The sequence below is a fragment of the Benincasa hispida genome, chromosome 10, assembly GCF_027475165.1.
Source record: "Benincasa hispida cultivar pf3 chromosome 10, pf3_genome.v1.1, whole genome shotgun sequence".
NCBI lineage: Eukaryota > Viridiplantae > Streptophyta > Magnoliopsida > Cucurbitales > Cucurbitaceae > Benincasa > Benincasa hispida.
The window spans coordinates 23,020,814-23,092,902 of NC_143487.1; the positions used below are offsets into that span (position 1 = coordinate 23,020,814).

General features: G+C 32.8%; 4 protein-coding genes, 1 long non-coding RNA gene and 1 pseudogene across 5 annotated transcripts; 3 read left to right on the plus strand and 3 right to left on the minus strand.

Moving 5' to 3' along the window:
- Positions 1 to 4,383: 4,383 nt before the first annotated feature.
- On the minus strand, positions 4,384 to 33,305 carry LOC150033200 (uncharacterized; annotated as a pseudogene).
- Positions 33,306 to 35,510: 2,205 nt separating this feature from the next.
- LOC120089397 (lumazine-binding family protein) lies at positions 35,511 to 38,320 on the plus strand. Its single transcript, XM_039046849.2, has 2 exons — positions 35,511 to 36,659; positions 37,950 to 38,320. The coding sequence occupies exon 1, from the start codon at positions 35,788 to 35,790 to the stop codon at positions 36,634 to 36,636; it is 849 nt and encodes a 282-aa protein (XP_038902777.1). The 5' UTR covers positions 35,511 to 35,787; the 3' UTR covers positions 36,637 to 36,659; positions 37,950 to 38,320.
- Positions 38,321 to 48,169: 9,849 nt separating this feature from the next.
- Positions 48,170 to 48,948, plus strand: LOC120088987 (uncharacterized). Its single transcript, XM_039046425.2, has 2 exons — positions 48,170 to 48,465; positions 48,615 to 48,948. The coding sequence occupies exons 1-2, from the start codon at positions 48,358 to 48,360 to the stop codon at positions 48,714 to 48,716; spliced, it is 210 nt and encodes a 69-aa protein (XP_038902353.1). The 5' UTR covers positions 48,170 to 48,357; the 3' UTR covers positions 48,717 to 48,948.
- Positions 48,949 to 50,476: 1,528 nt separating this feature from the next.
- LOC120088365 (DTW domain-containing protein) lies at positions 50,477 to 55,756 on the minus strand. Its single transcript, XM_039045596.2, has 8 exons — positions 55,466 to 55,756; positions 53,400 to 53,540; positions 53,127 to 53,219; positions 52,921 to 53,047; positions 52,424 to 52,533; positions 51,977 to 52,057; positions 51,044 to 51,123; positions 50,477 to 50,935 (listed from the first exon to the last, which is right to left on the minus strand). Exons 1-8 carry the CDS (start codon positions 55,754 to 55,756, stop codon positions 50,716 to 50,718), a joined length of 1,143 nt encoding a protein of 380 aa, XP_038901524.1. The 3' UTR covers positions 50,477 to 50,715.
- A 17-nt stretch (positions 55,757 to 55,773) lies between these two features.
- On the plus strand, positions 55,774 to 58,631 carry LOC120088366 (uncharacterized). The gene is made up of 2 exons (XR_005484900.2): positions 55,774 to 58,272; positions 58,371 to 58,631. It is a non-coding gene; the product is annotated as an uncharacterized LOC120088366 (long non-coding RNA).
- Positions 58,632 to 68,362: 9,731 nt separating this feature from the next.
- On the minus strand, positions 68,363 to 69,684 carry LOC120088663 (SMAD/FHA domain-containing protein). The gene is made up of 5 exons (XM_039046077.2): positions 69,423 to 69,684; positions 69,274 to 69,338; positions 69,124 to 69,184; positions 68,873 to 69,019; positions 68,363 to 68,647 (listed from the first exon to the last, which is right to left on the minus strand). The coding sequence occupies exons 1-5, from the start codon at positions 69,598 to 69,600 to the stop codon at positions 68,538 to 68,540; spliced, it is 561 nt and encodes a 186-aa protein (XP_038902005.1). The 5' UTR covers positions 69,601 to 69,684; the 3' UTR covers positions 68,363 to 68,537.
- Positions 69,685 to 72,089: the final 2,405 nt, after the last annotated feature.

The following is a 72,089-nucleotide window of genomic DNA, read 5'->3' on the forward strand; positions in this document are numbered from 1 at the left end:
ATTCAAATTTCTCTCATATTACCTTATATTATAATGTATCCAATACATTATATTAATTCTATCACATATATAATTAATTTAATTGATTCTATCACATATATCATTAATTTAATTAATTATATCACATATATAACTAATTCCCTCCATCAATTTGAACACTACAAATTAATCCAAAAATAATTCTCAATTAAATCTCTATTGAGCTATAAAGGGGACCTTATGAAGCTCCAACGGTACTTGGATAATTAATTAAACTCTTTAGTTAAAAGAGTTTAATTACCCAATATCTGTTAACTGTCGGTCTTTCCATTAAAGACCGATAGCTACACTCTTCGATAAATTTTTGTGTCCATTGGATATAACCAATCAACAGTGCGATGACCTTTCACAAATTGCTCGTAAGTAGAGTTGGGCCAAAAATACTGTTTTACCCACGTAATTACATCTAACTTCTTAAGTACCATTGATTCCTTTAATGAACAATAAGTCACAGTCCAACTATGACCAAGTCCCTCTCAAGCCAAGAGAGGGTATGGCCACTATGTTCAAGCCCCGAAATTAACTCTTAAGAGAGCAATTATCTACTTGCTCCTACATCGGGGAAGGAGTGAATTTCGTTTCGTGTAGTTGTGTTCCCAGCTCCCCAGTCAAACGAATCCCCAAAATAGTATTGACAATCTGGCCACTCTCACCCATACAAATCAAAGGACCACCTTCATGAGCATGAGTTCATCACTCACTCAGGATTCAGATCATGTCACCTATGGTCATCCTAGTGAAATGTAAGTGTTCGTAAGAGATTTCAAGATAAATTTATTTTGTGGAACTTGAACTTTGCATTTGTATTATTTTTGTGGAAAGTGAATACAATCTCTAATACAAATATTTTGATACTTTTAAAATAAACTGTAGTTTTTAAGTTGGTTGATCTTCTTAAATGATCGACCTTTGGGCTTGTTGATCTTATTGGATGATCGACCTTTGAACTTGTTGATCTTCTTGGATGAACGATGTTTGGGCTTGTTGATCGTCTTGGACGATCGGTGTAACAACCCCACTTTCTAGGACTATTAAAAAGGGAATCGCTACTACATGTATGCATAAATATTCTCATTGAAGAAAATAAAATAAATTAAAGAAAATATTCATAATCTTAAACTGCATTAAGTATATAAAAAAATATTCTAACATATCTCAAAATCTTAAATTTGTTCAACCCGGGCATCCCTTTTTAACAAGAAACAATTTATAAAAAAAATGAATAAATAAATAGATAAATTAATTAATTAAATTATGATAAATCCATGAATGGATAAAAACAAAACATGTGAAAATATAAATAGTCAAATGCGGAAGCGAATTCTGGTTCCTTTGGCACTCTCACGGATTCCTCTTGTCAATCGCCCGAGTGTCCTTGCCCTTACATGAAAAAAATAAGGATAAAGGTTGAGTATAAAATACTCAGTAAGTGATCCCATTATCGGGATCAGACTGTGCATCCATGAGCAAAGAAAGAAAAAAAATAAAATTAGCCAGTGGCTCATACAGTCACATCGGTTTTTGATGACGAAAGGAAAACCAAAAGACGTACTATCTTGCCTTGAAACGCATGTCTAGCGGCCCGTAGGCACACCGTCAAACATGACAATAACATGAACGTGAACCCGTCGACCCATGCATGTCTAGCGGCCCGTAGGCACACCATCAAATATAATAATAACATGAACGTTAACCTATTGGTTCACGCATGTCTAGCGGCTCGTAGGCACACCATCAAAACATGAAACATGAAAATAAAAGTAACATGAACATAAACCTGTCGGCTCACGCATGTCTAGCGGCCTGTAGACACACCGTCAAACATGATAATAACATGAACGTTAACCTGTCGGTTCACGCATGTCTAGCGGCCCGTAGACACACCGTCAAACATAGTAATAACATGCGTCACGACAAGACAATAAACCGCTCTACTGGTCTATTCATGCATCACATACATAATATCAGTACTGATTATAATTTTATCATGCTCATAATACTTGTAACCACCATGCAACTAGCAAAACATAATATCAAACAAAATCATGCTCCAGAGTCAACCAAGTAACTTCATAGGTCTAATCTAGATCGCTTGGCACGAAGGCACTAGTAATAGTATCACTTACCTCAACTTGGTCACAAAAGTCCACGCAAATAATTTCTTAAAACCTTTGGAAAACTTGAATCAACCCAAAGTTGTGGCTTGATCCAAGACAAATTCCAAAACTTGATTCAAGTAGCCAATCTGATCAAGAATAAATTCCAAAAATCAATAACTTATTTTTTTTTCCTACTATTACTCTCAATCCAAAAGAATGACCAACCAGTTTACACAAAACTTACCAAAACTGAAACTCTTCGATGAAGAGAATGGTCCTTTCTTTGTTAGCAACGCCTCGAAATCCAAATCCTGAAAGTCAACACAATGGGTAACACTAAAATCGTTTCCAACACCAAGAGGCACTTTAAAAAGACTCAACACCAAACCTTGCCCAAAACAATCCAATCTTACCCAATCTCACAAAGGAAATGGCGGGCGAATGGTGGCAGAAGCAAAACTGGACGGCAGGGCTGACGTCGGCGAGGAGAGCGGCGGTCGACTAGCGCAGCAGCAAGACAACGGTGCTTGCGGTGGCGACGGAATTGGGAGGCTGGCGGCGCTGCTCGTGGCGTCGACGGAACGGTAAGGTGAGGCTGGCGAGGAGGTCACGGGGACGTTGCTTGCGGCGGCGAGGAGCTCACGGCGGTTGGAAGGCGGACTGCGGACGGTGTTGGTGGCTAGGGCAGGAAGGAAAAGAAGAAGAATGAGAGAAAATGGGACTGCTTGCGTGTGGAGAGAGAGAAAAAGAAAATTTACCTTTTTTTTTTTCTTTTTCTCTTTTCTTTAACCTTTCCACAAATATATATAACCAAATTAAACTCTTCCTTTTCCCTTAAAAAAACAAATTCCTTAATTATCTCCCAAAATATATATATACTTATATATTTTTTCCTTTTCCTAAAAAAAAAAAATCTAATATACACATTTAATTATCTCCATAGATAACCAAATCTCCCAAAATACAAGCCAAAATAAAACTCAATTAATTCCAAACAATTAAATTATATTTTAGCTTGGCCAAAAAAAAAACATAAATCTCATATAATTTATCCAAGTAGCCAACAATAAAAAAAAACTTAATTACAAAATAAAAATCAGGATGTTACATTCTACCCCCCTTAAGAAACTTTCGTCCTCGAAAGTTTTAATCCTGAAAAAGCTCAGGATAATGCATCCTTATGTCGTCCTCGCGCTCTCACGTTGCTTCCTCGAACTGGTGATTTCGCCAAAGAACCTTCACCAAAACTATCTTCTTGTTGCGCAAAACTTTCTCTTCCCTGGCCAGGATTCGAATGGGCTATTCTTTGTAGCTCAGGTTCTCATTTAAATGCAAAGGCTCATAATCCACAACATGAGATGAGTCTGCTACGTACTTCCTCAACATGGAAACATGAAAAACATTGTGAACTGCAAAAAGAGATAGGGGCAAGGCCAATCGGTATGCTACAGGGCCAACCCGCTCCAAGATCTCAAATGGCTCGATGAAACGAGGGTTCAACTTACCCCTTTTGCCAAACCTCAACACTCCCTTCATAGGTGCCACTTTCAGAAACACCTTTCCACCTACCTCAAACTCCAAGTCCTTACGCTTAACGTCAGCATAACTCTTCTGCCTGCTTTGAGCCGTCAACATTCGGGCCCTAATCTTCTGTATTGCCTTGTTCGTGGTTTGTACTAACTCAGGTCCTAGTAATTTTCGCTCACCAACCTCATCCCAGCATATGGGTGACCTACAACACTTCCCATAAAGGGCCTCAATCGGTGACATACCAATGGTTACCTGATAACTATTATTATAGGCAAATTCTATCAAATGCAGGTGAGAGTCCCAACTCCCTGCAAACTCTATCAAATGCAGGTGAGAGTCCCAACTCCTTGCAAACTCTAGTGCACAAGCACGTAACATATCCTTCAGGGTCTGGTTCAAACGCTCAATTTGACCGTCAGTTTGTGGGTGAAAAGCCGTATTGAAATCCAAATATGTACCCAATGCTGCCTGAAGGCTCTTCTAAGCTGGAGGTAAAACGAGGGTCCCTATCAGACACAATGGACACTAGTACCCCATGCAATCTTACCACTTCTTTCATATACAACTGGGCCCACCTACTCACTGGATATGTAGATTTCCCTGGAATAAAATGTGCCAGCTTGGTAAGTCTATCCATTATAACCCAAATTACTGTAAAACCCTTCACCGTTCACGGCAAACCTACAATGAAGTCCATCGAGACATGCTCCCACTTCTATTCTGGTATGCTCAAAGGTTGCAACAAATCTGTTGGCTTTTGTCTTGGGGCCTTTACTTGCTGACACACCAAGCACTTACTGACAAACTCTACTATCTTCACTTTCATGTTATTCCACCAGTAGCAACGTTTTAGGTCCTGGTACATTTTTGTACTGCCAGGATGTATTGAAAATGGGGAGTTATGAGCTTCCCATAACAGATCATTCTTGAGGTCACCATCTGCTGGAACACATAAACGTTTTCAAAAAGTAAGACCATTATCTGCTGACAAGGAGAACTCACCACCCTGTCCCGTCTTTACCTGCTGCACTACTTCAACTAAGTAAAGATCACTGCATTGAGCAATAATGATCATCTACCTTAAACTTGGTTGTATTGACAATTGTGCTAACTTCGCAGATACTTCCCCTACCACCACTGCTATCTCAGCCCGCTCAAGGTCTTTACATAAACGACTCTGTTTGGTGATAAGGGCTGCTGAATGGGTTACCTTCCTACTTAAAGCATCCGCCACTACATTTGCCTTTTCTGGGTAGTATAGAATCTCACAATCATAATCCTTCACTAGCTCCAACCATCTACGCTGCCTCATGTTTAACTTCTTCTGAGTGAAGAAGTATTTTAAACTCTTGTGGTCAGTGAAAATTTGTATCTTCTCGCCATACAAGTAGTACCTCCAGATTTTTAAAGCAAAAACAACAGTTGCCAACTCTAAATCATGTGTGGGATAATTCAGTTCATGGTTCTTTAACTGGTGGGAGGCATAAGCAACTACCTTACCTTACTGCATTAACATGCACCCCAAACCTCTCTTGGAGGCGTCATTGTAAATAACAAAACCACCTGTTCCATCTGGTACGGTGAGAATTGGGGCCGTAACCAACCTTTGCTTGAGATCTTGGAAACTATCCTCACAAGCCTTATTCCAAATAAAGGAAGCTCCTTTTCTGGTCAACCGGGTCAGAGGGGTGGCTATACGGGAAAAGTCCTTCACAAAACGACGAAAATAGTCCGCCAACCCCAAGAAACTATGTACCTCTCCAACTGTGGTAGGAAGAGATCAACTCGTGACTGCCTCGATCTTTGCAAGATCAACAGATACACCTTTTTTGGACACCACATGCCCTAGAAAGGACACCTGCTTTAACTATAACTCGCACTTGGAAAACTTAGCATATAACTGTTGTGCCCTCAAGGTCTCTAGAACCTTTCGAAAATGTTCCTCGTGCTCCGCCTCTGTCTTGAAGTAAACCAAAATGTCATCTATGAAGACTATCACGAAGGTGTCAAGAAATTCCTTAAACACCCTGTTCATCAAGTCCATGAATACTGCAGGAGCATTCGTCAACCCAAATGACATCACGACGAACTCATAATGCTCATACCTCGAACGAAAAGCTATCTTGGGAATATCACTATCCTTCATCCTCAACTAATGATACGCCGACCGAAGATTAATCTTAGAAAACACTGTAGCTCCCTGCAACTGGTCAAACAAATCATCAATTCTGGGAAGTGGATACTTGTTTTTTATAGTCACCTTGTTTAGTTCCCTGTAGTCAAGCAGAGCCGTAATGACCCATCTTTCTTTTTCACAACCAGCACCGGCGCACCCCAATGGGACACACTAGAGCATATGAAACCCTTATTCAACAATTCTTGCAACTAAATTTTGAGTTCCTTCAGTTCTGCTGGGGCCATTCTGTATGGAGCTTTCGAGATAGGAGTTGTGCCTGGCTCCAACTCGATAGCAAAGTCTATCTCTCGATGCGGCGACAGACCTGGGAGTTCTTCTGGAAAGACATCCGGGTAGTCACGTACTACTGGCTCTGAAGTCAAGGAGACTTCAGGCTCTCTAGTGTCAACGACACTAGCTAAGATACTCCAGGTACCCTGGTTAAGCAACCTCTGGGCTTTCATAGCAGAAATCACTTTGGGCAGGACCACGGTCCCCACCCCTTTAAATTTAAAGCTGGCTTTCGTGGGAGGGTAAAAGATCACCTCCTTGCGAGAGCAGTCTATATTGGCATGGTTAGCAGCTAGCCAATCCATGCCCAAAATCACATCAAAATCCCGCATGTCCAAGACTACTAAAGTCACATCCAAGGTATGACTCGCTACTTCAATCTGACATGTTTTTATCTTCTCCTTTGCTAACATAATTTCTCCAGACAGAGTGGAAACCGACAACACAAAGTATAAAGGCTCTAGTTCTAACATGGCATGCTTAACAACCAGCGATGATATAAACGAATGGGACGAAGCCAAATAAAACAATACTAGCGCAATATTCCCCAAGATTGGGAGCGTACCTGTCACAACAGTGCCTGTTTTCTCGTCCTCCTGCCGAGTGGTAGAGTAAACACGATCTTATTGATGCTAGGCCCTACCCCAACTCCTCTGATCATGGCCTACAAACTGGTTCCCAAGACCGAATGTGCTTCTAGCAAGACATCTATCTACCGAGTACACCTCCTGCTTGCAATGAAAACAAACTCTGGTGCCTGCCAAACATCGACCCTAGTGACGCTGTCCACACGAGCTACACACCGGTCGCATCCTCTCCACTGTACCCGTCTCGGTAGCCTGCTGCCTAAAATGACGAAGCGATCTGTCTGAACCTTGAACCTTCTGATGGGGGTGAGGCTCGAAAGCCTTCTGATCTGCCTTCCTCTTTTGACCTGAGGAGGGTCCCGCCCCGAATACTCGTGAAAACTCATATCCTGACTGTGGGTCCACCTCGGCTACCAAACGAAGTACCTCAACATGAGTGGTTGGTTTGAAGCTCGCACGATACCTCGTATACTGTCTTTTAGGCCTTGAACGAACATTTCTGCCTTCATGGCTTCCGTGGCGACCAACTCCGGGGCAAAACGGGATAAGGCGTCAAACTCCTAGTCATACTCCTCCACTGACCTGTGTCCCTGCCTCAGCTCCAAGAACTCCTTCTACTTATTGTACCTCAGGTTGGCAGAGAAGTACTTCGCATAAAAGCGCTTCTTAAACTGCTCCCAAGTCACTGGATCTCCTCCTACACCCAACATCCTTTCTGCCGACTGCCACCAGATCTGAGCCTTGTCGGTAAGCATAAAAATGGCACACTGCACCTTCTGGTCTTCTGGGTATTTCATATAACGAAAAATCGTTTCAATCGAGGATATCTATAATTCTGCGTTGGTAGGGTCCTTTAGTGACCCATTGAAGGTGTTGGGGTTATACTTCCTGAAATCTCGCAAATGCTTGGCCTCCACCGAAAGGCTTGACATGCTTTGGTTCTGGATCATGTTCTGAGTCTGGACTTGCGGCACCTGATCCTGTGGTGGTGGTGTCTGATGTAATTGGGCAAACTGAGCCAGTCGTTCATCCAGCATGTCCTTTACCTTATCCAACACAGATGATGTAACTGCTTCCCCAATAGTGGCTACCCAATTGGTAACCTCTGCTGGAGCGACAGGGGTGGGTTGCGTCTGTGACGGCATGGCGGTGTGCTGAGCTCTACTTTGTGTCTGGGTTCGCGGCCACCCTGACCCTAAAGGGTCCCTAGGCGGCGAGAAATCCTCTGGTACCGGAGGGTCCTGAACTTGTGCATCTTGAACTTATGGATCCTCATCATGATGATCTTGATCCTGAACTGAAGGATTCTGCTCTACGGGAACACGCCCCCTTCCGGTAACCCTACGACTGCCTCTTCCCCAAACCTTGCCCAAAACAATCCAATCTTACCCAATCTCACAAAGGAAGTGGCGAGCAAACGGTGGCAGAAGCAAAACTGGACGACAGGGCTGACGTCGGCGAGGAGAGCGACGGTCGACTGGCGCAGCGGTGAGACAACGGTGCTTGCGGCGGCGACGAAATTGCGAGGCTGGCGACGCTGCTCGTGACGTCGACGGAACGGAAAGGTGAGGCTGGCGGTACTGGCGAGGAGGTCACGGTGACGTTGCTTGCGGAGGCGAGGAGCTCACGACGGCTGGAAGGCGGACGGCGGACGGTGTTGGCGGCTAGGGCAGGAAGGAAAAGAAGAAGAAGGAGAGAAAATGGGGCTGCTTGCGTGTGGAGAGAGAGAAAAAGAAAATTTACCTTTTTTTTTTCTTTTTCTTTTTCTCTTTTCTTTAACCTTTCCACAAATATATATAACCAAATTAAACTCTTCCTTTTCCCTTAAAAAAACAAATTCCTTAATTATCTCCCAAAATATATATATATACTTATATATATATTCCTTTTCCTAAAAAAAAAAAAAAAAAATCTAATATACACATTTAATTATCTCCATAGATAACCAAATCTCCCAAAATACAAGCCAAAATAAAACTCAATTAATTCCAAACAATTAAATCATATTTTAGCTTGGTCAAACAAAAAAGAACATAAATCTCATATAATTTATCCAAGTAGCCAACAATAAAAAAAAATTAATTACAAAATAAAAATCAGGATGTTACAATCGATCTTTGGACTTGTTAATCTTCTTCGATGATCGGTCTTTGGGCTTGTTGATCTTCTTGGATGATTAATGCTCGCACAAGGCTTCTGAAAAAACTTGTTTTGTGGAGTTGAACTTGAGTTGTATTGATTTCGAATATGTCCAAATTTGATTTTTAACCGAAACTGAAATCCAAATTTTGATTTGGATAGAATTACAATCTTAAACTAATTTTGACTTGAAGCTTGGATAATCTAGGATTTTGAACTTGAGATTTGGATAAATATGGATTCGAATCCTATTCCAACCTAAATTATTATTATTATTATAATTATTTTTTAGTGAAGTTGAATATGGGTCTTCAAACTTGTCGACAATAAAACCACCTTCTTTTTGTTAAATTGGATAAATCCCATATATATCAATTTAACCCAAAATTTGTTAGATCTTCTCAAATGCTATGTGTTTAGTCCAATCTAAAGTCTAAACTTCTTCTCCAAATTTGGCTTTTAAATCTTAACCACCTTTGATTATTCATCTATAAATTGAACTCAAAAACCTCATAGAATTCACATTGAGTGAACCACCTCCATTCAATCTTGAAAACTTCTTCAAGAGCTTTTTATTATTTCTTTCGCTTTTTTTTTATGCTTCTTGTTTTGCTTTGTCGAGTCGATGGAAATAGAGCACTCTCTCGTGATCGATCTTCTCTGTTTTTTTTTTCTACTCTCTCGTGACCGATCGTCTCTTTTTTTCTTTTTTTTTTTTTCTTTTCTAATTTCTTTAGCATGTTTTCAACCTTTCTTTTTCCTCAGATTTTTTAAGGCTTTTGTGGTCGATTACATTGCTTCTACTAGATTTTTTTTACGCCAGTTTCTCATGGTGCTGAGATGATGTGTGAGAGAGGAAGATAACATAGTCTTTTTTTTTTTTAATTTTTCTTTTACGAAAACCCTTTTTCTTTTCTTAATCTTTCTTTATTTTTCCTTGTTTTCCTTTGCTTTCAACATTTTTTCCTACAAATTCTTTTATCACCATTGTTTGCAACATCACTATTGTCTAGCACCATGGAAATCGAAACCACTTGTCACGGATGGTGACGGTGTGGATTCACTTGAGAAAATGATAGGGCCTGCTGACATGAGTTTTGGAGGGAGTGACATAGTAGAGAGAGATTTAGTGGGAAGTGAGAGAAATTTTAGGGGACGGCGGATGTGTAGAAGAAGAAGAAAGATTTAGGTTTTTTTTTTCTTTTTCTAATAAAGGTTTCGTTTTATCTTTTAACCAATTTTTTTTGTATTATTTTTTTAGTTTTTTTTTCTTCTTAATTTCCTTTCTTTTTTATTTGGAATTTTCTTTTTACACTTTTTTTTTTTTTTTTTTTTTTTTGTTCTTGTTTCTCTTTTTTTTTTTTTGTTTGTATTACTCTTTTCTTTTTTTTTTAATAAATTCTCTTTCATTTTTTTTCTTTTCTTTGTTTTTTTTTCTTCTTCTCTTTTACTTTTTTTTCTTATTTTTTCCATTCTTTTTCTTTTATTTTCTTATTTTCCTCTTTTATTTTCTTCTTTTCCTCTTTTCTTTTCTTTTTTTTCACATTTTTTTTTTAATTTTCCCTTTTATTTTTCTTTTCTTTTTATTTTTTTGTTTTCTTTTGTTTCCTTTTCTTCTTTTTTTACCCATTTTTTAACGTTTTGTTGCAAAGCGCGCCATCAGTTTGGAGATTAATCGAAGCCGGGCACCGACCTTGAACTTGAAGATGGAGCGGAGCCACGCACATCGACCTTGAACTTGAAGATGGAGGAATATCGATGAAGCCTCTAAACTTAGAGATGGAGAAGCATCGATGAGACCTTCGTGCTTGAGTTTGACAAAGCATCGACAAATTCTCTATATTTGAGTTTGACGAAACATTGGTCAATGCTCCGCATTTAAGTTTGATGAAGCATTGATGAATCATCGGCATCTAAGCTTGACAAAGCATCGACCAATCCTATGCACTTGAACTTGAAGTGTCGACGAATCCTTCACATTTAAGTTTGAAGTATCGGTGAATCTTTCGCAAGAGTTTGATGAAGCACCAATGAATCTTTGGCAGTAGGCTTGACTTTGCGACTTTGAGCATAAAGATGACATTGCAAAGCCTCCAAACTTGAGTATGAAGATGGGGCATCGATGAAACCTTTGAACTTGAAGATGGAGAAGCATCAATGAAACCTTTGAACTTGAAGATGGAGAAGCATCGATGGAGCCTCTGAACTTGAAGATGGATGAGCATCAATGAAGCCTTCGAATTTGTAGATGGGCATCAAATTTGTAGGTGAGCATCAATGGAGCATCTTAAATTTAATTACATGAATCTCATTCATATAATTAGTATTTGAATCATATTCAAATTCCTCTCATATTACCTTATATTATAATGTATCAAATACATTATATTAATTCTATCACATATATAATTAATTTAATTAATTGTATCACATATATAATTAATATTAATTCCCTCCATTAATTTGAACACTTCAAATTAATCCAAGAATAACTCTCAATTAAATATCTGTTGAGCTACAGAGGGGACCTTATGGACGGTACATTGAAACTCCAACGATACTTGGATAATTAATTAAATTCTTTAGTTAAATTCCAACATCTGTTAACTATGGTCATTCCATTAAACACCGACTGTACTATTCACACTAAAAATAAATTTTTATATCCATTGGATATAACCAATCAACAGTACGATGACCCTTCACAAATTGCTCATAAGTAGAGCTGGGCCAAAAATACCGTTCTGCCCCTTATTCGATGGCCAAAAATACTATTCCTCAATGAATTCCCAACTCGCTTACCTGATTCGGTGGCTTAGACAAATATATCATTTTCTTTCATTCTCATTATAAGTTCATAACACTTCATAGTTCTACAAAATTTCAATATCTATGAACACAAAAATATGTCAGTTTTTTTTCCATGAATTAACTAAAGCCTAATGGCCTTATTGTGATCCTTCTTCCCTTACATAATACAAAAACTAATAGTTCTCTCATATTAACTTCTTTCAGGTCATTAAACTACCAATGACAATCATTCAGTACATAAAACTTAGACATGACAGCTTTCAAACACATTTTCCATGAAACATTTAATCAAAGAGTGTACCTGGCGATGACGAGGAATTCGTTCATGAGCCATAAGGACAATTTGGTCTTACATAGTAAGTCAGTCTACAGAACCCAAAACCTGGGCTCTGATACAACTGTAATGACCCAACCCCCTAGGACTCAAGTTAGGTCGTTACTAAATACATGCATGCATGGAACTTAAAACGACATCCTTTTATAGTGAAATAAATGCTAAATAAATAAGTTGAACTCAAAAGACCTTCATTAAATTCAGATATTAAAACAGACGAAGGGTACCCATAAATCATAAATGATAATAAATAAGTTTGAAAACAAATCTTAATAGTAAGTTTCAAACATCAAATTGAAAGTTGAAAAACATGGAAAGAAATCTAAATATCATGAGCAGAAGCATAAAACTGGTCCCCAATGGCTCGTTCAAGAATTCCTCTTGTCATTCGCCAGTGCGTCCTTGCCCTTACTTGAAACATAAACATGAGAAATGGTGAATATAAAATACTCAGTAAGTAACCCCACTACTGGGGTCAGACTAAGCATTTATGTCCAATAAATGCAACATGAACTGAAGCTTTCTACTAGTGGGACATGAAAATTTCTCATACATGGGTCACTCTTTTTCCTTTCCCCTAGAGTGCACCTCCTACGTACACCCCAGGTCCTCTCTATGAATGTAGGGACATGTACCTCTTACGTACACATGGTTATGCATACACCTCTTTCGTATATACATAACCCACTGAATGTGTATCTCTTACGTACACATGGTTATGCATACACCTCTTTCGTATACACATAACGCACTGAATGTGTATCTCTTTCGTATACATGGTTATGTATACACCTCTTTCGTATACACATAACCCACTGAGTATGTACCTCTTTTGTACACATGGTTATGTATACACCTCTTTTGTATACACACAACCCACTGAGTGTGTACCTCTTACGTACATCTCAGTACCCTCTAAATGTGTATCACTTTCATATGTACCAGCCCTAGTACACCTCTTTCATGTATCAGTGCCCTCAAGCATACATCACTTTCATGCAATCACATAATCTAGAAAGGAAAAAAGACTACATTTAACTTCATATTACATATAACATTCACATAATCATGAGTCCTCTAAAATCTCCTCATTGAGGTCATGTTAATTAACCTCAACGTACGTATTTAATCTAGTTTTAATGATTCAACTCTAGTACATCACTTTCATGCACTAACTCAAGAAAACAATCAAACATTCGAAATTTCATAATAATCACATAAATATATACATCAACAAATGCTCCAACTTTCACCTAACTTTAAGATATTCCAGTAGTAGTGTCGCTTAACTCATAATTTAGGGTCATGCTCAATCGTACTTGTAATATGTCTCATAAAATTCTAAATCATGCTCATACATTAACATGCTTCAAACACATTATCACATGCTCATATATCTTTTCTAAACAGTCCATTAAATCTCGAAACAATCAAAATTATCCTTGTAACTAGTCTTAAAATCCTCAAAATAAATCGTAAATTTATCGCCCGACACAAAGGTGGTTCTAGTACTAAGATTACTTACCTCAATATGAAACTGAAATAATAATTCTGCACTCAAGCAAACTCTCCAATCCAATTTTACAACCTTTAGTCCAATCCTCGAGCATAAAGAAAATTCATTTTAGTCTTCAAGCTCGATTCCATACATAAATCAATTTTAGAAGCCAACAAAATTCTTACCCAACTAGCACTTTAATCTTAAATCATCTCTAAAACCCAAGTCAAAATCCAACCAGGAACTCCTAATTCAGTTTTGTTAGTGTTGAATAGTGTGATCCCGACTTCAAAATCCAGTCTAAACTTCCAACACAATGGGACTCAAAAGTCAAAACCTCAAAACCAAAAGAGCCTTGGGGGGGAGAGTGTTGTCGCGTGAGAGGGAGAAGGAGTATTTTCTTTTCTTTCTTTTTTCTTTCTTTTCTTTTCCTTAATAAACATATCACATCAAACTCAAATCTTTCACCTCTTCTCCGATTAATTAAATAAACCTCAAAATAAATTCATCAAACTTTAATTCACTTCTTTCCAAAAATCCTAAATCCCAAAATTAAATTCTAACTTTCCAAATTAACTTAAATTCAAATTAAAATCTTTTTAGATACTTGATTTAATAACTTCCAAATAAACCAATTATCTTTTCCTAATTGTTTACTTAAATTTTGGATTCAAATTCCAAAATTAAAGAGGGTAAAATTTTGAAACCACCTCCTTTAAAATTTCACAAAACTCAAAATTTCTTATCCAAATAATTCAATTATCCCTTCCAATTAATTTAAAACTATACTCAAAGAATCCATATAACCAATAAAACTTCTTCAACCGTAATAATTTGATTCTAAATTCCAAAGATTAGGAAACTAAAACTCAATAAATTGAGATAATTAACTTAAATTTTCCTAAAAAAATCGAGATATTACATTACAACACTTGTAATACCTATAAAGCGGGTCGTATCTGTAGTGTCACCAGGATAAGGCACCCAACCTTATCCATCTATTACTAACCGTTTAGGTTATTATTTAGACGAGATTCACTTGTATGTCTCTACATACTTGTTTAAATTACATAAAATAACCTAGAATCTTAGTTTATTGGATTGAGTATATGCTTATAAAATAACACTTATTTTATTAACAACAATATGTTTATACAAAGTTTACAAGCTATGAGATTACAAGGACACCAATCCCAACAAATCGAATCTTTGACTTCGTAGGTTCATTGTACAAATACTATGTCAGCTGAGTTATACTCATTTTGACTTATTTATTGATTCATGGATAATTTTCTAATTTAGTTTTGAGAATTTTTAAATTAAAAGTGTGGTTCCTTTATTGTAAAGGTTAGATGTTAGTTATTATCTAAATTTTATCCCTAGCAAATCTGGTGATATTTTTGTATCTTTTTGAAACTAAGTAGTTTAATAATCACACAGTGAAAAAAAAATCAATGATCAAAAGAAAATGTTTATCTTCTGGGGGAAAGAAGAAGAAAAAAAAAAAAAAAAAAAAAAACTAGCACAAACTTAACGAGTTGAACCGTCACTTATTGTATTTCCAGTTCTAGAACAATGGTGAAAACTCACACCAACCATCACCAAAGATATCGAACAAATAGCATCAATGATGTTTTTTACTTCCGTTACGTCCTCAGCACATCCGATTAGAATATTGATAACATCCATAGCATCTGAATCAACAATTAAAGATAAACATCTCTCCTTAAAATTTGATTGAAAACATTTTAATCCTTCCTAATGGCTTCGGTCTCTATCGTTTTCATGGACCATTTGATTTGAACTAATGCATACTAAAGTAGAGTGGGGAACCATTAGAAACACGGACCACCCAAGAGCTACTAGTATTTAGACATAGTGTCTACATCCTTTTAGACTAGTATTTTTCTTGTCCTTTTTAATCAAAATGTATAAAAACTTTGAAAGTGTTTGAGGTAAAAATTATCTTAAAACTATAATAACCATATTTTGTTACAGTAAGTACTAGTCTCTAATTGGCTACCGTTAATGTTTACTATTTCATTCTCAAGCTAAAATAGTTTACACCTTAAACGCATACTATTATAACCCAAACTAGAATAATCTACACAAACTATTATAACTCAACTATAATAACCTAAGATTATAATAACTAACTCTTTGTCGCAAACACCCCCTAATATTTTTTTAGTACATTGGAGTACGAAGATTTGAATTACTGGTCTAGTTACTAACACACTCGTATATCAATTTAGCTATGTTCGATTTGGCGAAACTTTAATAAAGTTAAACTTGGTTGATTTTGTGTTTTTTTCCTAATAAATTAAAGAGTTTTAAACTAAGTACATTTTATGTTTTGTTACTATCTAAACTAAAACTTTCACTTCATCAAATCATATTGAATGTAAATGTGATAGTTCACTCACTAGATTGGTTGAGATTGGTTGTGGTGGGAAAATTGTTTTTTTTTCCCCCTTTATTAACGTTGTTTAATCTTAAAATATTAATGTGGAAGTTATTGTTGACAGGTGATCAATTTTCTATTTGGTGCTTAAATTTTAAAATGTTACATCTTTACGTTCAAATTTTCAATTCAGTTTCAATTTGGTTCATAAGTTTTAAAATATTATATTTTCATACTTGAATTTTGAGTCTAGTTTCTATTCAGTTTTTAAATTTTTCTTACTCTTGAACTTTCATTGATACTCACATTTTTTTATTACAATAATTGCGAGGTTGCAAGATCGAACCTTAAACTTTAAGGGAGAGAGAATGCAGAATAATAACTACTAAAACTCACTTTGTCACTAATGCTTGCTTTTTAATCCTCTGTGCTAACCATCAATTAATTAGTTAAAATAATTATGATGTGAATTTTTAAATTAACAATGATGAAAATTTAATTGAAACTAGTTTAATTATTTAAAAATTAATTAATAGAAGATTAACCTGATGACTAAAAATGAAAACTTGAAGTAAAAGTGTAAAAACTTTAATTATTTTGTATGAATGTTTACATAATCTCGATGCAAAAACATAAATCTTAGCTGAGATTAGTCCTTACTGCCCCGAGAGTGTCTAAATAAAATAAATCTCAGGCAAGATGTTGACATTGTAATAGACTTTTTCCCATACTTTTGATAGTTTTCAATAGCTTCTTGTATATCTATTTGCTTTTATTCAAGATGCCTCACATATTTATTTGTTTCGACGGCGAATAGAAGGAGAATGAGAAAAAAATATGTAAGGGACCAAAAGAAAGATTTGATTGTTAATATTGGAATAACGTATGAGGATTTCTTACTTCAAATATATAGGATAAGTGAAGATAAATTTTACTGTGTCAAAAATCATTTTGCTCCAATCATAGCTGCAGAAGTCCTCTCAGTCGTCAATGAAACCCAACATTGTGGAATCCATGTGTTGGTTCCTTTCCCTTCCTATCTTTACCACATGAGGTAAAATATGACTATCTTTACCACATCCTCCTCACTCGCAAATTCATAGGTCGAAAATAATTTATCCAACTCAGACCAATTCATATAAGTTTTATCAGCAAGTACAACTGCATAAGCTTATATGGTCTCAACTCATTAGCCTGAACCACACACTTAAACCTATATCTTAAAATAGTCACTAAATCAAATTATTCCCGGCCAATAGACACCTTCTTCCCTAATAACTTAAAGCTAATGTTGTCTTCCCTACTTTCGTTCACCTCCTTAAAAAAAAATATAAAGACATAAAGGTCATTAAAAACCAATTTCAAATCCAAAAAAATGTCCAACACATGTGTAATTATGTGGGCATCAATTTATTCTTAATTATAGAAATGGTTTTCCCAAGATGAGAACAATAAGTTAGATTATGAGGAAAATATTCAGATCTATGAAGTTTAGGTACCCGTGGTATTAAAAAAAATAATAATAAAAAGAAAAGAAAAAACCTAAACTCAAGATCAAACCTACAAAACAACTACAGAAATAATTGAGCATAAGCAAGTAAATTGGTTTAGATCACTGTGAAGATCAAACAATGTTTGAAATAAGCTATCCATCTCAAGCCTCTAGGACCAGGGCATGGCTTGAGATTGAGGGTTTCAATCATTCTGTGTTTGATCTCCGTACTTATCTCGAGTGATTGGTAAAATCTCGAGTGAGATAATTTTTAACATTTTCTTTAAATCTCAGGGCTCTCTCGATTGGAAATGATCGAAAAAAAACTATTTGAATGAATTTTAAAAAATGTGATAATTATGAAACAAGGAAATTGTTTAGGGTTGTTTCTAACATTTTTCCAATTATAGACTTTATTTGGTAATCAGTAGAGATGTCAAAAAATCCATGGGTCGGGACTCCATGGGGACTCACCCCGAACAGGACGAGGAATCCCTGAATACACGGGAAATGGGGGAGAGAGTGGGGCTTTTTTTCCCGTTTGCAATTCGGGGCCAGGGACGGGGAATATATTCCCCGACCCCTTCCCTGTCCTCGACCCCGACCTCGATCTCGTCCCATGTCCCTGCCCCGCCCTGACTTTTATATATAAATTATAAATTTATAATATATATATTAATATTGTAGACTTTGTTAGGATAATTATAGAGGTTTTAATTATTTAAGTTTAAGACTTTATTACTTTAATTCTTTAGATGTTGTAATATTTAAGATAGGATGTTCTAATTGTTGATTTTTAATTTATAAAAATTATGAGAATTTAGCATTTTAATTATATCTTTTTAAATTGAATGTTATTATTGTTTTTATTATCAAATTTGATAATATTTTATTTAAATATAAGTTGTATTGGATATGTTTAAGGAATTGTTAAAAATATATATTTAATTGAAATAAAAAAAATTGTTAGAAAAAAATGATGACGGAAATTTTTTTCCCACGGAGAATCCAATCCCCGTTCCCTGCAGAAAAAATCACGGGGACGAGGATGCCACCCCATGGACATCTTTAGTAACGAGATAAACTTTTCTTCTTTATTCTACTTCTTTATATATACATATATATGTGTATATATATGGTATGACTATAAACACTACTTACATCTATTGCTTATTTTTAAAAAAATATATAGTTTTCAAAAAAACTTGTTTTTGTTTTTGCTCTTGGAATTGGCTAATATCTCTAATGTCTACATAGAAAATATGAAAACAACGAGTAAAAAATATAAGAAAACAAACACACTTTTCAAAAATAAAAAACCTAATAATTACCAAAGTGATCCATAACACTATAAAACATAAAAATTAAATTGATTTTTTTTTTTACTAAAGTTAATAAATACTAATTTCATATGTGTTTCTTTACTAAAAAGTCATCCGGTAAAAAATCTACTTTAAAAATATTTTCAAAATCTAAACTAAATTGTAAAATTAAAATCTAACCATCACGTGTGTGTATTTTTTAAAATAAATCATAACTAAAAATTCAAATGTGTTCAAGAAAAAGTCAAAACATGTAGATGTTGTATTGGCAAACATTACTATGATATTATAGAAATAATGACGTGGCGGACATGTGTTTTCAAAAACATGTTTTTGTTTTTCCTCTTGGGATTGGCTAATTTCACGATATTATAGAAATTATGATATTACAGAAATATGACTTGTCTCTGCTAGGTTGGCAAAATAGGACCTAAATAAATACCAATTAATTACACAAAATATATCATACAAAGAAAAGAAGGTGATTATTTTAAATGATAAATTGTTGAAAATATTTTAAAATATAGTAAAATTTCATTGTTTATTAAGAAGATAGTGCAATCGAGATCTATCATGGATGATAGATCATGATAGATATCTATTAGATATTGATAGATTTTTATCGTAGTCTACTTTTATAAAAATTGATATTATGTTATATTTTAAATAATTTACCAAATTTTCTAAATTTAAAACCACCCGTAAAAAGAATAATAATGACAGATAATCTAAAAACAAAAATTTAAAAATAAATTATTGATAAAAATATTTTATACATTGGCCTCAGTATGAGGAACTGGGTTTTAACTAAATAACTGTTATACTTATAAACTATAAAATTTATTATTTTGTAATATGATATAATTTATAATAATTTACAAAATACGTGTTGTACTTTAAAAATTGGATTGAGTTTATAAATATGAAATATTATATTTATAAAATGTTTTTATCTCTTTTTCTAATACTATTAAAACACTCTAAAATTTAAAACTAAAAATCTAGTTATAGTGAAAGCATGAGAATATGTTTTCAAAATTTATATTGTTTGAATCACAAGATTCAAAAAGTTTTTAAAAATAGAATTTAGATTATCTCACAAATACATGACATGACGGATGAAAACATAAAATAAAATAACTTACAAATCAAATAGATTCTTAATTTTTTCTTTTAAAGAATTGTTGCTAATTTTTATTATATAATAAGAAAATTGATTAATATTTTGAAAAAAAAAACACTAACAAAATGTTTGTTATGTGAGTATAATACATATAATAAATATGATTAGAGCATAAGGAAAGGGTAGATTCGACATTTTGTCATCCCCAGCTGAAAGAAACCAAGTGGGGAAATTAAATTCAAAGCCCATAAAGTTTGGACTAAATTAAAAAGTTTTTGTGATGCTTGAGCCCTTAACACTCTAATGCTTAGTGAAATTTGGGCTGAAACTTGAAACTCAACGAGTTGGTTATTGGCTAACCTAAGCTAAGATGGACGATTTGAGCTTTAGTTTAAAGAGAATTTGGACTAATAAGCTATGTTTTGAGGTCTATTTTTATTTTGGACCGATAAAAAAATAGTAAATTTTAAAGTTTCATTTAGAAAAATGACAAAAAAAGTTTCAAAATAAAATAGTAAAAAAAATTTATATAATAAAAAAATACTAATTAGTAAATGACAAAACTACCCTAAAATAATAAAATTAAGTACAAACGAGAATACAAAGATACACTGCTTCAAAATAACTTGAATATCACATATACACTCTATCACCACAAATACATAGTGTCTAAGGATTCTAGAAGCAAAAATTAAAAATCACTCAATATGATTCTTAATACTTCTGGCTGCCTATAAAACGTGTGTATGAGATGGAGGATGACCACCAGGCAGTTGGGGTCATTAAAAACTTATGAATGCCCACAACGATAGACTTCCTTCAAGGTGAAGAAGAGCAAAGTTAATTGTACCAGTGAAGTTGTTAGTAAGTGAGTATTTGAAAGAATTGCAACTTCATGATGATGTGACTATTGGAAATATGATTGTGTTTGACACTAATCCAATTGTAGTGAGGTTCATCGTCTTCATTCCATGTGACCATTTTGCTCACAGAATCTTGAAAGCCAAGTTTAAACACTATCAATCTTAGAACATCATTATTGAAAATGATGTCCAAAGTAGAAACAAAAGCAAGAAACATATGAGGGAGCAAAAAAAAGTTGGCGACCTTGGCAACCTGCCGAGGGTGGTCGTCAAAAGCTAGCCAAGACGATGGAATTCAAGAAAGGGTTGTTGAGCCAACGATAGTAGACATGAGATTGATAAGAAAAAAAGATTTTGGGGATAGCTAAGTGAAGAAGATGAAAAATATGAGATCTAGAGTTTTTTGTTATCTTATTTTGATAATGATGATGATGATGATGATGATAATTAATTAATTAATAATAATAGTAATAGTAATAATAAATTGAACAATATATATATATATATAGACAATGTTTCAAACATTTAAAGTTTAATTCCCATTTATATGTTTCTTTTTAAGTAGAACAAGTCATTTTTACGTGTTTCTATATGAAAAGTTGAAAACATCTAAAATTTTTAAAAAATATATTAAATTAGTTTGATAACAACATGTATAAAATAATGAAAAAATATTTAGATATAATTGAATTTGTAACATGTTGATGTTGACAATCAACAACAAGCAATTTGAATCTTAAGCACTCTAATTTCATTAATTTTAGCAATCAAGCAACCATTTCATATTAAAGAAATAAGGTTTTATAAAATACCTTTGAAGAACTCTTCAATTTCTTCAAAATATGGTCTGATGTCTCTCCAACAAGTTGTAGATAACCACTTAATCTTCCCTACTATCTACCTTAAATTGGATTGTGGGATCCAAAGTGAGCTATAATTGAAGGGAATTTTTGGAGAACCAATCTGGTTTTGTGTTCAAGGGTTGAATAAGCAAATTTTTTTTTTTTTTTAATTAAAACTTCCTCAATTGCATGCCTCTCTTTTCAGGTGAAGTGAACTTGATCTTTATCAAATTCAACATGCCATCTAATTTCACCATGGTTTGACACTAAAACCATTATCAATTTAAGTGGAAATGTCGGTGGGTTAAGTGGAAAAATCCCACTTAATCTTATTAAATTATTTAATCAATTTTTCAATTTTAAATTTAAATTTCAAAACTTAAATTAAAACAAAATTGATTTTATTATTTGAATTTCATAAAATTAAAAATTTTAATTTTAAATAAAATTAATTCAAACAATTAATTTTAAATGAAATTTATTTAAATAATTAATTAAACAACTTAATTAATTAATTAATTAAAATAATTTAGTATCCAATATTAAATTATTAAACCACCAATTCCACAATCATGAATCTTTATTCATGTGTTTGATATTTAAATCATATTTAAATATTTTCTATTCTCCAATTTTGTTTAATTAAACGTATAATTACATCGTATATAATTACCGATTCCTTTAATTCAAATTCAATGTTTCAAATTTACTCATCATGTTATTCTAAGGTTTAATCCGTTTGTGAGCTAGTAGAGGGACCTAATAGCCCTATAGATCACGAGCTCCAACAATTCGGGATTAATTGGTTAAACTCTTTAAACCAAATTAATCAATATTCGTTAACTATTGGGTCACTTTAGATATATTTCTATCCGCTTGATTTACCATGATTAGTGTGTCAATCCTTCACAGGTTGTTTGTATTAACAACTGGGTCAAAATTACCGTTTTACCCCTATAATATATCTTGCTCCTTAAGTCTCCACTGATCAACTAATGAACAATTAGTTTATGGTCTTACCATTAAACCGAGTCCTTTTCAGTCATAGAGAGGGTGGGGCCTCTTTGTTCAAGACTAGGAGTCAGTACTTAAGGGAACAACCTATCTACTATCCCTAAAGCGGGTAGAGATGAACTCCATCTTGTAGGACTATGTCCTCAGCTATCTGTCCGGTCTTACCCTTAAAATGGGAGGCTTATTAGTGTTGTTGAGCCACTCATCTATGTAGATTAAAGGATAATCCCGAATAAACTGGAGTTCATAGTTAGCTCAAGATTGAGATCAAGTTACCTTAGGTCATCAGATTGAAATAGTCAGTTTTAACAATAAACGATAGTTATAAAGAAAAATGGCTATTTCGTGGTCCGGTCTAATGCAAATATCCTTTGCATAAGACACTCCCGCTCGCATGTCTCCACATGAATGATTTTGGGATCACATCATATGTATCAATACAAAGCGGACGACATCCATAGTGTCTCCAGGATAAAGTACTCAATCCTATCCTTATACTTATAGACCGTTTTAGTTATATACTCAAACTTGTTCCTCTTTTATGTCTCCACATAAAGTTTAAGTATTCATACTATAGTGAGAGGTTTGTTAGTTTATTGGATTTTAGGCTTTACAAGTGCAAATTACATATTCAATAACATCTTTATTGAATAAACTTTAATAACATCTTTATTGTAAATAGAATATGTTTAATTTTACAAACTGCGAGTTTTAGGACATACAATCCAACAAACTCCCACTTGGACTAAAACTCTAGTGGGATTACATATACAATGTTGAGTATGAGAGAAGACAATAAACTAGGACATCATATACTCATTAATTCTCCCACTTTCCATAGATACTATCTCGTTGTCCTAGTCCCACTAGGTGACCCTCAAACAGTTTAGTTGTGAAGGTCTTTGTAAATGGATTAGCTAAAATTGTCTTCTGAGGCTATCTGTTTGAAGATTATGTCTCCTTGATGCATTATCTCCCTGATGAGATGGTACTTGCGCTTGATGTATTTCTCGAGCTTATGGCTTATTGGTTCTTTGGAATTTGCAACTGCTCAACTGTTATCACAATAGAGGGCGATCAACAGATGCATATTTGTAACCACTTCTAAATTGGTCAAGAATTTTCTAAGTCATACTTTTGTTAGGGTTGATGTCCTAAATCTCGTAGGGTCATGTAGTTTATAATTGTATTGTACAGAATTTTTATTTATTTAATAAAATATGAGATGTTTTATTTGACGTTTAGTAGTATTAAACCCACAAACTAATAAACTAACATCCAAGATTATCATCTGTAATTTAAACATGTATGTAAAGAGGTACAGATGGATCATATTTAAGTGATAACCTAAATGGTTTGTAGTATATGGATAAGGCTGGATACCTTATCCTAGTGATACTACAAATACGACTTGCTTTATAGGTGTTACAATTGTTGTAAAGTGCTACAATTGACCTAATCTTGATCATTCATGTGGAGACATATAAGCGGGGTTTCTATGCAAAGAAGTTTGTATAAGACCATACCACGAAATGACTAGACTCATTATATAACGTCGTTCATAATAAAGACTTACATTTCACCAGGATGACCATAGGTGACATGATCTGCATCCTGAGTGAATTGTGAACTCCTGCCTATCAAGGCGGATATTTGATTTGTATGGGTGAGAGTGGCAGACCGCAAACTCAATAAGCCTACCATTTTAGGGATTCGTCTGATTGGGGAGTTGGGAACACAACTACACAAAACGAAATTCACTCTTTCTCTAACACAAAAGTAGAGTTCTCTGCAATTTCTCAAACTTCCCTCCTGAAATAACGCTAACGTTTTACTCTTGTGATTCCGAACTATTTGGATTCCAAGAACATATTGTACATCTCCCAAATCTTTCATTTAGAATTGCGACGCCAACCATCTCTTAGTGTCAGCTAGGAATTCTACCTCATTTCCAATGAGTAGAATATCATCAACTTATAGTACCAGAAAAGCTACAATTTTGTTGACAATTTTCTTGTAAACATAAGGTTTGTCAACGTTCTTTTCAAAACCATAAGATTTGATCACAGTGTCAAATCTTATATTCAGGATCGAGATGCTTGTTTCAACCCATAAATGGATCTTTTAAGCTTGCAAACCTTTTGCTCTTGACCCTATTCAATGAATCCCTCTGGTTGAGACATATAGATACTCCCCTCACGATAGCCGTTCAGAAAGGCTGCCTTGACATCTATTTGTCATATTTCATAATCATAAAAAGCAGCAATGGATAAGAGTATTCTAATAGACTTATCATGGAAATTGGAGAGAATATTTCTTCATAGTCCATCCCCTCTCTTTAGGTAAACCATTTTGCCATAAGTCTAGTTTTGTAGGTATGTACCTTACTAGTTTGGTCTCATTTTCTATTTGTAATCAATAGGTTTTACCCCATCTGATTAATCTACAAGTTCCCAGACTGAATTAAAGTACATAGACTCCATTTCGAGATCCATGGCTTTTATCCATTGGTCTCGATCTAAATCTTTCGTTGCTTGTTTAAAAGTCAATGGATATTCTAAGCCATCATTAGATATGATGACCTGAGTTTTTGTCAAACCCTGTAACGGTCAGCCTATTGAACAACCTCCTACTACGTCGATGCACTCTCAACTCTTGAGAAGGATGTGACATACTAGTTTCATCAACAACTCTTGTTGAAGGACCAGTTTGATCAACAACCTTTGTCAATTTGTCTGTAGCTTCTGTGGACATTTCACTCAATACTAGTTTACTTCGAGGTTGATGATTCCTTATGTGGTCCTCCTCTAAAAATGTAGCATTTTTCGATACAAATATTTTATCCCTCTAAGGATCATAAAATAGACCACATTTAATTTTTTTTGGTATCCTACAAATAGACATACTTTTGAACAATGTTCCAATTTCATCGGGTTCTGTACCAGTACATGGGCTGAAAATCTTCAAATTCTAAAGTGACGTAAACTACCTTTACGTCCTCTTCATAACTCGTAAGGTGTTTCTGAAACACTTTTCTAGGGAGCCATGTTCAAAATATACACAGTAGTCTCTATTGCATGTCCCCAAAAAGAATTAGGCAATTGAGCATAACTCATAATTGAACAAACCATGTCCAACAGGGTTCTATTTTTCCCTTCTGCAACACCATTCTGTTGAGTTATATTGGGTGCTATGAGTTGAGACTGAATTCTGTGTTCTATCAAATAGTCCTAGAATTTTAGGTCCATATACTCGCCACCTCGATTTGATCGAAGTGTTTTAACCTTTTTACCTAATTGGTTCTCAACTTCTACCTTATATTCCTTGAACTTTTCAAAGATTTCAGACTTATGATACATTAGGTAAATATAATTATATCTGGAATAATCATCAATAAAGCTGACGAAATATTCATACTCTCCTCATCCTTTAACATTCATCGGACCACGGGTCTAAATGTATGAGCTCTAAGAGTTTTTTAGCTCTAATACCTTTTCCCATAAAAGATCTTTTGGTTGTTTTACTCTCAAGATATCATTCACATGGTGGTAGAGAGTTTTCTTCTAACTGATTTAGAATTCCACTCTTGACCAATCTCTCATCCTATCAAGATTAATGTGGCATAGTCTTAAGTGCAAACGATAAGCATTAGGAGAAATTTTCTGTTTCTTACTTTGAGTTTCAGTTGTTTTAAACATCTCTATATTTAAAACAACTTTTACCTCAGTTGGTTTTAACACATATACATTGTTTTCCAGTTTTGCAGAACATATTTTAATATCTTCTGAAATAATAAACACTTCATTAACTTCAAAAGAGACTTTATACTTTTGTTAGACTTTATACTTTTGTTCTAACAAACATGTAATAGATTTTAAATTCCTCCTCATGGCAGGAATGCAATAAACATTTTCAAATGAATCTATCTTCAATAAATAACTTTATATCTCTCACTGCTTTAGTTGAAACAACCTCTCTGGTCTCTACCTTAAAGGTTGTTTTGCCTTCTGCAAGCTGCCTCTAGAAACTAATTTCTTGAGCAAAAGCGCAAATATGATTAGCGATACCTAAATCTAATATCCAGGTTAATTTATCATTTTCCATTAAACATGTCTCAATGACATGTAAATCATATTTACTTTGTTGTGCTTTCTTAGTTTCCTCATCTATGACATTCGTGTTTATTACTTTTAACATATGTAGATCATGTTCATTAATAGAGGTTTTATCCTTTATGTCATAGTTATAAACTTCTTCGAAAATATTGTTCTTGACAGTTTATCTAAACAATGTATGTAATGAATCCATGATTTCTTTAGCAGAAACCATGTTCTCGAATTTCTTAGCTAGTATATTGAGTATATTTGCTAAAATATGGATTTGGACCTCTTGATTTGCGCTAATCCATATCTCATATGCATTCCAAATTCTTTGGTTTGCAGAGCTGGGAGAGAGAGGACATTCCTCTGTTAAAACAAACCTTAAACCATCAATTGCTAGTATTGCGTGTATATCTAATTTCCATGTTGAAAAATTAAGACCGAAACTTATCGGGAGCAAGTAATTTAGAAGAATTTGACATGATGAAAATATAAACAAAATCTAATTAGTAAATTGCTTTTAAACCTAATCAAATTTTACCAAAAGTAATAATGTACCCAAATTTCATTATTTATTTGCAACAATACTTTAGCGAGTCAGAATAGATGCTACCGAGGGACAGTCAAATATGCCTTCACTAAAGCAAGACGTTCTTGACTAAATACTAACTTTAGAATAACTCTTATTTCTATGGTCATTTAGTTACCATTTTTTGGTCAAGAACTTACTGACATTTAGTATTTCTTGTAAGTGTAACCCTCCATTTTCAGACCTCAGAGGTCGGTCCCAACGATGCTTCCGAATTGGAGAGTCAAAGTTGGGAATGGACCTAAGAGATCCTATCCATTTCTGGAGTTTGAGTTATTCCGAATCCCATGTTACAATCCTCCAAGGGGATAGTCGCTGAAAAGGCGACTAGCTTATGTCACTTAAAAACGACAAGCAGACACAATATAGGAATCTCACGATCCAAACTAATGGAAGAGACCACAGGATATGTTGACACACATCCTTAACTTACTTATTGTGAACTACTTCTCCTATTCACCTTGCTATTGACCCATACAAATACTTTCGGAATGGAGCAGTCGAAGTAAAATCGAGATGAAGCCGAGCATGGATCTCACGGTGTGAACTCTTAGAGACGTAAGAGCTAAAAAAACAATATATCGTATATATTATTAGTTTCCCATTGAAGTGTTCTATTTGTTTTGGGTAAATATTTACTTAGGTATATTTCGGCTAGTAAACAACCTAAGTCTAGGTGTTTATCTAAGTATAATGTTTATATTTAGATTTAACCTACGATGTCTAAATGATAAACCATTTTATTACCTCATATTGCTCACACATGCTCATAAAACTAGGTTAACAACGCTCAAGAACTGGCTAAAATCCCTAGGTAGCAGGTGTTCCGTAAACCATCAACTTAAGTACCTCCAGCCTTAGACAGGATTTTAACCGTGAGTTTGTAACCAAAGTTTTACAAGATAACGACCTATTTTAACTATTTAAAACAAGTTGTTATTTGCTAACCCTGGGTGAGCATGCATCTTATCTTTATTATAGACTTTAAATGTCTAATTCATTTTATAACATTTTATAAAATATAGACATGCTTCCAATCCATAACATCCATTAAGTTATTTCACAATTTAATATAACACTTCATATTAGACACTTGAAACCCTAACACATGTATACAATATATTATAACTAATTATAACATACTTTTAATGCATGATACATGCTCCCCATGATGAGATTTTAAATCTACATGACATGCTTTATGCACATACAAGATAAACTATTTAATTCATACATTCATAATGCGCAATTAAATAAACCACACTAAAAATAGACCCGTTTTGACATTTTAAGCTAGCAAACAACTAAATTTATTACAATAATAAACAGTAAACTGCTTTGAACTGCCTCCGAACACTTTGAACTGGCTCAAACCACTTGAAACTCCCTTAAACCGACTCCAAAAATCCAAAAACCAGCTAAAATCGGTCAACATTGGTCAAACCAGTTGAATCGGATCAATCCAGACCATCTGGACCGACTGAGCCAACTTTAGCCGAGTGGGCGATTCAGATGGAACAGCTAGTGCGCGCAAGCTGACGAGTCACGAAACAACTAGAGTGCACGAGACGCCTGGAACTTCACGAGACGATTGGAGCTTCATGGGACGACTGAAGTGCAACTTCATGAGATATCTAGAACTTCACGAGACAGGTTAACGGGTCATGAACCGAGTCTGGGATGATCTTCTTGGGTCTTTGAGCAAAAAACTTGAAAAAAAAAGTTGTTCTCTTTACTGGAACTGAACAATTACAACCTAAAATTAACTCTATTGACTTTAGCAAATTTACAGGCCCTTCACAATACGTTAAAGCCCATAAAACACCGGGTAATTACAAAATTATTACAAACAGGAAAAGAATTTGGATGCCAATACATAAATTATCCATTTTTAGAACATATTCATCCATCATATGAATGATTACTCATCACATGCTAAAATTAACGTAAATTGAGTACTTGAAACATGCTCTGATACCAATTGTTGGTATTGACAATCAACAAGCATAAGCAATTTGGATCTTAAGTACTTTAATTTCATTAATTTTAGCAATCAAGCAAGCATGTTCAATTAAAGAAATAGGGTTTTGTAAAATACCTTTGAAGAACTATTCAATTTCTTCAAAATCCAGCCTGATCTCTTCTCCAACAAGTTGTATACAACCATTTGATCTTCCTTATTATCATCTAGGATTTTAGATTGGATTCTAGGATCCAAAATGAGATGTAATTGAAGGAAATTTTTGGAGAACCAGTATGGTGTTGTGTTCAAGGATTGAAAAAGCATTTTTTTTTTCAATTAAAAATTCCTCAATTGCATGCATCTTTTTTCAGCTGAATGATGTTTAACAAACATGCTACCCAATTTCACCATGGTTTGACACCACAACCATTATCAATTTAAGTGGAAATGTTGGTGGATTAAGTGAGAAAATCCCACTTAATCTTATTAAATTATTTAATCAGTTTTTCAAATTTTAATTTAAATTACAGAACTTAAATTAAAACAAAATGATTTTATTATTTTAATTTTCATAAATCCAAATTTTCAATTTTCATAAAATTAATTCAAACATTTAATTTTAAATAAAATTTATTTAAATAATTTTAATTAATTAATTAAAATAATTTAATATCCAATATTAAATTATTAAACCACCAATTCCACAATCATGAATCTTTATTCATATGTTTGACATTTAAATCATATTTAAATATTTTCTATTCTCCAATTTCCTTTAATTAAACGTATAATTATATCGTATATAATTATCGATTCCCTTAATTCGAATTAACATTTCAAATTTACTCATCACGCTATTTTAAGGTTTCAAATTTCTCGTTTTACCCCTGTAATACATCTCGCTTCTTTAAGTCTCTACTGATCCACTAATGAACAATTGGTTTATGGTCGACTATGTCTCCAGCTATCTATCTGATCTTAGCCCTGAAATGGGAGGCTTATCGAACGGCGCAGTTGAGCCACTCTTACCTATGAGAGATTAAAGGATAATCCCGAATAAACAAAAGTTCATAGTTAGCTCAAGATTGAGATCAAGTTATCTTAGGTCATCAGATTGAAATAGTCAGTTTTAACAGTAAACGGTAGTTATAAAGAAAAAATGACTATTTTGTGGTCCGGTCTTATGCAAACATCATTTGCATAGGATGCATTCGCTCGCATGTCTTCTCATGAATGATTTTGGGATCACATCGTTTGTATCAAATACAGAGCAGGCAACATCCATAGTATCCCTAAGATAAAGTACCCAACCCTATCCTTATACTTATAGACCGTTTTGGCTATATACTCAAACTTGATCTTCTTTTGTATCTCCATATAAAGTTTAGGTATTCATACTATAGCTAGGGGTTTGTTAGTTTATTTGATTTTAGGCTTTATAAGTGCAAATTACATATTCAATAACATTTTTATTAAATAAACCTCAATAACATCTTTATTGTAAATAAAATATGTTTAATTTTACAAACTGCGAGTTTTAAGACCTACAACCCAACATAACAAATATTTAAACAAATCAAAAGTTAGTTAGATAAAATTAAATTTGATAATAAAAGATAAATTCAAATATAAATTGGAGAGAAAATTCAGGAAGTTTTGTTTATTGTGATTAATTCGATAAGTAGTTAAATAAAATCGAATTTGATAATACAATATAAATTTAAATATAATTCGGGAGAGTAAAATCAGTAAGGGAGCTCATTTATTTACAATTAAACTGTACTCATAATTCCATTTTCATTGTAAAACCTACGAAATAAGTCTAACTCGTTGTAAAGGTATAGCAAAAAAGCAAAATTGCAAAAGTAAATACTTATTTGTTTGTCACAAAGAAAAATTAATGATATAATAATATAATAAGGATAATAATGAATAAAAGGTGATTAAAGAAATACAAAAAATGATAAAACTTAAATGAAATATCCAATTTGTTAGATGATAATATGTATAAAATATTAAGTAAAGTCCTCTTCGGGATAAAATATTTTAATCCGAATTTAAAGATATATTGTAAATTAAAATCAAAATGGTGATAAACAAATTAAAGATTGATTAATTCTAAATATTTTTGAAAAATGGTTAAATCAAATCAAAACAGATATGAAACCTCCAATTCAAATTTTAAAATGGTGACAAATTCGACACCTTAATCTCTTGAATCCATTAGGTTGAAGTCTCATAACTGACGATTCTATTTACACATGGTATAGCAATTACATAGTACTCGAAAAAATTGTTAATTGATTATACCAGGGACAATTTAGGGATTAAAAAACATATGTCATGTGCGCATCACGCTTTTACAAAAAAAAATCTTATTATTTTCATTTTTTTGACAAAATTCAAAAGGCACCTCCCAATTTTGCTATTTCTTCTCATTTCTTTTTGAATTTTATGGTTGCATTATTATTTGCTCTTCCACTTAGGTTTTGGCTTCTTCCTTCCATAAAGTCTTTGGATGTTTTTTATTTTTTATTTTTTCAAATATATCTTTGTTTTGCTCCTTCAGAGATTGGCCTTTTTTTTTTTTTTTTTAAGTTCGATTTTTGTTTAATTGTCATCCTATTATGTATTATTATTATTATTTGGTTATCATTGCTTCCCAAGCTGTTTTGGTGATTAGGCAGTAATTTGACATCTCACTCTTAAATGGAATTAAAAATTAGTCAATATTTGAACTAAAGAAAATTTTAAATTGAATTCACTGCACTTTCATTTGGTAATCATTTTTTTTGTTATTATTTTTGAAAATTAAGTTTATGATTATTATTTATAATTTCAAATTTCTTCTTTGTTGTCTACTTTTAACGAATGGTTTAAAAAAAAAATAAACCAAATTTTGAAAATTAAAAAAAATAACTTTCAAAAAAGTTATTTGAAATATAAATGAAATAGATTTAAATTTAAAAAATAAAAATAAAAAAATAAATTATTATCAAATGAAACTTAAATCATCATGTTAGTCAATTTGGAGATGAGGAGAAAACTTCCCTATATAGGCCTACGGAAGCTGTCAAAATCCCTTTCTCAAATAAGAAAAACAAATTATTGAACTATATGTGCATTTATCTCTATGTTCAACTAAAAAAATTGTATTATTTTAATTCAAGCATTAAAAAAAATTAAATTAGAAATTAATTCAAATAGATTTATTATAGAGATAGTCGCGAAAGGGACAAAACAAGTTCACATAGCCCAAACCTATAAGTTTTGCAAATATAGCAAAAAAAAATAATAATAATAATAATAAGCACAACTCACGATTTTAAATAATAATTGTAAAAAATGTTCGGATACACTACAATTGATACACATGATACATGTGTTATATCTAATAAAATTGATACACTTGATACATTGATACACTTGATACATGTGTTATATCTAATACAACAAATACACTTGATACAATTGATACATACACTATTGATGTATACTCGATACTCTTTAATACATTTAATACACTATTGATATACATTTGATACACTTGATACCTTATCCTCATCTCCAATGAAGAAATCTCTGTCGGCAACTAAAATAACTTCTAGTTTGATAACTTGTTTTTCCCATTTGGAAGAAAAAGAAGAAAAGAAAAAAAAAAATCACCAACCCGATAATAAACTGAATTAAATAGAAAGCACTCCATTGATTTCTTTTTTCTTCTAGACATTCGTTTGGATCTCCTTAAAAAAGGCAATCGATTCGGTCTGATTCTCATTGACTTTAAAGCTGACAAGATTGAACCGATTTTCACCATTAAAGAGAGGGATGATGAGAAAGAAGAAGAAAAGGATCGTGGATTGTGTGTCTTCGAGAGACGAAAGGAACAACGCCAAAAGTAAGTCCACATGCAGCTTGAACAAACACAAAAAAAAACGATCAATGAATTAAACAATCCAAGAATCACACACATAATTGCACAAAGCCCACAAATCTCCTTCTCATCCCATATCTCTCCGCCACCACATCCGACAATACTCCGCCATACGGCCTCGAAAACACATTCACCAGCCCAAAACTCGCCGCCATTATCCCCGCGGTGTGCAGATTCAAATTAAACCTATCATATAAATAATTTGCTAAATTTCTATTTGTTATATAATTTATTTTTAAAGCCATGTTATTCCACCCCAAATTTCAACTCTATTTGTTAATTTTAGTTTAAATTTTAGCATAAGTGATAGAAAGTAATATACATCAATAGACTAACATCATCTATTATTGATAGATAAGGTATTTATCAATATGTAGTTACATTTTGTTATATTTATAAATATTTTTAGTAATTTAACATTTAAAATATTTTCTTAGAAAAAAAAGTCTCTTACTTTAATTTATTTGAAGAATATAACACAAAATTAGTTTTCTTCTACTTCCTTTTTGGCGTTGGACACAAAATATTATAATAATATATGAAACCTGGAATCAAGGCTTTCCCAGCTCACACCATTTAAATATTTTAGTCGTGGAACACGCTACATTAAAATCTAGATCTGTTTCTTTTCAAAGAAAAAAATCTAGATCTGTTTGGAATTCTCCTTTTCCTTATTATATATAATTCGTTTTACTCGAGACTTAGAAAAATTATGTTTCAACCAAGTAAAATACTTATTTATTATTAAAAAAGAAAAATGCTTTTGTACTATATTTGCTATTACTTTTAAAGTTTTTCTTTAATAACCATAGTTTCTGCATTCCCAAGACGTTAGTTAATAAACTTTGGTGTTTATATTTAGCAGGTCGTTTGAGATTTAAATTTTGTGTCATATTCTTGATGTATTCGATAAAAAATACAGAGTCTATTAAATATAAAATTTATTTTTTTAATTACTATTTAGTCCCTAGATTTCAAAATATTACACGCTTAGTCATTAAGTTTCGAATTTGGTTTCAATTTATTATCTAGAAAAATATTACAATTTTATATTAAGATTTGAGTTTTGTTTTAATTTGATCAATCGATTTCAAAATTTACATTTTTAACCTTGATTTTTTTATTGAATATTCACTTTCGGTTTTGAACATTAATGTCTATTAATTAATTTAAAATAATTATGAAATGAAATTTTAATTTTAACTTTAATAGTGATGAAAATAATGAAACTCAATTAATTTTAATTTTTTAAAATTAATCAATAAACATTGTGAAGATGAAAAGTAAATATTAAGGAAAATGTTGATGTTAAAAGTGTAAATCTTGAAACCTAACGACGAAATAAAACAAAATTCAATTTTTAAAGGTAAAATTGTAACTAAAAACTAAATTGAAATCAAACCTAAAACTTAAAGATTCTAAAACGATGAAATAAAAATTAAATCTAAAATTTGGAGACCTAAAACAAAATTGTCCCTAAAGTTTCAAATATTTCTTCTTCCTTTTTTATTTTTTAAATTACTTCATTAAACAACTCAACAATAAGAAAAGTTTTCAAAAAGATGGAGCACCCAACTAGGGTAAACAAACATCTCATCCAAACTGTGCGGAAGGAAAAACTTAGGGAGTAAAAGACCAACATTTGCTAGAGAATGAGCGGCAAAATTACTAGAGCGACTACAAAAACTAAAAGAGACAACACTAAGGCGCTTGGCAAGCACTAAAATAGCTTCCACCATGCTCTTTGGTTCGGTTAGGTTCACATTCAGATTGTTAAGGGCCTGAACGATATCCATCAAGTTAGACTCTATAATAAGAGGCTAACATGATTCCCCTCTTAGCCGGAGAAGAGAAGATAAGTCAACTCAAATAGCCTCCACTTCCAAAGATGAGTCATCCCCTATAAAAAATTTTAACTCTACATAGATAGGAGAGCCTTGAGAGTCACGAACAGCCTAGCCAAACCGACCCAAATTACTGTTGCTGCACCAAGAGACATCTGCATTGAGCTTCCAACAACCTCAACTCCTCGGAGGAGGTGACCATCTCTCTTGACTCATATTGCTCTTAAGCTTTGTTGGGTCCACGAACAAGCTTAATAAATGTAGGGTGATGAAATCTCTAACTATGTCAATTGCGGCATACTTAAAAGGTGGTTGGGACAAAGAGTGAAGTTGTGAATTCTATAAAATTATGAAATTTAGAAAGTTGTGAACTTCCGAGACCTACAATATAAAAGTTAATAAAGTATAAAATTGATGTTTCTTTGTTTGCTAATTCGAAATTAGAGGTTCGATCCTTTCACTCCACATCTTAATTACGATATTTAAAAAAATAAATAAATAAAAATTGATGACCCCGTAAATTCTTTGACCAACCAAAGAATTACAAGAAAAACGATGTCTTCTCTTTGACTTGTTGGAGTTGCAGAGCTATCCATGCCTCCTCAACAATGAACAATTAATTAATCACTTTCTTCTCTGACGATATCCGCGTTGTATGTACTTCCTCATTTTCTTCTTTCTGCTCTGCTCTGGATTCGATTGCTTATTGGGTTCTTTAGCACATATATTTTGCTCCAGGTTTAGGGTTTTTCAATCTTTCTTTGCTCTGTTCTCGAACTGAAACAGAGAAGAAATGTCTACTCTTTCATCCCTCTCTACTGCGACGTCACTGTCTAATATCCCCAAAATGGTACCTCCAAGGGGGAATACACTCCTCAATCTTCATCTCCCATCCTCCCAATTTTGCCCTAACTTAAATTTCAATACCAACAGATCTCTTTTCACTCTATTCACCTCCACCCACAAACCCCAATTCCGGTGCAAATCTCGCCCTAGGACTTCCGTTCAATGCCTTTTCACTGGCATTGTTGAAGAAATAGGCCGTGTTAAACACTTGGGTATTGCTGAACATGGGGGATTTGATTTGGAGATTACCGCCAAAACTGTTCTTGAAGGTGTAAACCTTGGAGACAGCATTGCTGTGAATGGAACTTGTCTTACTGTGACTGCTTTTGATCACCAACTATCAGAATTCAAGGTGGGGTTAGCGCCTGAGACGCTCAGGAAGACTTCATTGGTGGAACTCACCCCTGGTACACCTGTGAATTTGGAGAGGGCGGTTCAACCAATCAGCCGAATGGGTGGGCATTTTGTGCAGGGGCATGTGGATGGGACTGGGGAGATAATATCAATGGATCCTGAAGGGGATTCGTTGTGGATTAAGGTGAAGACATCAGAGGCTTTGCTCAATTACATTGTACCAAAAGGATTTATTGCTGTGGATGGGACTAGCTTGACTGTGGTGGATGTTTTTGACGAGGAAAAGGCTTTTAACTTCATGTTGGTTGCTTATACTCAGAAAAATGTGGTTATTCCATTGAAAAAAGTTGGGCAGTTGGTGAATTTGGAGGTAGATATTCTTGGCAAGTATGTGCAGAGACTCCTCAGCACTGGTGCCATCAATCCCATCGAGTCTCCATGATTACAAAGCCTGGAAAAAAAAAGGTCTCAATAGTTGCAATCTTCTTCTAGTTTTTAACCTGCCTTGTTATGTTTTTAACCATTATCAAATTTGAGATTGGGAATAAATAAATAAATGGTTTGATGTTCTACTGTCTTATTGTCTCTGTTGTATTAAAACACGGTTAGACAAGGAGACTACTTGTTGTATTATGAGCAAGTCAACCCTTTTTTTCAGCGAAGTAATGCATAACACTTTTCCATGGGGTTAGGGATGAATAAAGGGTCTGATGTTCTTGATAGAATCCAAACTAGAACCAAACTAAAATATAAAGGATCAAAACTTAGGAGATAAACCAAGTAATATGAGGAACTTAGATCCTCCCTTTCTTGAGATTCTGCCAAATTGCTTTTGAGTTGGTTTGAATTGATAATTTTATTTTCATCACTATGGTTATATTTTGAATATCCCCACCATTAAAGACACCTTATATATTTTCATGCGGGCTGCTGCTACATCAGAGAGGCCATAGGCAATCACTCAAACTAGAAAGCTGTAGATTTGGAGAATTCTCAAACACCTTCTTCCCCCTTTGTTCCTTTTGTTATTTTCTCTTTTGAAAATCGTTCTTCTTCTTTTTGTCTAAAATCCAATCTGGACTTGTCTTACATTTTATTCAACTATTTATGATCTTTTATCATATATATGATGGTCGATATCATACAAAGTACATCTGTAAGTTTTTTTTTTCCTCCTTTCTCTTAATCCTGCTATCTATTTTAAATGTTTAGATCATAACTATATGCTTTTTGCTTTTTGGTTTTTTAAATTTAAGCTTATAGATACTACTTCTACCTATTGATTTATTTGATTAGTTATTTATTTTTTGAAATAGTTTTAAAATTTAAGTCAAGTTTTTTTTTTTTTTAAATAAAAAATAAAAATGAATTAACTTAACTAAGAATACAACTTTTTAACTTAGGAGAAATGAAACTAAAGTCAAAGAAATGGGGGAAAACCCATCTACTATCTGAAAAATCAAATGATTATCAAACAAAACTCAAGTTTTATGTGGTTTTGTAATTTTTTGAGGAACGTTAGTTATGTAAAATAAGAAAACGTAATACTACTCTCTGTAATATGAATTTCAACGTTTGTTTCAGCTAGGTAATGCTTTTAACTCTTTACCATATTTTGCTGTCACATACTTCCAGAAAATCTGAGTAGAATAATTTATCTCAGCACTGTCATTTTTGGATATTAAGGAGATTAGATCATGATAGATATAAATAACTAGCTGAGACTCAAATGTTGTCTCGGATGTATTGAGACAGGTCAATCAGTTAGATCAACAGCTCAAAGGACAGAATTTTCTCATCAAGTGAAGATGATGGATGCCACGTTACCATCTTTAGTCCCTGAACTAGATGGAGACCATAGAAGAAAGCGTATATTGTATTGTGATTGGTGTATATTCTGTTTTACAGTGGAACAGTTACAACTTAGTGATTCCGGGCTTCAACTCTAGGATGGATGATTAGCTTATTCAAGATTTAGGTGAAGGGTTTAACGTGCATTTTTTTGCCTAGCTTTGATAACTGAACTACTACTTTTTTCGGTGTCCGTTCGCTAGATGAATACCTGCAGTCTTCTTTCCATTGGTCCTTCTATTTTATTATCTCAGTTGAGAAGGATTTCCCTGTTATTTCAAGCCTTTGACATTCTGAGGTTTGCATTCCATGAGGTGAACACAATATGGCTCGTGCTTTATTAATTGACGTTTACTATAGAATCTTCATACGTACAACTAAAGCACGAGCTACCTCTTAGCTACCTTCCTGAATATATATCTTATGAGATAAGTTCTTAATCTAAACTGGGAGTGGTAATAGATAGCATTGTGTTCTGTCAAGACAAGTGAATATCTATTTTTATCTGTTCAGATTGATCCCACCCACATTAATTTAATGAGAAGCATGAATTAGCTCAGTTTGTTAAATCTAGATATCAAACAATAGATCAAGACAAACAGTGAAAGATGAGCCAACTCTTTGTTGGAAACATACAGAGTCAATTCAAAGGGTAGCTGAAATTGAAATTTGTCATGTTTTTCATGTTTGGTTTCTCAATTACCTAATTCCTTGAGTTCTCTCATGTGCTGATCTCTTATGAGGTTCCTTCTACATTTTGTCTAGTTTCTAAAGCATATCCTGTAGTATATTATTTTGACCATTGAGAAGTAACCCTATCTTTGCTTTTTATATATATACATCTCTCTTTTCTTTTTATGGATAATCATGAATATCTGGCATGTTTGCAATGAAGTGTGTTTAAATCGCCTTACTTTTATATAGAATTATCCTTTTGAATGATCTAAAGTTTGAATATGAGGCAAGGGAAGATCATTGGTTTCTTTTGATGTGAGGGTGTGGAGAGGCCAGATATTTGCAACCAATCTACAATAGGGAACTACTATTGTTCACACAATAATTTGACCACTAATCCAATAAACGAGTGACAAATAGTACCACAGGGTGTAAGGAAATGAGAGGTCGGAGTCGAGGTCGGGGTCGGTATCAGTGATGGATGGGACATAGATTTTTCATTCTAGTTACCCTAATCTGAATTGAAATTAATATTCTGAAACTTAGGCTTGGATTATGTATCAATCAATGTAAATTCTGATGAAAATTTTAATTACTTCATTGTTATGGATAAAGCTAATTGCAGAATACACTTGACGTTGAGAGGCGCATTTCTTATACATCAAAATAAAGGGTGCAACGTGGCATCCATCCACACTAAATTGCTATGGATGTGTTTGAGAAAAATAGAGAGTATTCTAATTATTCTAGCGCTGATAAATATTAGGTGTAAACAAAGTTTAGATAGTGTATAAGAAATGTTTAAAATATCGATGTCGACGAAAATATCGAAGTCTTAATATTATTTTATGAAAATTTCGATAGAAATATCGATAAATTTTAATTTTGATGGATATTTCTAGAAAAATTATAAAAATTTAAAAAATAAATTTAAGTTAGTACATAAATATTTAATAACTTTTTAACAAACATGTCTATTATTTATCTTATATTTAAATTAGTGATATTTTATTGCTTAATTATTATGTTTTTTTAGATTTTTTTACTATACAATGGAAATATAGATTCATCTCTTAAACCCATGAAAATGTGGAAATATCGATACAAATATAGATAAGTCAATGAAAATTTAATACTATATATATAAGTGAAGAAATTATATTTATTAATAGAAAACTTTTATGTAAATTAAAAATAAAGTCATACGAGTTTATATTCAAAGCAAACAATAGAATATCTACGTGGAGAGTTTGTTGTCCTACACTGATCTGATCAAATCTTAAATGTATGATTTACAATCTTTCCAAACTAGGAAGACAAATTAATTGTGATTATATTTATCTTTCTTTTTTGGGAGGTCTAAATTAATTATAACAAAAAATCTAAATTGATATAATTATTAATTCATAATTATAATAGCAAAACTTAAAAGTCAAAGTTATAAATTAATTTTTAGAGAAAAATTCTTTTTTGATCCATAGGCCATAAGTCTAGGTTATGTTACATTTTTAGTTCTTAAATTTTGAGTATGGTTTCAATTAGTTTTTAAGTTTCAAAATGTTACAAATTTTTATCTTTGAAATCTAAGTTTAATTCCAATTTGGTCCTTAGTTTTTAAAATTTACACTTTGAACCTTGATTGTTTATAAATAATTATTTTAAATTTTTTGATAGCTTTCAACGTTAAACATTGAAAATGAGTATTTAATGAAATATGGAGGTTAAAAGTGTAAATCTTGAAATTTATAGACCAAATTGAAACAAAATTAAATATCAAGAGTCAAATTGTAACATCGTGAAACATAAAAACTAAATTGAAATCAAATTTGTAACATCCCGAGTTTTGGATATATTGCGGTTAATTGTCTTAAATTGTTGGGTTTTAATTTTCTTTAGTTTCTTAATTTTGGAGCCAACTCAAAACAATTGAGAAGATTATTAATTTTTATATGATTTTAAATTGATTTAAATATTTTGAAGGGTTTAATTTGTATCAAATTGATGTATTTTATGCCCTTTAATTTTGGTTTTTGGAGCCTAAATTAAAGTAATTTGAAAAGTTAATTGATTTATTAATTTAATAAAATCTTTTGAGATTTTGAATATATTGTGATAAAATATTTGATTTATTTTTTTAAAAATTTGAAAAAAATGAAGGAATAGGATATTTGAAATTAAAGGAGAGTGAAAAGAGGCAGAAAATTAGAGAGAAAGGCAGTAGTTCAATTTTTCAACGACAGTTTTCACACAATTGTCGATTTCCAGAGTTTTGAACGGTTGGATCGTGTTGAAATTTGATCTGTCTGTTCAGGACATACAAGGTTTAATTTTGAATGGTTATATCGTTGTTTGGAGCTCTGGTTTGTCCATAATCGCTGCTGAATATAATCTGTAAAATTGAACCCCCTTCCCTTTCATTCTTGCAAACCCTCCTCATGCAAGACCCTCACTATCAACCGCTAGCCAAAACAATTTATGTCGTCCGACAGCAACGCCCGCCACCCGTCTATGTTTGCTGCCGCTAGCACCATTGTCATCGAAATTGATATTTTGTGTAAGTTATTTGGTGTTTTATGGGTTTCCTTGTAAGATCTTGAATACCCATCAAATTTTTGTTAAATTTTGGCTTACTCATATTGTTTTGATGTTGAAATTGAGTTTTATAGACTCTCAAGGTGCTTTCCGACAAGATTAAAATTATTTGGCTCTTTTTTTTAAGGTTTAGGGTCTTTCTTGAGAACTTTTAGATACCCACTAAGTGTCGGTTTAATTTTTGTTTTAATTGTGATTTATATAGGTTGGATTAGAAGGTCTAAAGTTGTTGATCATTAGAGTAAAAAGTTGATTCGGGTGATATATTGTTGGATCGTGTTGATTTTGAAGCTTTGAAGTGGTTTTGGATCACACCACGTGTTGGGTAAGTTGTTCGAAGATATTCGAGTTAAGTTGTAATTGGAATTATGCCTTAAATGTTGAATTTAATATTGGTTTATGTTTTTGGGTTTATTCAGGATTCAAGGTTTTGCGAAGTTAAATTGCTAGCTATTTGGACTTAATTCCAAGTTAAGTGGTTTATTACTGGTTTGTCCTCGAACCAAGCACCCTAACTAAGTTGATGTTAAGATTGTGTGTGTGAAAGCTTGATTTTATTGTGATGGAATGATTTGCCATGATTTTCTTGAAGGGGGATCAAATCCCGCAGTGGAAGCATTTTGTTAGAGCGTCTTGCATCCTGTAATCGGATTTTTGCATAAACATAATCATTGAATTAAAACAGAATAAAAACATGTAAATTAGCATGCATTAGGGAAAAGATTATAATGATTCTTACCTTTATAGATTCCCAAGTGCCAGGAACAATCCTCTCCCAGTTCCAATGAACGGATCTTCAACAATCTGATCACAAATAATTTCTTGAACAATCTTGAACACAAGGAGAAAAGAATGTTGGAGAGTAGAGAAGATTTTCTTAATGGCTTAGAGAAAATTCTGCACAATAACACTATGACGTCGTGTATTGTGTTGTGTGTACTGTGTTTTCCCAAAGGGCTATAGAGAGGTTTTATATGGAGAAATGACCAAGCTCTTTTTCTAATATTTTTCTTTTTTATAATTAATTAAATAACACTTATTTAATTAATTAGCCCAATTAAATAACACTTATTTAATTTTAATTTATACAATAATTAAATAATTATTTATACATTAAACCCAATTTAATGTATATATTTAATTATCATATACATCTCATGTATGTGCAAAATCTCTCTATTAATTAATTCTTTTTTAATCTAATTCACTTGAATTAATTAATTTGAATCTTATTCAAATATCACATTCCAATTTAATTATAGATCATATCCATAATTATACATTAATCACATTAATATATAGTTTTCTCAAATTAATTTGAACAATTCAAATCATCTCTCTTAAAAATCCTAGTGAGCTAACAAGGGGATCTGGTGGACTTGTAGATCATAAACTCCAACGATATGAGATTAATTGGCTAAACTCATTAACCAAGTTAATCAATATTCATTAACTATGAGTACACTTCACTCACAACTGCACTCTTCTCGCTACAGATATACTTTTGTGTCCACGGATACAGACCAATAACAACAAGTTAGCCATTCACAAGTGTTTGTAACTCCAATTAGGTCAAATTACCATTTTACCCTTGGGTTACTTCTAACTCCTTAAGTACCAATGCTCCTTTAATGAACAACCTGTTTATGGTCCAACCAATAAACAAAAACCCAGGCCAATGAGAGGGTAGAGCCTTTTGTTCAAGTCCCGGAGACACCATTTAAAGGAACACTCATCTACTTACCCTTAAGGCAGGAATGAGTGAACTTCATCTTGTATTATTATGTCTCAACTCCCCACTCGGTCTTGTCCCCAAAATGATAGGCATATTGGGTTGATGATCTGACCACTCTCACCATACAAATCAAAGAACAATCCCTTGTGAACAGAAGTTCATAATATATTCAAGATTAAGACTAAATCTCATAAATCATTCTATTGAAATAAACCTAAATAGTTAACGGTGTTACATCTAGTGGTTACTATTTTACAGTTCTGTCTTATGCGAATTCATTGCATAGGATACCTCTACTCGCGTGTCACCTATACAAATAGATTGATTATTACGTTTGTATCAAATAAAAAAGTGGATCATATGTATGGTGTTACCAGGATAAGGTACCCAACCTTATCCCTATATTATAGACCCTTTAAGTTGTACCTTCAACATTGATCCCTGTATATCTCCACATACAGTTCATGACTCATAAGACAACCTTGGATATTAGTTTATTAGATTTAGAGTTATTAAGACAAAACAGACAACAAATAAGACAACCTTGGATATTAGTTTATTAGATTTAGAGTTATTAAGACAAAACAGACAACAATACAAACAATAACATTTATTAATTTAACATCCATAATTCTTTATTGATGACAGTCAATTAACAACATTTACTATCTACGAGTTTTAGTACGTAAAACCCAATATTGTTAATGGATGGATGGTTGAGGTATTTCGGAAACCTATGAGTAATGCTACTAAGATTATAATAACATGTTTATAGTTTGATACGAAATTTGGATGTTGTATTTTGCATGTTGGATTGATGATGATTGTTAGCACTTCTATCGGGCAGTGTACATCTTCTGTATGTGAACCATCGGGTTCACCATTTATGACTGATTTAGTTTCCCTACGGGATCATCACTATTGCTATGATTTATGTTCCTTCGGGTTTACTAGACTACCATGATATATATTCCTTCGGTTCACTAGACTGCCATAATATGTGTTCCTTCGTGATCACTAGACTGCCATGATTTATGTTCCTTTGGGACTACTAGACTGTCATGATTTATGTTCCTTTGGGATCACTAGACTGTCATGATTTGTGTTCCTATGGGATCACTACGACTGCCATGTTATGAAATGTACATCGATGCCTAAATAGGAAGGCTAACAAAATCACCTAGTGGACTTAGTAGTGGGTCACTTACTGAGTATTTCATACTCACCATTTTTTACGATATGTTTTCAGGTAAGGACAAGGACGAACCAGGGAATGACAAGAAAAAATTATAACCAAGCCATTGGGACCAGACAGAAGTTTCCACTCACTTTTTCATGTTTTTCATATCTGAAGCGAGTCTTGGTATTTGAATTTCTAGAACTTTTTATTTAAACTTTCAAGTTCATCAATGTTTTCCAATTTTGAACTTATGTTTTTATGGGGATCTCGGACAAATGTTTTGAGTTGTCTTAGTGCAATTTTATTAATTTTATTTGACATATGAGATCATTTTTATTGGAGCGAAGGGTTAAATTTTTATCTAAGATGATATCTTGTTAGTAAATGTTAAAAAGTCAGGTTATTATATAAGGACTAAAAATGTAATATTTTAAAATTTAAAGAACGAAACATAAATCAAATCCAAAATCTATGGACCAAGAATGTTATTTTTCCCCTAATTTTATCTTAAAACACCATTTAGTGCAAATCCAATTTGTTTATCAACAAAATACCAAGAAAAGAAAAAATAAAGGGAAGTTTGTCGATTTTGACCCAAATTTTTTTCAAATTCAAAAGTAACCTCATTTTTAATATACTTTTTTTTTAACATATTGACATCATTTCAGTCTTTAAGTAGAGGGATCCACCACGTGAAAATACCATTTTGTCCCTCAATAAATGGTCTTTTTTTTTTGTCTCGTAAAGTTGAGTTCATTTCTATCTTTTGTCTTGTGAAGACTTCACAAGACAAACTTATAACTTTACGAGACAAATGACAGACTATCTTGTTTGTCTCGTAATTTTGTAAGTTTGTCTTGTGAAGTTAATTTACAAGACAAAAGACTTACTTACGAACTCAATTTTACGAGGCAAACGACTATTTTTCAACATAAAAAAAAATGAAAGACTATTTTTCAACATACCTACCTCTTTTGGAATTCTAAAAAAGGAAAGATATTGTTCAGCTGAACTTGGAACCTTTTGAAAAAGATTGTTCCTTTGAAGTTGAGACCCTCACATAAAACATTTCTATGTTGAAAACAAAATTTGAAACTGAAAAGTGAAGTTTCTAATTTAAGATATATGGGTTAGGTAAGTTAGGTGATTTCATATTAAAGGCAAACCATTTATTGAGGGGTAAAATAACATTTTTACATGTAGGTCCAAAAGATGGAAAAAAAGTATTAAAAAAAATAAAATTTAAAAATGAGGTCATTTTGAATTGGAAAAACTGACCCAAAATGGGACAACCTAGAAGTGGACACGTGTCACGTTTTCATGTGGTTGGTCATCTTTACTAAATATTCCACGAAAAAAAAGGCTAAAAAATGCTTTACAAGTAACCGCTAATGACATCATTGCCCTAAAGATATTACTTTTTTTATTTTTCCCAAAACAACACTTTTTTTAGAGAAACAAGCGAAAAAAGACACTTTTTTTTTTCCCTAATACAATAAATTTATTAAGGAATTAAAAAAAAAAAATCAGAATGTATTTCTAGAAATCTGGCACAATGTTGAGTCGATTATAGCAAAGTTTGCATGCCTAAGATGATAGATACTTAATGATATATTTAGATCCATAAAATACGCTTTAGATCACATTAACAATTAATTATCGAATAAATACGTAACGGATTAGAAAATTATGCTAATAATTGAATCTTGAAAGAAAAATACTTTTAAAAAAAGACACCGACCACAGCCATGTGAGGATAAAATCGTCAAATCACTTCCCAAACGCCAGGAATTCGTCCTCCTCCAACTACGGTGGCTCCGCCGTGCGTTCTAAATATCTAGGCGGCAGTGATGGGTTAGGTAGTGAAGGAGATGCAGTTACGTGGTTGGATCAGGGCCATACACGTGGAGAAGCGTAATTGGGCGGATAAGAAATAATAGACCAATCAGAGTAGGGCCTGAGGACTAACTTCTAACCGCTCGCCTCGAAAAAATCAACGTCGGTATGCCGCAGAAGCCTTAATTTTGTAGACATATTTACGAAATTACACCCCTTTTGTTGGCTGTCATTTCTTCTCTTTCTTCTTCTTCTTTTTTTAATACTGCCATTTTACTAACTTACCCTTCCCCTCTCCTCCCAACAAATTTATTATAATTAAAAACTTAGTTTAACTAATATCTATAGTGACAATTAAAGGTTCGTAATTCAAATCATTCACCCTCGATTTATACTTAAAAAATAAACTCTAAAGATGTCTAGTAATTTGGTTGAACTTTCAATTTTGTGTTTGGTAGGTACCTGATATTTAACACACTGAAAAAAAATAAATCTATTATATATGGAATCGAGTTTTATATCTAATAAGACCCTGATCTTTCAATTTTAAATTTAATAGGTGAATTTTAAAAGTCGATTAGGTGAAGGACTAATAAGATACAAAATTAAAAGTTTATTAGACACAAAATTGAAATATTAAGAACTCGTTATACACTTCAAAAAGTTTGTGAACCTATTGGACATAAAAGTGAGATTTTAAAAAACAAAGAAAAAAAATAGCTATTAATTTTTCCTTTGAATATTTATGAACTATGCTTGTATTTTGGCCTATTTTTAATTATTATAGTGATATGAGATTAACGATATCTTTATTATTTAGAAATATTTTGTCAAATATAAAGCTCAACTTTTGCCAATATACTCCAAAAGGTTGAAAGAACAAAAAAAAATAAAAAATGTTGAAGGAAAATTATCAAAAATAGCTCTTTCAAGTTTTTACCCTTTTAAACTTAAAACATCTTTTAAAAATTCGTTCAGTTCAATCTCGGGCAAGTTCGACCAACGGGATTTAAATTAATTTTTTTTTCTAACTTATCAATTGTTTTGGGTACAATTCGAGCTCACCTAGATTCTACTAATTTTTTTCAAATATATCATCTAATCCTCCCAAATCTTATATATTTTTAAAATTTTCTCTCATCTTTACCAAATATATTTAATTTTTCAAAGCGCAATTTGTAATTTCCAATTCAATTTATCAATTATCAAATATTTTTTTTTTAAAAAAAAAGCAATATTAATCTACACAGATTAACATCGAAATTCTATATTTTTGGGTTTTGTCGGTGAATTTACAGACAGATTAACAACAAGATTTTATATGTTTCTCATATCTTAGTTTTTGTTTTGCAAAATTTGATATTTCTCAAATTTTCAAAATCACATGCCCATCACTTGAAACCCATTTGAATAGTTTGGAAACTCAATATAATTGTAGAGAAATTGGACTAAAGATTTGAAAAGTTAAGTAAATATTTGATATAATCTTCTTAACTAAATTTGTAGAAAATTTGAAACTATATAAGATTTGGTACAAGATATTTGAAAAAATAACAGAGTTTGAGAGGGTTAAATAATATTTAGAAAAAAATAACAGAATATCAGTTACAAGTGTTGGGAATCCGACCAAAGTTCACATTGGTTAGATAAGGGAGGATTATGGGTATATAAGTGAGCATAACTATATCAATTGGTATAAGGCCTTTTGGGTGGTTGCAAAAGTAAAACCATGAAGGTTTATACCAAAAGGGACAATATATGGAGATAGTTAGAGGGTCGTTATCTTTATCAAATGGTATCAGAGTCATGCCCCTAACTTAGTCATGTCGATAGAATCCTCAACTCTTGAACAAAAATGTATAGTGGAACCTTGGAAGTAGTCATGATGTGTGATCCATGTATATAAGTAGACTTGGGAGTCTATCAAGACTTTGACTATATTTGTAATTTTTTTAAAATAATGACATTTGGTTATTATTCTTAAAAATGCTACCAATTTTAATTATAAAAAAAAAACAAAAAACGTAAAAAGAAATCGAGGGTATTTACGTCATATAACAAGATATAAAAAATCATTAAAAAGAGAAAAGTAGGGTTAAAAAGGTCATTTAATCACATCGAAAGGCAGACAATTGCCGCGCCAATTATTTGTGAATTACAAAAATTCCACTCTCCACATATAAATAATATAATATTTATATTATTTAGTTTATTTATACGCCGAAATTGCCTTCTACTTTTCTTCTACGCTCCAATTTTCCCCCAAACATATTCTCTCATCAAAATTTTTCAATATGAAGAAATCGGGTTTCATCGCCGCCTCCGTCGCCGCCGCCGCCGTCTCCGCCTCCCCTTCTTCCTCTACCCTTGTCTGCAACCCAAAAGTTCAATTCCCTCGTCAGGTAATAAAGCCTTGAATGAACGATTCATCAATTTCCCTCTTCCTAAAATTCTTCCTTTAAGAATTTAAACTTTCAATTCGTTGCTTGAAACTGTAAATTTCTTGTCTTTTTCGATGTTTTTGATATTTGGGAAATTTAATTATATGCAGGAAGGAAAGGAAGGAGAGAACTCTTCGTCTTCAACGGATAAATTTGCTCCCAAATTTGATGGATTGAGATTCATTGAAACTCTTGTTACGGCTCATAGATGAATTGCGCCGGCGACGGTGACGGAGAAAGTGACGGCCGTGGCTGTATTTGACGGTGGAGTGGACCCACCGCGGCCGCAACTTTGTATGTTGCCTTGTTATTAAATTTTTTTTTTTTTTTTTTTTTGGTTTGTTCTTTTTTTCTTGTCGAAAGAAATGATAGATGACAGAAAAAGTGTTGAAAGTTTCTCATTTTGCACATTAAAAAAATAATAATTTTACTTTATATTTTAAATTATTTTAATGAAAATTACCGTTTAGATAATCATTACTAAGAAGAAAAACGTGTATTGGTTTGATTTTGGGTTGGAGAATAATTGTGTTAAGAAAAAAAACAACTTTTGAAGAAAGAAAAAAAGAAAGAAAAAAAAAAAAGACTTTTGAATAGGCAAAAGGAAACCTTGTTTTTACATCCGGTTAAAATGGTAAAAGAACTTATGAACTGTACGACAAGTTTCAATCATACTTTTGAATTTTAAAATGTTTTGTTTCAACTTTTTGAAATTTAAAGTTTATTTTAATTATCATGAATACTTTTGTTGTTAAATTTATGAACGAAAAATTGAATATATGTTACTTAAGTAAACAAATATAACCACATGAAAAAAGTATATATAAAATTTAGAGTAAATGATAAAATCATAAACAAAATAATAGAAAATGAAAGTTGTGAGAGGTTGAAAGGAGGAAGACGAGATGGTATAATTCACTATACACGATGTGTCTTTATTTTTACTTTGTAGGAGTAGAATCTTCTCCTTTTATGAAATTAAAGACAAAAGCTTACAAGATTGTGGAAAAATATTCAAAATTTAAAAGTTAAAACAATCCAATGGGCCTTGATTTAATGTTGTATGTGGAAATAAGCGAAGGATTTGTGAGAAAAACGAGGTAGTTGTCGGTTGTTCCTTAAAGGTGGAATAGATGTTTGGTCCACTATAACCAAAACAAATATGAAACATTTTTGGGATGTTTGGTTTAAAGGTCGGCCACTCTATGATAAAAGTATTTTACATTTTGGTTTAAATAATATGCGACTAATAAGAATTTTACCTTTGTTAAGATACAAGGTTAGGCCCAGCTTTCTAATTTAAGGTGAGTCAAATATTCTTAGCGTTATGTGTAGTTTAGAATGCTTGTTTAACCATACAAACAAATTTCAATCTCATTCATGAATTTCGTTACAAAGTTTAGAACCACATTCTTTTTCATTTAATAAATATAAATTTATAAAATGCACATTTTAAAATTAAAATCAAAGAAAATTTCACTTTTTAGAAACTTTATTTATAAGTAAACTCGAAGAGAATTGGAAAAAAGATAGGAAGAATATAAAGACAAAGGCAAAGGATTCAATCTCCTTTGAGCATCTTAAACTATACTCATATTTATATATCTCACCTAATTGTCCAGATCAAAATCTTTACTCTTATTTCTTTTTTTGTGTGATTAAAGTGGAATAAACATTACTGTGCAATGATTACCGATTAGAAATAAATTCATAACAAAAGCAGGAAAAAAAAATAATAATAACGCACACATCGACATCTGCTATATTTTTATTTTCTTTCCTATTCATTGTCATGCCATATCTCAATCCCTCGCATCCATCACAAGTGACATTACTCTTATTTCAGTCTTCAAGGTAGGATATTCAAATGATCATATGTATTGTAATAAAATTTAATTCGAGAATATGATATGAATATGAGTAGATTTGACATAAGAGGTCAACCTGATGTTGGTGCTGGTGGAGTTATAGGTTTAGGAAGCTTGTATTGTTTAAGTTTGTTTGGTTTCTCCAATAAAAAAGGAGTTAGACAACTCCTCCCTTCAAATGTAAATTAACGTATGATCAAATGGCAAACTACAAGGTTAATGTTTTGATATAATCCTAAATGTATTATGAAAATACTTAAATCAAGCTGCATGAGAAGCCGCATGTACCAATAAAAGCATTGAAAATGTTCGCCTCAGGCAGTTCAAGGAACGTCGTCCTTGATTAGCAAAAACTGCTTGCATGTCTTACTTTACGGGTGATGGACCGCCCCATCCGAATACGTCGAGCAGTAAGAGCTTCTAACAAAACTTCCAGAGCATCTTCCAATGCTTCACCCTGTTTTTCCAATTCAACCGAACTGAACTTTGGAACGAGTTGAAGCTCGAAGAGTAGGCTAGCTGCTGCTGCTGCAGTGCAGGTGCGGTCCCATGATGGTTGAGGCCTTCACATTCAGACAAGCAGCTCAGTCAATGTTCTATAGAAGAATCATGTTTTTCCCCTCGGACTCAAGGAAACCCGAATATAATGGATAACTAGCTCAAATTCTTACCTGAGTTTATGCATTGCGGAGGATCCGGTAGCCAATGATATGCATGGAATGTCCTCCCCCCAAACCGATATGGCTTGCTCCTACATAATTGCAACAATCATCAGAAAGTAGTTTTAGAGTAGCTGCCAAAAGTTTGGTCCACCTCAGTCCGAATATCAAACACCACACAATGGAACGTAAGCTATCAATGAAGCATCCCAAATTTTAACAAAGAATCAAAAGAACATTATGAAGATTCAAACCGAATGATGTTTTTCTTTTATTGATTTCATGGCCTCCTAAAGGTCCCTGATACTTGGAACAAAGGACTCTTTGTTGGGATATTACTACTACACTATTTAACTGTAGTGACTAGGATATTTGAATATAAGAGCCAACAAAGCATATATGGTAGCAGTCCATCAAACATTGGAAAGAAGCTGTTTGAGGCCCATTTCTGTTGGGTAGTGCCATCTAAAAGTAAGGATGCTGTAGTTTTAATCGCTTCAGTGGACAATCTCAAGAAACAAAGATCCAACGGTGGTCCAACTTTATAAGGTCACTCTTCAGGAATCATGGAATAAAAGAAATTTGAGAATCCTTCTTAATATTGCTGACAGATGGGGGAGCTAGATGGCCAGCCTCGTTTTGGAGTACTAGGAATCCTGTTCTTGTATTGTATGTCACGTGGCTTATATTGATGCTAATTGGGTAAGTTATAGTTTCACATTTGCTTGGGGTGGATTTTCCCTATCCCCCCAAGTTTTTGTTGAAAAAATGAAACGGTAAAAACTAAGAGATAATACCAAAAGTGGTAAGTCAAGAATAGCACACAATTATGCAGGATGAAATATTCAGCTATTTTGTTATGGGCAAAACATTGGCTTTCTCCAGTACTATAACCCAGCAGAGACCCACTTAGAAGACATAATAAAAAATGCTACATTGAATTACCTTGAGTCGGTTGAACATTGCAGCAGAGTTGCTCCAAGTACCATCAATCAAAATAAAATTCAGAATTCCATCTCCATCAGTCTATGAGTAGAATCAACAAGAACATTATGACCTTGTTCAACTGGAAGAACACAAAATTTTACAAAAACAGAAACATAGCAAAAAAAACAAAACAAAACAAAACAAAACAAAACAAAACATCAGCCAGAATACGAAGTGCGTTATTTGAAACTGTATGGATCGAATAGCTGTGCCTAGAAGTCTTCCATAAATAATTTTCATAGGTATATTCATCCATAAAGGTCGCACATTGTGGGTATGTTAAATTTCTTATACCATGTAGCCTTTACTACCATTTAATAATATGAACTATGAAGTCAAATTCTAGCTTCACAGTGAGTATAATCAAGAAGGGACATTAACTACACTGCTTCAGAAAATATGTACCATTTGTTCTGTGTCTTCTAGCTTAGTCGAGAGTTCAGAGCTGAAGGCCTCCTGAACACCTTTGGAAGTTGCATTCTTGTTGGGATAAAGGCAACAAACCTTACTTTTACCTGAGTAATATTTGAAAAAAAAATCACTGTTAACAAAAGAAGAAAATAGAGTTTTACATGCCATACCGACTTTGCCAATGACTACAGTGTGAAAACCACATGACAGTTTATCGCTGATAGCAACTATCCACGTGTATTTTGTTAGGTATCCAAACATAGAAAATATACGAAAACACCAAAGAGAACTATATTGCAATGTCAATGAAGAAATTACAATATAAACAAGTAAAATAGCATTCCTAACATATTTCTCATAGATTCAGAGGAATACCATAAATCTCTTAAAGAATACTTAATTTCTTAGACCTAGAATAAGTTACATTTAGTTCTTGCTACAATAATATAAAGCTATTGACTTGTTAAAGCTTACACGAGGAATAAAGTTACCTGCTGACTTGAATACATTCCACATGATTTCTTCATGTTCTGAGATACCGTAGAGGCACAAAGTTGTGGCTTCTACACCAAAGACTTGCAACAGCAACTTCCCTGTGTTGTTCTGCCGCAGAAAATCCTGAACAATAACTCTAGATAAACTTTATGTCAAGATTAGTAGATGAGAAGGATCAACAATTGACCAGCAGTAGACACACCTTTGGATGCATATATAGCCAAAAACGTGCTCCATGCCATAGAGAACAATGCTTGACTCTTGAACACATACAATCCTCAAAAGGCAGCCAGCACTAAGCAGATACAAGAGAATTCAAAAAAGGCAGATAAGTTACATGAAGTAATAATAAGGGTCTGTAGATACTAAACAGCCTATCAGTTCTTAATAAATGTGTTGGAAAAACTTATTCAGCAAACTGGTGGTGTTAATATGAATACCCCAAGAATACAGAATGATTTAAGATTTATTATACCTTCTGACAAAGATAATCCCGGCTCCCAAGCAAACGACATGCTATTTGTCGAGCAGAAAAAAATTGAAGTTTCTGCTCAGAACTACCGAGAGCCTGATATGTAGCTCGGTGTTTTTTGTCCTCCTGAGTTCTAAAATATCCCTGAAATAAGGCCCAAGATTAACAATGCAATCTTTTGCACAATGAAGAAAAATAAGTAGGAACATATATAGCACTACAGCCTCATGGTCCAAGGAAAGAATATCTAAAATTGATTCACTTTCACATGTTTAATAACCAAGAAAGATACTGCAGGAAGGGTTCTGCCATTCAGAAGCAAGGAGAATTAACATGTAGTTTTGTGTTTATTACATGTGTAAGGACTCCCATTCAAGTCCAAAATGTATTTTTTATTTTTTATATAATTTTTTTGGTCTTGTTTGATAAGGAATGGAGAACTTCATTAAAAATCCGGAGCCAAAGAAAACAACCTAGGGAACAAAGGGATAAGGCATCAGACTTTTCCCAAGAAAAGGTTTACAAAAAGACCTTCCAATGTATAATGATGGAGTCTGTGGAGTAGTACAAAAAAGCCTATGCTGAGCACTACAAAACTTAGGTGTTAATACATGTTTACAAAATGAACCATAAATAATCCCTTAAGGCCCTTAACCAAAGAATTCTATTTTTGCTACTTAACTACTAACCTGATGAGATTTAGAAGCCAGCTTCTGATGTCTTTAGGATGACACCAAATCAGATGAAATGTTTGCAAAGAAATTTCCAACTTTTTGTAGTAAAAATATGGAGGATAAAAATGAGGTCTACGGATTCCTCACTAGGGAAGCAGTTTTTGCAAATTCATGAAGATATAGGTTGCTATAAAATTTCTTTTACAATCTTTCCGGTGTATTTAGGCTCTTATCTAAAGGAAGAACTTATTAAATACTTAAACACCTTGGAGAACTACACTCCAAAAGTCAGCTATTGAGTTGAGAGAGCCAAGCCACCTAAGTACCACATTGGTCATCCCATTCTAACCAATGTGGGACAAAGATAGCCCATACTACCTTGATTCCTAACAATACCCCATCCTTGAAAAGCCGACATCCCGATGGTTAGACCGATTGTACTTCCCTCGTAAACATTCGGTCAGAACCCTCTGCCGATGTTCCTCTCCGAAACGGCGACAAACGACTTTGATATAATTGTTAGGTACTTAAACACCTTAGAGAACTACACCCCAAAAGCCAGCTATTGAGATGAGAGAGCCAAGCCACTTATGTACCACATTGGTCCTCCCATTCTAACCGATGTGGAACAAAGGTAGCCCATACTACCTTGGTTCCTAACACAACTTTACATTTTTAGGAAAGTTTCCATCACATATCCGCTTGGCTAAATTCAGGTTCAACTTACTTTGGCTGTGGTCAAGTTGAAATTAGGAGATTACAAGATAACTTCCCCAGTTTTCAAAATTTCAGGAAGATTAATCATCATTCTGACTTACTTATTCCCAAAAAAAAAAAAAGAAAAAACCCATTCTGACTTACAAAGACAAGCTCCCAGCTTGAGGGAAAACTGAGCCGAACATCTCTTACAAACTTTCCTTTTGTGTTGGACAATGCATAAACTTTAGGGAATTGCAAGATGAGATAGAATCCAACCACATATCTTCCCACTACCTAAGTCTTGTGCCATTGCTAAGTTCAAAGGCGATCCCTTTTTCTATGAAAGACCTGGTTTTACTTTAAGTAGTGTCAATCCATTCCAAGGGTCACGGCAATTTCTAGCACTGCTGTTTGGTGGACGAACATAGATTATCTAAACCGTACTTCTAATAATAAGTCACCATATGACATTCACTTCATTGAAGAACTTCCACAATCATTTTGAAAGAGAAGACATGAATCAATCTAATGTTCCAAGCTGGCGTTTACTCGATTAACAACATCTAGATGAGTTGATTGCAAGAGACAGAAATAATAATTGAGTATAAGATTTAACAGAACCTGTTACAGTAGCAACCAAAACGTAACAAAGTAAAAGAAGAGGCGAAAAACATATTCAATGGGTTTGTGACCCACCTGAAGTTTGCCCCCATTACCACCAAAACTCATTTGGGCATCAATAGTTTTCTCCAAAACCTTCATTTCCTCGATAATTTCCGTAACCATGATGGGAACAGGAGACGTGGAGCCCCAACCCTGCCATTCCTGTAAAGTGATCAGAGCTTCTCTGGATTTAGAGGTGGAAGCGCACCGGGAGCTGTGGCCGTCGGGGTTTCTGATGATGGAATCCATCTGGGTTTTGACTGAAAACGCGCGAGACGGAGAGCGATTGAATGTGGGGGCAAAGGCCCTTAAAGTGGAGACCATTGTAGACTCGTGTCCCCCAACTTCTCTACTTGCATTTTAAGCTCACAGTGGATTAGCCATTTTCGTTCTATTGACACCAAATTGGGCCATCAACCCATCAAGGTATAGAGTTTGGATTGGGCTTCCTTGCGGAAGATTCCACGAGAAACATCAGGAAAAGGGATAGCATCAGAAAATACCCTAATAAATGATCTAATATTTCTATTTTTTTTACATCAAAGGGATGTTTGATGGTGGGCTTGAGTTGGGTTAGATGGGCTTAAAAAGCCCATCTGATATTTGATAGTGGTGAAACTTAAAATCGGTGGGTTTGAAACCCATCGTTTTACCCTTTACTTCCCTCATTTCACGCCCCAATTACAGATGCATTTTTCAACCCCCTTTCTTTTGTCACGCGTAATTAATCATCACTCTCTCTCTTTTCTCATTTTCTCCTTTCTTCCGCCGTTTGGTTTCTCTTCTTCGTCTGGTCTCTTCGTTCTCCCTCTAGCTGGGTTGTATGTCTCTTCATTTCTCTGGCTAGAATGAGTTGTATTTCTTTTCACCTCTTCGTTCTCTGTTTTGGTTCTTCTATGTATTTTTTTTTATTTCTCCGTACGTCTCTTCGTTTCTCGGATTTCGATTGGGTTTTTTGGCTCTCTGTATGTCTATTCTCCGATTTCAAACAATTTTGTTGTAGATTTAACGATATTTCGTTTTTTTTTTAATTTTTATAGTAGATCTAGGTTTTTTTTGTTCATATTTTTTTTTTTTGCGATTACCTTGTTCTACGTTGACAATTAGTGTTAAATCCGTCTTGATTTCCTCATGCATGTTTGATATTATTTTTTGATTCCGATTCCTGTTGTCCAAAGGAAAATCTTGATAATTTTTTTTATCTATTTATATGTAATTAGATTTGTCTTTGTTCTTCCTCATGCATGTTTGATATTCTTCCTTGAAGATGTTTGATGTTTTTCCTTCGTTGTTTGATTTTTTGGTTTGGAACTGTATGATGTTCTATTTTAGGATTCCAATTTTGGACTGTCCAAATCAAACCTTGATGATTTTTATCTTCTTACGGTCTACTGTTCCACTTGCTTGAATGCGTTTTTTTAAATCAATTTAAATGTTATTAAATCCGTCTTTGTTCTTCCTCATGCATGTTTGATATTCTTCCTTCCATGTTTAATGTTCTTCCTTAGCTGTTTGATTTTCTGATTCGGGATTGTTGAATGTTCTATTTTGCGATTATGATTCCAGACTGTCCAAAGCAAACCTTGATGATTTTTATCCACTTGCTTGAATGAATTTATTTATTTATTTTATCAATTTATATGTTATTAAATCCGTCTCTGTTCTTCCTCATGCATGTTTGATTTTCTTCCTTGCAAACTTCTATAATTTTTATAATCTTCTTCTTCCTCTTACAACTACTGTCTATGGTTTTGATCTGCTTCTTGACTGTTTTCTATACTTTTTTATTCAAATTTTCTCTTATCGCTTCAATATTAAATCATGTGTCCTCCCTTGCCCTTTTTCTTTTGCTTATCCATGTAAATTGGAGGCAAGTTAACTCCTGGTAGGGGATGCAGACTGTGTTATTGGAGCTTGGTGGTGGTCAATCCACCCAAGAACATGTATGTTTTCTATTTTTTTCCCTAGAGGCCGATGATAATTTCAAACTGTTTTTAAGATTAAAAAAGGACATGCATATCTGTTTTTCCTTATTTTTTGAATGATTTTTTTTTTTTTTTGTTTATTTCCTTTGAATATATTTTTCCTTATATTTTGAGTATGATTTATGTTTTAGTTTTATTTCCTTTCAACCTATTTTTTGAGTGAATATATTTTTTGCTTCATTCCATTAAATTTGTTTTCAACATTCAAACGAATTTAATTTTTGTACATTTTAAAATTGACTTCAATTTTGAAATTATTGAAATTGTTTATTTTGTTTGCTTGGAGTTAAATTTGTTCCAATCAAATGGCTTTGAAATCCTAAGGCCTTCTGATTCACATGATATATTATGTTGTATTTATGTCATTTTCTAATTCAACCACCAAATTAATAGTGACCTGACTATTGCTTAATTAATTTATTTTTGACTTGATTGTCTTTAATATAGATTTACTATTTGAATTTATTGAGAGTGCACCTAACCTTTCTCACTAACTCTACTTATTGTATGCTCTACTTATATCTCAATATGTGTTCATGTTTTTTTAGACTTCTTCACAGACTCTTTTGTAAACTGTGTTGGTAAGTCCCTCAATCTCTCTTTTTATTTCAACTTTCTCTTAAATCTATTTTCCATTCTAGTATGTGTTGTTTGGCTATTGCAATATACTTTGTTTCCTTCTTCCACCTCTAACCTCAACTTATTCCATCCATATAAGGTATGCTTCCTTCTTTTCTTATAATTGAATTAAGATATGTCGCTAACATTTTCTTGTTTTTTTAGGTCGTCAACCGATAATTCTGCCCCCTAGTTGTGGACTGTCTTCACCATCGCTCACTCCGAACATAAACAAAGGTATGATCTTCATTACTGTTTATTCTTTCTTTCTTCTTGAATCGTATTAACATACATTATCACTATGGTCTAACTGAACTTCTTTTTCTTCCGTGTAGGGGCCCAAACTAAACGAACATACCTTTCGTAACTAGTTTGAAGTTTGGAATGATCTTCGTTAATGTCTATTCTTTCTTTCTTCTACTTGTTGAGGACTCTTTACTTCAAATGTATCATTGTTATGTATTTTGGACTTGTATGTTGGACATTTTCCCACATTTTCTCCCTTGTGAGAATGTGAAATTTTTTTCCCTCTGTTTCTTAAAGAAGACTATGTCGAGCTCAAAGTTATTAGAAAAATATTATGTTGTATTGTTAAATTTTGGTTTGTATCAATTTACATCTTCTATCAAATGAATTCATTTCAATCACAAGTTTTATCAAAATTATATTCATTTACATCTTCCATTATCAAAATTATATAAATTATGAACACATTATCAAACTTATAATTTTGATAATGAAATCCCTATATTTTCACAATCAAAAGAATTTGAACTTAAAACTTTGTTAATTACTTCCATTACAACTTATAACTTTGTTAATTAATTATGATGTTTTCAAATATTAATCCAGCATTAATTCTAATTGTTCACTTTATTAATCTAAACATAATTATATGTTTTGAGTGATTTTTAAAATAAGTTTAAGAAGTATTAAATAATAAACTTATGAGAAGTCTTTTTTTTTTTTACAAGTTTATAAGCTTAGTAAGTTTCAAAATAAGTTTCCAAAATAAGTCTAATAAGTTTATAAGTTTCAAACTATATTTTTATAAATGGTGAATTAAAAGTTTGAAATCTACAAATGTACTATTTATTAATAGTCAAATAAGTATACATTTATTAATAGTGAAATAAAAGTTTGAACTAAAAGTTTTATTAATAGTGAAGTAAGTTAAAAATGTATAAACTGAAATAAGTTTATAAGTTTGAAAGTATACTTTTATTATAGTGCAATAAACGTTTGAAATAGCGAAATAACTATACTTTTATTTATAGTGATATTTTTAATTATATACTTCTTAAGTTAAATAAAATGAAAAAGTTCTTACAATGAAATTTGAAAATTAACTAGGCACATGAAAATCCAATTATGTCAAGTACTATAATACTTAGTCACTATTACGTTAGAGACATTTATAATGTGTCAACTACCATACCTAGTTGCACACTTTAATTTTTTATAGGTAGTAATGGGTTGTGTGAGGGGGCCCTTATACCATAACCTCTACATCCTAACTTCCCAAAAAAACCATTCACTTCAACGTTGATTACTGGTATTGACTACCCATGTCCTGAAATTATAGGTAGATGGGAAAATACAAATTCTATGTCATTTTCGTTGGTCGTATCCCAGGGATCTATCTATCCTGGCACGAATGTCATGGACAAGTCAGTGGGTATAAAGGAGCATTATACAAGGCAGAGCACGCGTACAGGTCTTACAGTACAACACACATTGGATAAGTTAGTGATCAGGGTGTATGACAATGTAGTACAATTATTGCAACTGTAATAGGCTTCGTTTTTGGGATGATCGTAATGTATACTTGGCTCGGGATAGTCGGATATGAGTGATGTACTAGGTTGTCACGACTTGTCATTTTGTAACTAAACCGAAGTTCACTGATTATAAGCATAATCATCCTTTCAGGATCTACATACTTCCCCCATTGCCCTAGTAAGATGGAGACTGTTCAGGAGTTTTTTAAAATCATAACAAGTATTACTGAGTCTCAAAGACAATTACCTTCACTTTGGCAATTCTGCTTAACAATAATAGAAGGATAGAACAACAACCAGTGAACGTTAGATAGTGAATTCGACAATTGACGTTCTTCCACCTCATTTACGAGAGTGACTTAGTGTGTCGTGAGAGTACTCGAATAAATAAAAGGATGTTTATGATTTTATGCAACATGATTAAAACGACGGGATGTTTGGAGCCCAGCAGATGTGTTGGTATTGAAGAGATGGTGGCAATGTTTCTTCATATTCTTGCGCATGATGCGAGGAATAGAGTAGTACAAACACATTTTTCGAGATCTGGTGAGATGATTTTGAGATATTTCAATACAGTTCTTAGAGCAGTAATACAACCACACACAGTATTGTTGAAAACCTCCGAACTAATTATAAGTGCATGTACCGATGGACGATGGAAATGGTTTAAGGTAGAAAAAGTTCTAGTACCGTTCTATAAATGCATTCGAAATAAATTGTGTTGACATCTTCTCGAATTGTCATGATTAAACAATTTGAACAGAATTTCCTGGGGGCATTGGATGGCACGTATGTGGGAGTGAATGTCAATGTCGTAGATCGACCATGATATAGGACGAGGAAGGGGAAATCGCCACAAACGTTCTTGCGATATGTGACCAAAACGGAGAATTCATCTTCGTTATGCCAGGCTGGGAGGGCTCGGCCAACAACTCAAGGGTCCTAAGGAATGCAGTTGCACAACCACACGGATTGAAGGTTCCAAAGGGTATAAAAATCACTACATAAGCAACATTTAGTTACTCCATTAAATAAACATGTATTACAATCTCGAAAATGGTACAAGGTACTACTATCTGTGCGATGTTGGCTAACCAAATGCTGAAGGATTTTTGGCTCCATATAGAAGGGAGCGCTACCATCTCTCAGACTGACGTGGAGCAACCAATGCACCAACAACGTCGAGATAATTTTTCAACATGAAGCATTCGTCAACAAGAAATATTATCGAGCGAGCATTTAGACTTTTGAAGGGCCGATGAACAATACTTAGGGGTAAATCCTACTACTTGGTACAAGTCCAATGTCCAACGATAACTACGTGTTGCCTGATTCACAACTTATTCATAAGGGAGATGGGGATCGGTGCTTCACTTGATGATTCGTTGTACGAGAATCATATTACAGAGGGAGAGAATATTGAATTTATTGAGACCTCAGACGAATAGGCCAAATTTATAGATGATTTGGCTGCCAAAATGTTTTCTCAATGGCAAAGATCATGATTTTTTTTTTTTTAAGAAAGTCATATTATTTATCTGTTGAACAAAATTCTTATGCTCATTTATTTCGTGAACATTTTTAATTTGACTATTTCAATCCATGGTTTTAGTTTTTTATTTTATAACATGTCGCACGAAGCTGTTTAATGTTCAGTAATGTCTTTACGATGTATGCATGGATGAATTAGAATGGCAGGCGATGGAAAAAGATCGAGACATACGTGAACAAAAGCCGAGGACGCTGAGTTGGTCAATGCCCTAACCTCTTTAGTAGAATCCGGTTGGAAGTCTGACAATGGGACCTTCCAGCCGGGATATCTATAACACTTGGAACACATAATGGAGGAGAAGTTTCCGGGGTGTGGCCTAAACCATAACACTATTGAATATAAGATTAGAAGTCTGAAGAAACAATATTCGGTGGTAACAGAGATTTTAAATCAATCAGGGTTTGGATGGAACGAGGAGTTTAAGTGCGTTCAGGTGGAGAGGGAGATATTCGACGCTTGGGTTTGAGTAAGTTTTTTAAAATATTAAACAATATACTCCGAACCTGTTTTTTTGTATAATTTCTAATATCGCTCCCATATACGAATGTAGAGTCATCATAACACAAAGGGTTTGTGAAACAAGCCATTCCTTCATTATGATGAACTATCCAGTGTGTTTGGGAAGGATAGGGCAACCAGACACTATTGCGAGCCACTAGTGGTGATGACATCAAATTTGTTCTAGGAAATGGAAGACGAGATTCTGCTAGGGTCACAAGAATACCCTATCCCTGATAATGAACAAACTCAACTGTCTGAGGATGCAATGGAAGAAGACTAAGGAGATATGTCCACGTGGAGAGCATGTGTACCAGATATTTCCACCGATAGAGAGAGCGTATTAACGGAGACATTTAGAGGGAGTAAGAGGAAACGACTCACCTTCCAGAATGAAATGATTGAGATCATGCGATCAACCACTAATATGCAATCAGCGCACATTGGCAGACTCGTTACGTAGCAAGCCGAGAAATATGAGATGGAATTTGGGCGTCGGAAAGAGGTAGTTCAGGCCATATTTGGTATTGAATGATTCACTGAGGATGATAGATGTGACCTGATTGATATCATTAGCACAGACATACAAAAAACATATCTCTTCCTAGCTGTACCAAAAGACAAACGACTACGGTATTGTACACGCCTACTTGCTCGGGACCACTAGTCTGACCACCTAATATTTCAACCCCAAAAAACACATCTTTTGTGAATTTTTTGTGAATTATTTTTGGAAATAGCCATATGTTCGGTCGATTCATATTATTTTGTGATCTTCTGAAAAATGTTACTATACTACATCACATTCGCACCATCATAATCAAATGAAAAGTAATTCTCCTATGTACAATTTCAATTCCAGATACACTATCCATATTATATAAAAATAAACTGTATGATATGTGAAATAATAATGTTAAGTGAGCAAAATTCAATATATATACATACAATATACCAATTCATTAGTAATTGGGATAATTACCTTCAATATATATACATACAATATACAATATACCAATTAGTTGAGCAACAATATGAAATGTATTTTGTTGGTATGTTTTACAAATTAAAGAGAATTAAAATTATTACAGTTTTTTGAAAAGAATATATGAAAATTAATCAATTATGTTCTACAAATTGAGGAAAAATTGAGATTGTTTAGTTTATATCATAAATGATTTGAGAAAATACATGTATATTTGAAAATCAATCAACAATAGCAAAACATAAAACTAAAAAAAATGAAATAAATGAAATAAAAAACAAACAGAAAAAAATAGAACTAATCTCATTCACAAAAAAACTGCATTAGATCCTCCAACCCAACTTAACTCAACACAACTCTACACAACAAACACAGACAATAATTACCAACTCAACTCAACTCTGCAAACAAACACATACAATTTAACTCTCTAGATAATTTAACTCTCCAGATAATAATTATCAACTCAACTCAACTCAACTCTCTGCTTTTATCACACACTAAATGGCCCCTAAGAGATTTTTACATAAATAATCATCTTTGGATCATAATTTTAAAAAATGTCTTTTCTTTTGTATTTTTTTAATGAAGGTTTTTTTTGTAATTTTGTGGATAGATTTATCATTTTTTTTAAAAAAATTTTCGTGTATAATTATTTTTTGTATAATTATTCTTTTTTTAAAAAAATTTATTTTCGTTTTTTTATTGAGTTAATGATAGAGAGAGAAGCTGCATTTATTACGAAGAGAGAAAATACATTTAATATGATTTTTTCAACATTTTCAAATGGAGATAGAAAATTTGAAATTTTTTTTCTTTATTTAATTTAAGTGGAGAGAGAAAATTCATTTAATGATATTTTATTTTCTATTTTCATTGGTTTCACGTATTATTTTTTTTTTTTTTTTGGATTCATTGTCATTTAAAATATACGTCTGAACATTTTGTTAGATATTTAGAAATATTCTAACAAGTATATGATATATACCAAAATATATAAATTAGAGATTGATTCAATTCTTGACATAGATCACCATTTCATTTTCTATGTTGATCTTTTATATTATATGATTGATTCACGTTTGTTCACTTGTACATGTAATATATTCAATTGTTTATTTGGAAATATTCTAAAAAGAATTATGAAATATATTGGTAAATATATTTTATATCTACTCAAATATTCATGATTATTTTTAAATATATCTTAGAACTCAAATACTTTTTGATATGTATGTCAATATATTTTATTGCTTATTTGATATATATATCCCAAGTATTATGATATATATGCAGTTCTAATTAAGTATTGATATTTTGTTGCTTTGATATATATGTCTCTATATCTTCGAATATCATTTTAGATGTTTGTAAATATTCAAACCAATATATGAAATATACTAGTAAAATGGTAAAACATTTTTCAATATACCAACGTATTTTTTTAAATATACTAGTAATTTTTTTTTATTATATATATATATATATATATATCATAGTTTAGATTCATGGTTATTTTTAAATATACGTTAGAACATTTGACTTAGATGTTTATAAATATTGTAAACAATATATGAAATATATTAGTAAGATTGGAAACGAATATATATAAATCACAAATGAACTTAATGTTCAATATATATTAGTATATATTATCATAATAAAGAAAGTCTCAATAAAAAATCGAAGATATATATTACAATATATATAAAAAAATCACCTTATATATCGAAAAAGAACATATATATCACAGTACATATAAAAAAACCACCCTATATATTGAATACGAAAAATCACCATACGACGATATATAAAAAAAGAAATCCCATATGACAGTATATATAAAAAACCACCCTATATACCATCGTCTACCGTCATCATCCAGAACCCCATGCAAATGGTTCATCCCATGTTGGCGCCCCACATCGGATAAATAACCCCACGTCGAATCTACTTGCTTAGGCCGAAAAAATCACCCCATGCCAAATCTCCTAGCTCGACATCGTAAATGCCCACGTCAAATTTGCTCACCACATGACGAAGATGTGTTAGATCTGCTCGCCCCACATTGGAAGATCTGTTCTACGCGCCGGATATGAGGAAGAAGGCGACGACTAGATCTCGGTAGGCGCATCGTTGGCGTGGCAAGGTGGATGGATGGAGGGAGATGACAACGATGACAAGGTGGACTGACGGAGGGAGGTGGCACCGGTGGCAAGGTGGACGGAGAGAGAGAGGCAGCGGCGGAAAAATGAGAGAGGGTTTTGAGAGAGAGATTGAACAAGATCAAGTGTGAGTTGAATATGAAAAGATGAAGTGTGGGTCGGATATGAAAAGATGAGAGAGATGAAATTATTAAAAATAAATCATTAATGGAAGTAGTTGGGATATGAAAAGTTTTTCTACTTTTGCATTAACAATTTTTTTTTAATGCTTGGAGGGTTAAATAGTAAAAGACCACTTATTTTCTTGAAAATATGAAGTTGAGTTCAAAATATAAATGTAATATTAGGTTATAATTAAGGCTATCAAAATAATCTAATGCCCAAGTGGGCCTTTATTGGGCTTCACTAAAAAGTGAAATAACCCAACACAAAGTTGACGTGGAACACCATTGGAAGTGTCATCAAGTGTGGGATTGTTAGGAGAACAGAGAAGACTCACAAGGTTACTGCTTTCTTCTAGCTTTGTTTGAACCTGTAGTCTGCCTTAGCTTTGCTTTTGTGTGAAATCATCACATCAAGTTCAATTCCAACCATTGATAGTTGTTTTTATTAATGTGATCCTTTGTTTGGATGGATATACATTTAATTTAATGACATTGGAATGGAGGGATGAGAGGTTTAATTGAATTAAATGGGGCGAGTAAAGTAAAAGGAAGAATGATGGATTTAGAGCTGGATTAGAACTGGAACTGCATCTCGGAAGTGTAGCCAATAGTGTTAAGGTAAGCAGTCATAGCTTTGTTCATGGGGGTCGTCGGCACCTCAAAATGCCTTATTTTAGCACAAACTTTCTCTTATAGAAAGAAAGAAAAAGGAATGAAGCAAAGCAGACTGTCCACAGAACATTAGGGTGCAGATCATTTGCTTTGTTACGTATTTGTTAAGTACAATGGTTGAATTCTTAGCAAAATTCTAAAAACAATAACAAATTTTTAAAAGCTACTTTTGTTAGTTTTCAAATTTTGACTTGGTTATTTTGACTTAGTTTTCAAATTTTGAAATGGAAGTAGTGTCTATGAACTTAATTTTAAAAAACAAAAATAAAAAAATCAAATGGTTAACAAACGCGGTCTAAAATATCAATTTTATTTTTAGTAAATTAATTAATTTATTTTAGTATAGACTATGAGAATTTGAACATTCAAAATTACGTGCTAATTACTACTAAGTTTGCTCACTTTGGTCTAAAATTTCACTTCATGCTTTGATAATTTTTTTTAGTATAATAGAGTTAAGTGAATTCAAACTATGAACTTTTTGTAGCTATCCTATTATTATGATAACTGAGATGCTCGCTTTAGCTTCATGCTTTGATAATTAAGGAGTAAATAATGCCTTTTCGCTTAGTATAAATCTGTGTGTTTACTTTTAGATAATGTTCAATTTTTATTCCGAGTGGAGTGGTTAAGGGTTTTTTTTTTTTTTTTTTTTTTTTTTTTTCCCATAAAATAAAAGCGAGCTCTACTTCAAATTGTAGTTAATTATTTATTATAATAAGCCTGCTCTTTTTCCTTTTTCCTTTTTTCCTTACACATATTAATAGGTGGATTTATTTATTAAATGTTATATAAGTAAATCATCTACAACAAAAGAGTGATGTATATATGTATTTATTATTGTTTTTCTTTAACTGATGAAAATTTTTACCTTAGAAAGCCTTTGCGGAAAGAGGAGTTCTAAATCATGAAATTGACCTTTTTTTTTAGATATAGAGCTAGAGTATGAGTTTAAAAATTCATTGGCAAAGCAAGACCTCTAGTCAACTCTAATTCTTTGGCTAAATCAAATATAGCTCAAGTACATTAAAAATTATAAAGTCTGTGGTTTGAATCCCATGATCAATTGTATTATTCAAATTTTAAAAAATTTAAAAAAAAAAAAAAAAAACTCCTCAACCAAACATGCTCTTAAAAGTTATATAATTATGTTAGATCAAAGAAATATATGCCAATCAAAATGAGTTTATCCTTGCAATTGTAGTAAAGAAAACAATTATGGGTCATTTGGTGGGAGAGTTTTCTACATGGAAATTGGCATATATATCCAATTTTCATGTTTGTTTCACAGTTTTCAAGAAATACGCTATTCCCAAACATTCTTAATTTTCACCGATAAGGGTTTTCTATTCCCTTCCAAAATTGTGGCTTTTCTCTTTTCCCTTCTCTATTTGTTTTCCATTTTACATATAATTTCACTTTGAATATAATTAATTAATTAATCAATTAATTTTAATTTAAGAGAAATAATATAAATATTTATTTTAATAAATCAATAGTGTTCTATTAAAATATTTACTTAAAATATTTTTATAATAAAAATTTATTAAATGAATGGAATTATTTTTTTAGATAAACTATTAATTTATTAGCCAACATTATCTTAAATATATTGAATTAGTAAACTAGGATTAGTTAAATTTAGTTAGTATTAAACTTCATTTTTTCCATAATAATAATTTATTACTTTATTGTTTTTTTATTAATCAAGTAATTATTTATTGAGATTAATTTTAATCTAATCATTCATTATGAATATATAATCACTGATTATTTATAAGAAATTAATTATTTATTGTGATTAATGTTTATTACTCAATTTATTATTAACATATTATATTTACAGAATACTTTTTAGTATTCTTTATTAATATATCATATTTTTATCTCATTTCTTCCCTTTTTATATAATATATTGTCCACTAAAATATATTTTCTTATATTATTTAATTAAAATTAAAATTACTAATATTGAACTTAATTAATAAAAAAAATGATTAAGTATTACATTATAATTAGTATGACGTTCATTAAATGCATTAATTGGTTAAGTTTAATTATAAATTACTCCGTCTTCAAATATTTATAATGAAAATTATTATTAATTCGTAATTAACTTTTGATTGATATATTGAATATTGTTATTCTTTAAATTATCAATCTATCATAATTACAATAAGATTTTCATGTTTAATTACATAATTAAATGTAAACACAATTTTTGTTCATAAAATTCTGATAGCATTCCTATACACAATCAAACACAATCATCTTTGATTCCCAGACATCTATAAAATCTTAAACCAAATAGCGCTTTAGAGAATATTCTAAAACTTGCCCGATAAATGAAAGTTGTATTTATTTATCACTATATTTAATGACTTTTTCTTTTTAATATTGTAGTTTTTTCTAACTTTTTTTTTGAATAAATTATATTATTTCTAAAATATATAATTAAAAATATTGTAGGAGTAGCTGAAGTAGTGATTTTGAATGTGAATAGGGGAAAGTGAAGAAGTAAAGAGAGTGAATATAAATAATAATGAAGAGGGCATAGGAATAAAATTCCTGGGTAACCAGAATGAAGGAAGACTGCCTTCTTTTAGCATAGGAATTCAATTAGATGACTCACTGGAAAAATTGTTCCAAACCAAAAGTTTTAGAATATAAAATTTGCCATTTCTCTCAACTTGTTTCAGAATCACTGATTGGCTCCTCAGATTCTTCTTGGATTTTGGTAGCAGCTTCAACAGTTTTCAGCTTTGAGACCTGAAACATGGCCAAATGGATGTCCCCTGTCAACAAAAGAGACATCACAACGAATCAATTCAGATGAGTACCAAAAGAAATGTAAAGTCTCTTCCTCTCAAAAATGTAGAACAACCAATTCATTTATTATTTTCATTCATGTGTTAAAACAACTTAAAAAAGAGGTTGTTAAAAGAACTGAAAAATGGGAAATGGGGTGTTTTAAAGAGACTTTTAGTGGTGGTTCATTTTGAGGGGAGAAATTAAAGTACCAAAAGTAATGCAATTGCCAGATGATACAGCAGCAACAACCCCAGGGTTAAGTCTCTTGTCATCGATGAAAGTCCCATTGGTGCTGTCTAGATCTATGACCAACAGCCTGTCTTCTTGGTTTTTGATGCGAGCATGTAGAGCAGAAACTGCTTCCATTTCAGAAAAATCAATGGAGTCAATGCCACAACCCAGAACCAGAAAAATCAACTAGATTTAGATTAGGTGAAAATTAGAAAGTAAAATGAATGACCTGTAGCAACCGGAATTACAATGTCAGCTTTATCAGGAAGGCGTCCAACAGTGACCTCATTCTGCATTAACCCCAAAAAGAGTTCAGACCAGAGCAGCTGCTCCACTAAATAGAGACTCGCAATGGATTATTCGAACTGGAATTGCTCACCGACACAATTTCGAACGCATCTGGCATTTCTACTTTAGACCCTATATGCTTCCACTCTCCATCGCCTGTGAGGAAATTAAGTAGCAATAAATTAATAGTAAAATGATACAATAGAAGAGAACAAAGATTAAGAAAGCGGTTTGGCTGACCAACGGGTAGCAGAAGCCAGCGAGAAGCTTGTAGAGGTTGAAGAAGTGATCGTGGCCTTGGCCGGAAGTGGAAGCTGAAACTGGAGGGTCTGCTTACATGTAGGGATGGGGTTAAAGAAATGCAAGGGGGAGATGAATAATTGGAGAAGGAAAGAAGGGAATGGAGGGCCAACTCCATGGCTGTGCAAATTCTGCAGCGATTTCAGGAGCTTAGCGCTTAGCTTCATCATGTGTGTGGCCACCATTTAATGCTTTTTACGGATAACTCTATTTGTTTTTATCAATCGTGACAATATATACATAAATTTGTCTCATCGCTCCTTAAATAATGTAAAAGGATGTATAAATTTTCAATTTACACTTATGTGGATCAAGGTTGTTAAAAACTTCTAAAGCAAATCGATTTAACTCAGTCAAGAGACCCAAATTTCAAAAAGCTAGCTAAGAAAGTAAGTAAACAACAAAGAACAAATTATGTATTAAGACAAAATGGAGCCTTGATGAAGGAACATAGATTCTAATGACGAGGCGTTGAATAATGCAGTTTAGAGGAGGCTCACAGTTCAACATATGTTATGCACCCAGGTAGTACCAAAATGTATAGGACTTTGAAGAAATCTTATTGGTGGCCTGGAATGAAGAAAGATATAACGGGCTATGTAGATAGATGCTTGATCTGTCAGCAGGTTAAGCAGAGCGTGAGAGGCCTGCAGGTTTACTTAACTCACTTCCAGTACCTGAATGGAAATGGGAAAATGTGACTATGGATTTTCTTTTTGGTCTACCTAAGACATCGAGTGGGTATGATGGTATTTGGGTGATTGTGGACAAAATGACTAAGGTGGAAAAGTTTTTGCTAGTCAGAGCCACTTCTACCCTTGATCAGCTGGCCAAGGCATATGTTGACAGAGTTGTAACTTAGTTTGGGGCTCCAGTATCGATTGTATCAGATAGAGATCTGAGATTCACCTCGAAGTTCTGGCCCAGTTTACAGAAGGTGTGGTATTAAGTTACATTTTAGTTAACAAGCACATACACAGATACGAATACATGATACAGATACAATACGATGCGGCGATACGTTAATTTCTAAAAAACTAAGATACGGATATGTCGAAGATATATATATATGTATGTATATATCTATGTATATATATATGTATGTATGTATGTATGTATGTATGTATGTATGTATGTATGTATAATGTCTAGTTAATTGTTATAATACTTATTTTAAGTTAGATTAAAATGGATTCAAGAAGAGAGTGAAAACTTGAAAAAAAATCTAGTAACGTTGAGTGATTGTTGAGCAATTAGAGTAGACGGTAGGAAAAAAGTAGAATATGAAGATTGAAGAATGAAGTTGTGTATGAAAAGGGTGTGAATCATGATTTAAATAGTGAAAGAGAAGGGAAGAATGGAGATTTAATTATGTTTCGAGTTTTTTCTTTTTTCTTTTTATCATTTTTAATTTATTTTGTTTTGGATCGCTCAATTTAAGTGTACTTTTATGTTTGGAAGTGATTTTAAAAAGGTTGAAATCACTTTTGTCATTTTCAAAATCACTATGAATCATGTTTAATTCTTCAAAACTAATTTTGATGATATGAAAATTGCATTTAAAAGTGAAAAATTAAAAACTAAATTAATCTTGAGTAATTAAAAGTGTGTTTTTGAGTGATTTTAAAAATGAAAAAAAAGTGATTTTTGATGATTTTAAAATCTCTCCTAAACATGCACTAAAATAAAATGGGTTGTGAGTTGGGTTTTTTAAGTGTTTAGGCTTAAATTTGAAAAAAATTGACCCACGTATCCCCTCCACGTATCTGAAAATTAAAAATAAGATACTTCAAATCACGTATCAGACACGTATCTAGACGTATCCGTATCGTATCCATATTTGATACCGATTCTTTACACAATTAGAAGTATTTATGCTTCCTAGCATTTTAATACAACCTTTGATCCACAGACGGATGAACAGTCAAAGCGAATGATTCATATATTAGAAGATATGTTGAAGGCTTGTGTATTACAGTTCAAGGGAAGCTGAGATACACATTTGCCACTAGTAGAGTTTGCTTATGATAACAGTTACCATTTCAGCATCGGGATGGCTCCATATGAAGCCTTGTATGGAAGACCATGTAGAACTCTGATTTGTTGGAATGAGGTTGGTGAAAGACAGCTAATAGGGTCAGAGTTAGTATAGATGACTTCAGATAGTGTTAAGGTGATTAGAGAAAATCTGAAGACAACTCGAGACAGACTGAAGAGTTATGCAAATAAACGAAGAAGAGAGCTTGAGTTTGAGATTGGAGATTAAGTATTTCTTAAATTATCACAATGGAAAGGAATACTCAGATTTGGTGGGAAAGGTAAATTGAGCCCAAGATTTATATGACCCTACGAGATAATTGAACAGATCGGGCCAGCGGCTTACTGATTAACTTTACCAGCAGAGTTATCTAAGATACATGATGTTTTCTATGTATCTATATTGAGGAATTACGTTCCAGACCCTGCTCATATTTTACAAGATCATCCAGTACAGTTGGAGGAAAATTTGTCTTATGAAGAGGAATCAATTCAGATTCTAGACAGAAAGAAACATGTGTTAAGAAACAAGACGACACCACTGGTTAAAGTCTCGTGGAGGAACCATAT

What these genes read in the sequence shown, in the direction of transcription:
- LOC120089397 (XM_039046849.2), top strand. Translation starts at nt 35,788, where the DNA reads ATGTCTACTCTTTCATCCCTCTCTACTGCGACGTCACTGTCTAATATC.
- LOC120088987 (XM_039046425.2), top strand. Translation starts at nt 48,358, where the DNA reads ATGAAGAAATCGGGTTTCATCGCCGCCTCCGTCGCCGCCGCCGCCGTC. An exon ending in AAGTTCAATTCCCTCGTCAG is followed by an intron (nt 48,466 to 48,614) that starts GTAATAAAGCCT and finishes AATTATATGCAG; the next exon opens with GAAGGAAAGGAAGGAGAGAA.
- LOC120088365 (XM_039045596.2), bottom strand. Translation starts at nt 55,756, where the DNA reads ATGGTCTCCACTTTAAGGGCCTTTGCCCCCACATTCAATCGCTCTCCG. An exon ending in GGGATTATCTTTGTCAGAAG is followed by an intron (nt 53,220 to 53,399) that starts GTATAATAAATC and finishes GTATCTGCTTAG; the next exon opens with TGCTGGCTGCCTTTTGAGGA. An exon ending in TCCGCAATGCATAAACTCAG is followed by an intron (nt 50,936 to 51,043) that starts GTAAGAATTTGA and finishes CTGAATGTGAAG; the next exon opens with GCCTCAACCATCATGGGACC.
- LOC120088663 (XM_039046077.2), bottom strand. Translation starts at nt 69,600, where the DNA reads ATGGAGTTGGCCCTCCATTCCCTTCTTTCCTTCTCCAATTATTCATCT. An exon ending in TGTAATTCCGGTTGCTACAG is followed by an intron (nt 69,020 to 69,123) that starts GTCATTCATTTT and finishes AAATGGAAGCAG; the next exon opens with TTTCTGCTCTACATGCTCGC. An exon ending in TGGCAATTGCATTACTTTTG is followed by an intron (nt 68,648 to 68,872) that starts GTACTTTAATTT and finishes TTTTGTTGACAG; the next exon opens with GGGACATCCATTTGGCCATG.